Raw genomic sequence first — 72089 nt, 5'->3', positions numbered from 1 at the left:
GCAGTCGCTTTTCGACCGATGCGACCATTTGCGACTGTCGCTTTTTGACCAAAACGATGACGCGACCGCTGCTAGTCGTAAGTGTGAACGGGCCTTTAGAATGTAGTGTACTGTAAGATGTGTAACCTCTGCAAATATTAGCGGATCATTTTTTATTCAGCGTAAGGGGCTCGACTCCAGCGCATTACACCCATCATGGCGTGTCCCATGGTATGGACTCAGCCCTACTTTATTGAATCTGACACTCATCGTCCTCCCAGAGAACCTCCATTCCACCTTCCAGATATCAATGTACGCCGATTACATCTGCATTTTGGCCTTCCCTGTGACGCGTCTTCAGTACTTGCAAGGCTTCAACGGGCAGCAACAATAACGGCGTCTTATCTTCTGAAGAGAGATATCTCAGCGTTTCACCGGAAAAGTGCGTCCTAGTGGCATTTACACGCAAATCTATGACTCCATATCAGGTATGCATCGATGGTCATATCATTTCTTAGGGATTTTGATGAACCGCAATCTATCAAGGCGGCCCCATTGTACCCTATTGAAAAGAAAACTAAAATCCACCGTTCACCTTATCCGATTTCTTGGATGAAAATTACGGAGTTCGTCAGTTCAGTCAATTCTGGAGTTGTACAGAACACTATTTTTAGGATTCCTGCGGTACAGTGCGCCCGTACTTTCAAACACGTGGAAGACTAATTAGCGTGCACTCCCGGCAGTCCAGGATTAGGCCCATCGCACTTGCCTGGGCCTCCGTCGCAGCTCATCAAAGACCACTCATTTTTTACTTATATTGCCTCAGACGCATTGCGAAATACGACATATTTCAAGGGTTCCACAGCATCACCTTGCGCAGATGCCACTGCAGAGACCATATTCTGTATTTACAAAGATAATAGACGCATAAGTCATTCATCCCAAAAGAGCTCACTCTGGCGGCACGACCTGCGTTACCACTGTGGTGTTTGCGGCTCCCATGTGTATGACTTGCTATTCCAGGGATATCGATGAAATCCATTTTATCAACGCCGCTCCTTCAGCAGTGGACACTGCTCATGCTACACAATGACTATTGGAATCCTGCTCATGTCTATAAGGGTGGCTCAGTAACCCCTATGAGTTCTGCCTGCGCCTTCATCGTTCCTGAAAGACAGGCAAATATTTACCATTTAATTTCGCATAAGACCACCCCTACTGGAGCCGAACTTGCCGCACATTGTGCCGCTGTAAAGTATATCTGTGAACAAACACCTCGAAAATGAGCTGTGTTCTGTGATTCTAAAGCTGCCATACAATGTCTTCAATCTGTCCTGAGCCATAGCTACTATGAGCGCCTTGTAGCGGAGGTACAACTTCACCACCGGGCATTAGAAGAGGATCACAAAATCATCTTCCAGTGGCTACCAGGGCATAGTGGAATTGGGGGCAACGCATAGCTGACGATGCTGCTCGATTGACTCACAATACAACCAACATTATCCACATACCATTGATAACAGGCGACGCAGCAAGACATCTTTGGCTGCTCGTCCGAAACTTGGCTAGACAATCATGGTCGACGCCTGCAAGTTGGAATCCTGCTCGCACCACATTCACCAATTACCTAAACTAAAAATACCATTCGGCCTCCCTCGCTGTGATGCTACAATGTTGTGCCGCCTGTGGCTAGGAGTGGCGTTTACAAACGCCTATTCACATATCATCGCAATAGCAGACTCTCCAACGTGTGAGTAATGCGTGTGTGATGAAATGATTGCGCACATAGTTTGTGACTGCCCTTGGTTTGAGCGAGAGCATGTCTTCCTGGCTACTATACTCCTCCGCTTGGTCTCGCCCTCTTCATCATCATCATCAGCCTGATTATACCCACTGCAGGGCGAAGGCCTCTCCCATATTTCTTCACTTAACCCGGTTCTGTGCTAGCTGCATCCACTTGACCCCTGCGAACTTCTTAATCTCATCCGCCCACCTAACTTTCTGCCGCCCCATGCTACGCTTTCCTTCCCTTGGAATCCAGTTTGCTACCCTCAGCGACCATCGGTTATCCTCTCTTCGCACTACATGTCCATTTCTTCTTCTTAAGTTCCACTAGAATGTCGGTAACTTGAGTTATTTCTCTGACCCACTCTGCACGCTTTCTATCTCTTAATGTTACCCCTACCATTTTTCGTTCCATAGCCCTCTGGGTTGTCCTCAACTTACGTAGAACTCTCTTGGTTAGCCTCCACGTTTCAGCCCCATAGGTGAGTACAGGCAAGATGCAACTGTTGTATACTTTCCTCTTGAGCGATACCGGTAAGCTGCTAGTCATAATCTGCGAGTGCTTGCCAAATGCGCTCCATCCCAATCTTATTCTTCTTGTTATTTCCTTTTCATGGTCCGTATCTGCGGTTACTACCTGTCCTAAGTAGACATATTCGCCTACTACTTCCAGTATTTCGCTACCTAATGTAAACTGCTGTTCCTTCTCGAGGCTGTTCAACATTACCTTAGTCTTCTGCATATTGATTTTCAAGCCTACCTTTCTACTTTTTCTGTCTAGGTCATCGATCATTATTTGCAGTTCATCCCCCGAGTTGCTTAGCAAGGCAATTTCATCAGCAAATCGCAGATTACTGAGGTATTCTCCATCTACCCTTATCCCTAACTGCTCCCATTCCAAGTCTCTGAATACTTCCTCTAAACAAGCTGTGTCTCCTTGCCTAACACCTTTCTTTATGGGAATTTTGTTACTTTCTTTATGCAGAACTATGGTTGCTGTGCAGCCACTATATATATCTTCCAGCACTTTCACGTACGGCTCGTCTACCCCCTGATTTCGCAATGCCTGCATCACCGCCGAGGTTTCAACTGAGTCAAATGCTTTTTCGTAATCAATGAATGCTATGTATAAGGGCTGGTTATATTCCGAGCATTTTTCTATGACCTGATTGATGGTATAGATATGATCGATAGTAGAGTACCGTTTCCGAAACCCTGCTTGATCCTTTGCTTGATTGCAGTCTAAGGTTGTCCTAATTCTATTAGCGATTACCTTAGTAAATACCTTATACGTAACAGACAGTAAGCTGATTGGTCTGTAATTTTTAAGGTCCTTAGAGTCCCCTTTCTTGTGAATGAGGATAATGTTTGCATTCTTCCATGGTTCCGGTACCGTCGATGACACCAGGCACTGCGTATACAGGGTGGCCAGTTTTTCTAGCACGATATCCCCCCCGTCCTTCAGCAAATCTGTAGTTATGTGATCCTCTCCAGCTGATTTCCCCCTTTTCATAGTTTCTAGTGCTTTCTTGACCTCGTCCTTCGTCACTGGTGGAACGTCTGGCTGTTTTTCCCTACCGCCAATCTCATTACGGTCCTGACTACTTTGGCTACTGTAGAGATCTGTATAGAACTCCTCGGCTACTTTGACTATCTTGTCCATATTAGTGATGACGTTGCCCGCCTTGTCCCTTATCGCATACATCTGGTTTCTGCCTATGCCCAATTTCTTCTTCACTGCTTTAAGGCTTCCCCCGTTCTTTACAGCATGCTCAATTTTCTCCATGTTATACTTTCTTATTTTGGCCACCTTGCGCTTATTGATTAGCTTTGATATCTCGGCCAATTCGATCTGGTCTGTTGGATTGGAAGCTTTCATACTCTGGCGTTTCTTAATCAAATCTTTCGTCTCCTTACACAGCTTACCGGTATCCTCTCTAACTATCCTACCGCCTACTTCTACCGCGCACTCAGTAATGATATCTCTGAAATTATTGTTCCTTGCCTCTAGGGTAATGTCGCCATCCTCAATTAGAGCTGAATACCTATTCTGTAGCGAGATCCTGAACTCTTCTGCCCTCCCCCTCACCGCTAATTCGTTGATGGGTTTCTTTCTTACTAGTCTGCTGCGTTCCTTCTTCAGATTTAGGCTAAGTCGGGACCTCACCATCCTGTGGTCACTGCATCGCACTTTCCCGATTACCTCTACATCCTGCACAATGGCGGGGGTTGAACACATTATGAAGTCGATTTCATTTTTAGTCTCTCCGTTAGGACTTTTCCATGTCCATTTCCGGTTCTTCCGTTTGCTGAAGAAGGTATTCATGATTCGTAAGTTATTGCGCTCTGCAAACTAAACTAGTAACTCCCCCCTGCTATTCCTAGAACCAATGCCATAGTCACCTACTGCCTTGTCTCCTGCCTCTGTTTTCCCTACCTTGGCATTGAAGTCGCCCAGTAGTACAGTATACTGCGTCTTTACTTTTCGCATTGCCGATTCTACATCTTCATAGAAGCTTTCAACTGCCTGGTCATCATAACTACTTGTAGGTACATAGGCCTGTACAACCTTCAGTTTATACTGCTTATTAAGCCTAATTACGATGCCTGCAACCCTCTCATTAATACTATAGAATTCATCTATATTACCCGCTATATACTTATTGACAAGGAAACGTACTCCTAGTTGTCGCCTCTCTGGTAAACCTCGGTAACACAGTACATGCCCATCCTTCAGTACAGTATATGCCTCATTCGGCCTCCTAACCTCACTAAGCCCTATGACATCCCATTTCATGCCCTCTAGTTCCTCTAACAGCACTGCTAAACTAGCTTCACTAGCTAGGGTTCTAGCATTAAACGTTGCCAGGGTCAGTTTCCAATGGCGGCCTGTCCAGCGGAGCCAGGCTTTCTTAGCACCCCTGCTGCGTCACAGGTCTGACCGCCGCCGTGGTCACTTGTTCCGCAGCCGCAGGTGACTGAGGGCCAGGATTTATGGAGCTTATCATAGGAGGTTGTGGCCAATTACTGCACCAGGGTGGCCAACTCCTGTTCTGGTGATGGAGTGCGTTGCCGGAGGTGTTCACCGGCATAAGGTCGCACCCCAAACCTGTGTATGCAGGTTTGGGGTGCCTCGCCCTCTTACAGAACCTAAATTTCTGGGCGGGCCTTTTGACAACACCTTCATCAGAAATGAAAGCGGTGAAGGCGCTCCTTAAGTTTTTAAATGACTCGGAATTGAGTTCTAGAAGTGTACGCCCTCTATCCCCTTTTACTACAGATCTCTGGACATGTGGCAAACTACTTTCCATGCCACTCTTTCTTTCCTTTTTCTCCCTTTGTTCCTCACCCTACGTGCAGGGCAGCCTATTGGGCATCGCTATGGTTAACCTCCCCGCCTTTATATTCTTCTATTTTTATCTCTCTCTCTCCAAACATTATGTACTGCCATTATTCATAGTCATAATCATGACTAATGACTCTTCTCTATATGCAACGTAAGGCTACTCGGCAATTTACAGTGTAGTGTGCTGAAAGTTGTGTACTAATCTGCCACACACATAATCTTGACTCATAGTCCCAGTCATGATTCATATTGTTAATAGAAAGTAGCCTGCATCAGTATATATTAATGAAAACAATAATTAGAGTCAATAATTAGGACCAGCCATTTGTGAAGTGCAATTATATTCGATGCAAGCTAACCAAGTTCACGTGACGATGCTAAATGTTCAATTTCTGCTCATGATTACCAAACACTATGATTAGTTCCTATAATAAGCTCACTGTAATTGTGCACACTAAGCTATCCGAAAGTATATGACATAAAGGGGTCATGACAGGTAACATTTTAGCATACACTGCTTATTGCTTTTGACACACCACATGTTAAACTATAATTCCTCGATTTTAAAGCTCATTTGGTGCACTATAAATTTTTAAAATGATTTTTTTTAATAATTCCAAAGCAACTTCCTGGTCTGACACCTATTGGCCGCTGACGTCACAAAGACATGTGGTCTGCTATTCGCGGTGTCGGCTGCGCTGTTGCTTGCACGCCGTGGACGGTGTTCGCTGAAAGCGTTTTTTTTCCTCAGCAAAAAGATTTTATTTTCATATTCTCCTTTTTCTTTGAGAAGTCTTCACTATAATATATGACCTTAGTGACTCCGGTTATGTTTTGGTTTCCGTCTAAAGATCGTCGAGGAGGCCAAAATCGATGGGCTCATGTTGTATTGTTTAGGCATACAATCGAAAGCATATCATTCTTACATTATGAGAGTTAGCTTGTGTTAGAAGGAAGCGCTCCCGCATGTAAAAAGGTAGGGTACTTATCCATTGTTTCCTTCCGCCGTGTGCGTCGCGAAAGGCGGAAGGGGTTAGCGTTGTATTGCTGATTGCTGAGCTATTGCTTGTCGCTCTTTCGGTCTAAAAACTGTAAGAGGAAAACCCAAATATACGTTGACGCGAGAGCATACCTTGCGACATTCATCATCATCAACATCATCAGCCTGACTATACCCACTGCAGGGCGAAGGCCTCTTCCATATTTCTCCACTTAACCCGGTTCTGTGCTAGCTGCATCCACTTGACCCCTGCGAACTTCTTAACCTCATCCGCCCACCTAACTTTCTGCCGCCCCCTGCTACGCTTTCCTTCCCTTGGAATCCAGTTTGTTACCCTAAGCGACCATCGGTTATCCTCTCTTCGCACTCCATGTCCTGCCTATGGCCATTTCTTAATTTCCACTGGAATGTCAGTAACTTGAGTTATTTCTCTGACCCACTCCGCATTAGACGAGCAGACAAAACTTTTGAACGAAGCGGTACCTCTTGACTTGCTGTTATATGCGCGTGTTAGTCAAACATAATTACATTCGGCTTAGAAACTTAAGCCTTTTTGCAAATCTATGTTCAGTCTGGCCACGGGCAGCAACCGAAAGCATGTGCCGCCACTGCTGCTTCAGTCTCGTCATCCCAAAACCTAATGCGATTTGAATACGTTTCACTGCCCGCACCAAACAAGAGTCTCCAAGTCTTCGTGTCGCTTTCACCGCAGCCGCGCGCGCGCGACTGCGACCGACTCCTCCCGAGCCTAACCTTCAGTCTTTCTAGCGATTGTTTAGCAAATGACCTGTAAGTACTTCAATGTAAATATACACCATTGGGTATTTAGTGTGTGAGCCCTAAACTCCCACAGGAATGCGCCGATTCGCGGATTATGACTGCGACCCCAGCGTGTTTGTTTACATAACTTTTGTATATGATGGATGTATGCTACCCGTTCACACGGCATGAAATGCAAGCTCAACTAGCAATACCAAACCTATTTTCTTCTTTTCACACCAGTTGCACCTTTATTTGTTTAGAAACAACAAGAGCGCTGCAAGAAGCGTAGCAGATGCTACGTCCCCTGCCTGCGCCGGGTATACACACAAGCTGCGCGGACAGCTGCCGGCTGCGCTCGCTAGACAGGGTCACATATCGACGCTTCCCGCTCAATGTGCACTCGCTTTATGATGTAAGCAGTCGGGGATTGGGGGCCGCTACTGCCAGAACTACACTCGATGGCAACATGCAAACGGTAAGGCTTGCGAATGCGCGCTACGTAATCGCCGAAACTGTAGACCTGAACACTGGGTACTCGCGTTAGGCCTACTCGCTGAACGGGCCACAGCTCGGCGCCGACTGACATTTTTGGCCAAGATCAATGCTGATGAGAAGGAAGAAACAAATAAAGTGCAGTTGCTTGTTTTCCTTTTTCTATCATGATTAAGCTACATAAAAGTGCAGCTGTTCAGGCCATTAACTCATCGGGTGTCAAGTTCTCTCTCGTTCTCCGACCTGACCAACACCAAAGCAGATCGGGCGACCGTCCGCTGATCAGTTCTGTAGGCGTCGCGGGGCCGAGAACCTTACACTACGGCGATAGACGACCGTTGGTCGTTCTGGCGTTGTCGCCAGTGTAATTTGACAGATCAGGGCGCCGATAAGCGAGGAAACCTATCGCGCAGCCCAACTACTGTGAGCGTGCCTTACGTTGAAGAAAACTATACCATACTCTATATCCCCTTTGTGCAGTAAAATCTTCATCAAGAACTTCTGCATCTCAGACTACGACTGTGGCAACCATTCACTAAATAAAAAGAGACGTGTCCTTTGATATTGCAGTCTGCGTAGCAGAAGACGCTCCGCCGCCTATTCTCTTGTGATGTCACACGAGCATTTCAAAACAGCGATCGCTCTCGGGGGGAGGAGCTTTCGAATTCCGATTTTTATACGTTTTTTTTTTAATATGCACCGCGCGCTAGGCACTAAAACTAGAATCACAGACTTATATAAAACGGCAATACACCGAACGACCTTGTCATCACCCTTTAATGGTATAACAGTATGCTCTGTTCATTTTTGAGAGCTAGGTAAAGCTAATTAACTGAGACCTAAAAATAACGCAGCACAATTACGCTGGACATAAGCTATCCAACTATATAACACCTCCGCCTATTATTCTCGCCATAAGCTAGTCAGTCAATGCAGACACTTTCTATACATTCCACGCAGACATCATGTACACGGCGCGCATGACCCGACTAACGCTGTGCTTTAAAACAGTGTGCCAGCTAAAGATACATCTATCTATCAAGTGTACTTTCGGCTTAATCAGAATGCTGCGTTTAAAAAAATAAGCACGTAAGTGCCTTGGTAATGCGGCCAAATTCTCATCTCACGTCAGCCCGGCTGTACATTATACAGTGCGTGCCTCTCGTAATCTGAGCGACAAATGGCGGCCCGCCAATCCCGATGGTCATTTTTAGAAAATGTAGGCAACCCTGGCAACGCCACAATAAGCCGGGCGATGGCACAACATGTACGCGAACGGCGAATGACGCCTCGTGGCATGATTTTCGGCACTTATGGACTCTCATTTCCTACCCTCCTCGCTGCTACGCGAGCCAGGAGGGAAGGAGAGCTGAAGGAGTGTAGAAGGTGCCAGTATGATGTGTCTCGAAAACCGTCCTGGGTGAGCTCCCATAGATATAGCTTTTCGCCGCAAAATCTCTGGTTGAACGACTGGGCCAAACAGGCGTCCTTGACATTGCTTTTGTGGGAGACTTGAGCGCCCGAGTGAGTAGTACTGGGCTTTATGGTTGTGGTTGTTGCTAATCCAGAGTGATAGGCGCAAGGCATGCACGGCATGTATTAAGTAACGGAATAATTAAAAGTGTTTGTTTGCCGCTACCATTTGATCAAGGGCCAAAATTTAGGCAATTGGAGTGAGCCCCTTACGATTATGTGGTAGTTTAACGCGAAATCACTCATCCGGAGGCTTACAGCTAAGAAAATAAATCAAACATTATTTGTATGTCCACTTCGCGTAGGTGTCCACCGAGGCACCGGTCGGCGAACAGATACAGCGTTTCTATTGCCCTCAAAACGATGATTTTAGTTCCATTGAATTATTTCAGTTTATAGAGTTTAACGTTTCAAAGCGACATGAGCTATACGAGAAACACCGTTATGGAGGTCTCCAGAAATTGCGACCACTTGGAGTTATTTTACGTGCACTTACAAAGCACAGTTCACAGGCGCCTTACAAATTCTGCGCAAAATCGCAAATTAGTGGATAGGAAAGGGGAGGCGGACTGCCTTTCTCACTTCTCGCTGGACGCCTGATCCGAAACCAATGGTAAGGGTAGAAGGTTGGAGTGAAAGTGACAAAGGGGTGCCATAGTGGAGGGCTATACGAAATAATTTTCACCAATTGGAGCCTTTTACTTGAGCACACATCGCCACGCCAGTTTCTCAGTGCCAAACATCCGAGCAAATCCATGCCAGGCAGTGTTTTCACAAGTCTTAATTGGTTTATGCCGAGTTAGACCCTTGGTAACTATTCTGTAGGGGACTGAACAAGGTATATATTGAATAGCTATAAAGTGATGTATCTATTGACAATAACAAAAATGTACACAGTGTAATGCAAGATGCTAAACCGCGATCAAAAATGAATTCTGATTGCGAGTGATACTGAAGGTTCTGCAAACATGCGTACTTGCATGGTTAGTACCGATACGTGCGTTTTGCATTGTAACATTAAGCATTCTGTCCGAAAAGACTGGCTCATGTAGCGCTCATGTACCGTTCACAGTACATTTCAAATCTCTGTTTGCATGGGTATTTGACCCGACAACATACGTGCCACCAATTTGTAAGCCCACAATTCTAAATAAGGTGCCAACCGATATGTGTTCCCTCAAAACCAATCAACCCGAAGCGCGTGCTGCTCGTTTGTCGAAAAGCCGTTGCTGTACATAAGTTTCGACAGCGGTTTTGTCAGAACGCGGCAATGAAAATGGAGGCGTGCAGCTGACGCGGTGTCGCTACCTTATATGGTGCGGTTGCAGACTTCTTTGGGAAAGACGTTCTGAATCTGTGTTTGCTGTTCCGCCTCTATTATTATTCGGCACACCAGACGACAAAGTTCTCTAGCTGTTTACTGCTATTATTACTACCCGCGATTTATCCACTGAAAACGATCGGCTGTAAGGCCCTCATGGCAGACCAGACATAGTCTATTGACGAGAAATTTCTCCAGCCGTTCCACCGCTGTTATTACTAGACAGATCGGACGACAAAATTCTCCAGATATTATTTCCTGTTATTACTCCCAACGTTCTCCGGATATATGTACACAATGAAAATCAAGATCATAAAATTGGATCCAGAACGATTTTCGATTGTGAGTGATAATGAAGATTCTACATAAATGTGTACTTGCTTAGTAACCCACGTGCGTTTTCCAATGGAACATCAAGCATTCTGTCCTCAAAGACTGGGTCATGTAGCGCTTACAGGAGAAATTTTTTCCGGTATATTTTTTTGTGATGGAGATTCGATCCGATGAAGTACGTGCATCCAATCGTATGCCCATTGTTTTTAAAATAGGTGTCCGCGGAGACCACTTCCGTCAAAACCAACCATTTTTAAACGAAGCGTATACTGCCCGTTCGGTCAAAAAGACGTCGCCGTATCCTAGTTTCGGCTTCGTTTTTGTGAGAATGTGGCAGGAAAAATGAAGACTTGTACTCGAGGCCAATGTTTCATGACCCAAGTTTCGGCTCGTGTTTTGTCGCAAGTGTTCGGAACATGGCAGGAAAATTATCGGCATTCGTATGAACGCCTATAGTTGAAGCGATGTTTCTTCCTTTAGGCGTCCACCGAGAACTGCGACTTATACCACGCCTCTCCTATCACCTAATCTACAAATTAAGTGTAGCTGTCCCTCGAAAAGTTAGACAGGTGCCGAGCCATCCTTTCTCACAACAAATATTATAATTATTCGATACGTGAAAATGCGGTGCTATCACTCCCCAATTTTGCACTTTTTGGTAGCTATAATTTACCAAACTTTGTGGCAGTGCCAATCTCTGTGGCTTAGTGGTTAAGAGGCTCGGCTACTGAACTGTAGTTCCTGGCTCGAACCGGATCATTGCGGCCGCGTTTTGATGGAGGCGAAACGCGGCGGTGTCAATGTGAGGTGAGATATGAGCGTAAAGGTGCCCAAGTGGTCGAAATTAATCCGCAGCTCTCCACTACGGAAGCCCTTATTTCGTGGTCTTTTCACTCCCATCTTCCTCCCTTGACGTACGGTGAGGTTCAGCGGTCCACCGCGATGTGTGAAATATACTGTACTGCGCCTTTCATCTAAACTAATTTTAACTCTGTGTCAGTCTCTCATTAATAAAACGCCGAACACGACCATACCAAACAGCGCTTTCCCACGTGCTTATCCGTTTAGGCTCAGTTAAACATCGGATAATTATTTCCTTCTTGTTTTCATCTGCGTTAAAGTTCTTCCTAAGGCCTGAGTCTCCTTTATTTCTGTTGTCTTCTATTACAAACCCTTTTTGTCGACTCAATAGGTTTTTTTTTTTTATAACGAAATCTTTTTCAATATAAGGTACGTGACTTTCTGGGTCCATTTGTTGATCGCTATAAGGCAATGTAGCGCAAAAAAAGACGAGAACACAAGAAAAGAAAGGAACACCACGATGGCTAACTTCCAACAAACGTGATAGTTCTCAAGCAGAACATTCACACGCCAAAAAAAAAACACCTAATCAGTGTTGCACGTCTTTATCACATTCGTAGAAATCCGATCTCTCAATCACCGAGGAAGATGGAAGGCGTGCAACCCACGTTTGAAGTGAACTATGCACCATCTCAGCTTCAATGACTTTATATGTTACCCTATTTCCGCCTTTTGCTATCACAACGCATTTATCCAGAAAAGCATAGCATGTTTCGGTCTCGCACGAAAGAGTTAGTCGACAAGGTATCCCCCATTTCCTGTTATTGATGTTACGAGCATGATCAATTCGGCAGTTACTGTGGCAATTTCCTGTCTGCCCTATATTAGTCGCCAAGTGATTAAGCAATCTGACATGACCCCTTCATCGCATGATACGTACAGTTGCCGGGATTTAATTGCGCATCCACGCGGCTTGTTGTGTTAGCTTTTCAGAGTTAGCACAAGCAAATCTGTTAGGGGCCGAGAAAACCCCGATCAAATTTGCCCTCTGAACAATTCTTTTCAGGTTATGTGAAAACCTTTGTACTTATGACAGTATAAGAAGATGCCTCCGTTCACCGAGACCTGGGTAGGCATGACAATGATATCCGGGCATCAGCTTCTTTTAAAGCATTTCCGCAACAGATACTTGTATGTGTGCGGCATTACCAGCTTTAGTCTGCCTCTTGGACTGGTCTTGAGAATTTAAGTCATTATATACGTGCATAATTTTCGCAGAGCATAAGGAAAAAAAATTGACGATGGGTCTTTTTACAAGTTTAGAGTGTGAGGACGGACATGGCAGCCCAGGCTTATTACTTCGCGGTTGGTAGGCCCAGCAAATGCCATTGGCATGAAAGGTGAAGTTAATGCCTAAACGTCTGATTGAGGTACGTATATGCAGTATAATATTTAAAACAAGTAGAATTAAACACTGTCATAATGGTGAGAATGCTATGAACATTTGACTCTAATGGGCCGAAGTCTCAGGTAACAAAGATTAAAAAGTCTCAACAAATCTAAAGATTTTGATGACCTAAAGGGCCTTGCTAAGTGGCTCAGAACAGCCGTACCCAGTTTCGAAGAATATACGTCACTTAAATTGCTAAAATGCACTGCTCAACGCATATTGCTTCCTTCTGATGTTGAGGTTGTCCATTCCAGTCAAAGAGAGTTGGTCGTAAGCACACGGCTAAAAGATCTAAAAACTGCTCACTAAAACGCCAGCCGCGTTCTGGAAGGCAACACACCCGAACTCATCAATGCACTCCTCTGCACAGCGAAGCACTTTGTCATCTGGCCACAAGTAATAAAGATCCTTAAATCCATTCACAAAGCATAACCGTCACCTGAGCGCGTTCGTATAAATTCTGTAAAATTCTTAACGATAAAAAGATCATCAACCTGTAAAAGGTCAAGATTTTTCAATATCTTGCTTGTTTTTTTTTTTTTTTTGCAGCTTGGTCAAAAACCGCCATGGCTGAAATGTATTTGTCAGTCGGGTGTATTGTTGGCCCACTCCGGGCATTTCACTTCAGAGAAATCAAGCACCAGGTCAGTGGAAAGCTTGAATCCATTTAATAATCGCTGGAAACTTTCCCATACTGGCGACCGAACAGCAAACCTCAGACGCGGATGCTCGAATAGATAGCCAGCCGGTTTGGCCAAAGTGATTAAACCCATTATCGAATGCTCAATTGCACTTCAAACATCCCGGATATGCCACTCGCCTATAGGGAGTTAATGCGAAAAAATGTCCTTGATAATTTGAGGGAAGCAGAGTTTTCCGCAATTATCACTTTACGGCAGCAACATGCCTTGCAATCAGGCGCTTATCTTTTATGCGTTAACATTAGTACAAGAATGTCAAAAGAAATCTGCCCATGCATCACTTTAGAGGGACTCCAAAATGAGGGAACGAGGTAGCAAAATGAAGAGAGTTAAATTCCACCTCTTTGAGTAAATTCTCCTCAGCTTAATTGTGTCGGTCCCCTCTTGCCCGAACTCGCCGCGGTGCAGATCAACTTACCGTACTGCGGGTTGGGAGTCACAGCTCTGATCGTTATGTCTGTCACGCTGGGGCTAAAAGGTGACTATTGCATCTAACGCAGCTTTACCATAAGAATAACAACGAGTATGTTCAATTTTCAGTTCCGGACTTCTTGCTGATAGGTGTCCAGAGTTCGATTTTCCTCGGTCAGCCCAGAAGCTCCGCCCAACATTACAGCTTCCGGGCCTGAGCGCGTGTTCCTGCAGACGATATCGCACGCCAAACAATGACATAAGCTCCGTAGCTGGTCTCTAAGCTGCTGTAAGATGTTTAAAAAAAATGAATCATTAACAATCATTATAACTAACTACCACTAACTATCATTATCGGTCACTCTCTATCACTAAATAAAATTCTTAATTGACAGCTTCAAATGGAAATAGAACCTCGCGTAATCTCGCGGAGAGATGTGACAATTCTCCCGGAAGCCCACACGGACGTACGGACACTCATCATCCTATAAAGACTTTCGCCCTTAAAAATCTTCGCCCTTAAAAAGCGTTCCGATCCATATGGGCTCATTGTTCGTGCTGTCCAGAAGTTCTTGTTAGCCGGACCACAGCCAACAGGTCTGTAATCGTCGCAGTTAAGCGAAGCATTGTGTACTGGAGCGACGGCTTGCTTTAAATGCATTTGCAGACACTTTTGCCTCCTTTCGAGCGCAGTGAGCTGGGCCAATGGAAGAGCTTTGCGAGCAGCATTGGCAAGCAAGCCCTGTCAAACTGTGTTCTGTAAAACGCTTCGCATATCACACTCCTTTCGTGAAAAGCACCTATTTATTCCCACCTCTGTTATCTATCTTTAGTATGACACATACGCTAAAAGAAACATGCGCGCGGCGCCAGAGCGAAAGAAATGAGTCGTGGTGGCTGATGGTTGGCATCCTCTACTAAAAGCAAGTGGTGGAGGGGGCTTGCAAGGCCATGTGAACATCTAGCTACTTGCTTTAGAACGTAAACAGAGTCCTCTTAGCAAGTTTCCAGGGACCGGAAAATTGAATGTACCTAGTGTTTCACTGCAACTGAATCGGAGATATACTTTTAAGATAACTTTAACCAAATATAAGTGCCTTTAAAAGAAACTATGTGAACTCCGGTCATTTATTCTCGGTGAGTGATTTCGCTGGTTATAACTTATAACTAGGTTTAAGCGTTTAAGTGAGGTCATGGCTGGTCTCGAGTCACGCGCACGCACTTTGTTACGACCTCCGCATTCGCCCAGCGAGCAACGGAAATTTTTCTCAGCACCTCACGCCGCCGCTCGTCGTGTGATAGCGTTGCGGACCTGCCTTAGCCCAGGCCTTCCCTCCGCGTGGCCGTCGTAGCGCCAGTTGCCCGTTGGATTGCAGCAGCACGTGAGGCAGCATCACGCGCTACTTTATTTTTATTTTCTAGCTTTAGGGGTTCTAGGAGTGTGCCCAGCAAACCCATACGCTCTCATTGGGTGCATGCACTCTGCTTGTCATGACCTATCCAGTCTTCAGACTGCCGGAGAGCCAAAGGCTGAAGGGAATTTTGTTAGCCTAAGCCGGAGCTCTTGGCATTTTTGGACAGACTTGTGAATTTCTTTGAAAAGGCTGTGGGCTGGACAAATATTCCTAAGGCGCTTCAGATACAATTGAGCCGCATTTTGAATTGTCAGCTCTGCTCAGACGCCCAGAAGGCGGACAACAAGTATGTTTCCTTAATTGCTGAGAAATTCGTACGAATACTCCTTATTAAATTACACGAAAGCGGTCGCCGAGAAAAAGGATAAGTCATCTAATTATGTCCGCAAGCCTTCAAGGCAGCATTTTCTGGACTAATGTTCCGTGAGGTAGAGTTACCCCTGCTTAATTGTGTAATAGGTTCCATAGCAAAGTATTACTGTGTTTAACACAAAAAAAAACGTGTTTCATTAGCAGTTTTTTTACGTGGAAGGCGCGAATCGATAACTTAGTATGTGTGTGTAGCATTTTATTGTGTCAATGTGCAAATGGTGTTCCATAGTTTACATCATTTTATACAAGCCGGCATAAAGCGCCAAGTTTCATTGTGTAGGTAGCACATCTAGTGGCTATCACAGTTGGCACTTGATTACGCTGCAAGAAAACCACAGCTCATTAAAAGTGCACAGTGTTTCCATTGGCTTAAGAGTAGCATGTACTAAACATGGCTAACACAGAGATCCATTAAGCACAGAAGAATTAAAAATTCAGATTTTATTTTTTTTTTCGTACTTGGTACTGTCGTTTTCGTTTTCCTTCTATTAGCTTACATTGAAGAAACTCCGAAATAATAACCCCAAACTGAGTAATGCAAATTAAATTATTCAACAGATGTAAGCTTACCAGTAGGCAAATTCAGGGTAAGAGTTCACAGACCCAAGTAGCACAAAGTGGGCTATGACGTGGGGGCCCTCATTGGGCCCGTGAGGGCAGCCCATACGGGCCCCATGCGGGATTTGCAACACGTACCAAGAGGGGCCCCGCGTGGGCTGCCCAAATTCGCCGTGATCGGTCCCAAACCGTATCCGTGTGGGCAGCCCAAATGGGGCTGCCCGCATTCAGCCCAAATACGGCTGCCCGCATTCAGCCCAGGTAGACAAATGTGAGCAGCACACCAGAACCATTAATGGGTCCCACGTTTGTGCAGGCAGTGACATCCCATTGATCAAGGTTTCAATTTTTAAGTCGATTAATTCCTCCAATACCTGAATTGTACAGGCGCGGGATTTGCGAAAGCCAGTCCGTTTCGGGCTGACCCACGTGCTGCCCTCATGGGTTGAATCGGGCATTTTCAGGGCTGCCCAAGTTCCAATAATCAAGTGTGAAGCATTAAGCACTATTTTTTCTTTGCTTGTATGCTACACTCAGTAACATGAGAGAAATTTATTCCCAACACTACAATAATGTGGGCTGGCCCACATCACCCCAACACGTTGGTCTGAATATTTATTTCGGTGCTGCGTGCAGAATAGTAATGCCGTAGGAAACATTTGGAGGTCGTTCAGTACATACTCGTAAAGCGGAACAGTTGCTGTTGCATAATTTCTGTCGATACTGCATAATTAACGTAGTTTTTAGAGTAAACATAGATAGTCTTTATTCATTGCATAGATATGCTTAGGAAAGTTATGCGAAACCTCCAGAAGAGGCAATTAATGACCGGTATAACATGATATACATAAATAAAATGGTGCCTTAAATATAGGGTGGAGACGTTTCAGAGCGGTATGCCCGCCTACGGCCAATTTATGGCCCACTGCGGCCTTTCATGGGCCACCCCAATTGGGCTGACCTTATTTTTACCGCATGGACTACGAATATATGTTGCATTTTCCCGCAAGTACCCCAAGAAATACCCGTGTGGGCACTGTGGTGGTGTGCTCGCTTTTCAGCCCGGCCGCAAACCATGTGGGACCTATTCGGTTTTTGCGTGGGCCGCCCCAATCGGACTTCCCCGTCATCTATTTGCTTTAGGCCCACATTTGCATCGCATCTGCCATAAATTGCCCCGCAAGTGACCGATGCGGGCAGAAGCGGAAAGGAGTACGTGCCTGCCCCGCTAACGGCCATGCGGAAATTATCTAGGTTTTTGGTGGGCAGCCCTATTTGGGGCAGCCCAGGAATTTTTTGCACGAATTCCACATTTTCGTCTGACCTTCCCTCAAGTGACCCTCAAGGGTCCCATGTTGGCAATGTGCGGGCATACATTTAGCCCCGCCGCGGCCCATGCGGGACCTAATCGGCTTTTGAGTGGGCAGCCCCAGTTATATTAGCCCAGGCTTTTCCTACACAGAGCCCAAATTCTATTTGCATCGGCCCTAAAATTTTCCAAGCGGGACCCTTGAGGGCCAGATGTGGGAATATGTAATCAGTTAGCCCTTTCCACGCCTATAGGATGCTTAGATGGAAAAAGCAGGGGCAAGCCCAATTTGGGCTTGCCCGCTTGATCCCTAAAGGGGGCCCCATGGGTGTTGTTGTGGTTACCCAAGCCCAACTTGCCCATGCGGGCCACAGGTGGGCCACGTAATGTGTGCTAATTGGGGAATGTTTTATTCTATACTAATGGCCACTGAACTGAATGTGAGCAAAGGTATAAATGAAACGCTGAAATGTATTTAATCGACGTGAAATATAAAACAAAACGAGAGTTCATAAAAGTTTACTCGTGAACAACGTACTTGAAAAAGTTCGCGCATAACCTGTTTCAATCTCAGTGGCTGTGGTCATCATCTCTGGTCAGTGGGTCAAAACTTTTTGTTGGGGCAGTATGAATTTAGGTCACGCAACAACTAGCTTTCAAAATGCCTGCAGTCCTAACTCTCATTTACAACGTGATCTACACTTTTGACGCCCTAGAATTTTAGCACTCGATCGTCAAAATATAATTCGAGACTGAGCGATCGCAAACCGGAGGGTGGGCTCCACACACCTCATAATAAATGTTAGGAGAGAAGGAAGGGGGGGGGGGAGCGTCTGTGCCCCCTCCATGCCCTCCCACCCCCAGGTTTTTTTCAGATTTCCTCTAGTTGTCCGAATCCGATACTTTCTTGTTTGCATATTCGATGATGACCGTTTCGTTTTCATGCTTTTAAACAAAAAGTGCCAAATGCTGTGCACAAGTTGTCGACGTGCGCCTCCGCTTGAAGCGATGGATCAAACATGCGAATACGGGCGCTTCCGTCGAACATTCTTCGTGCTTGTTTATAGCTGCCTGACATTCTGTAGACGACGTTATTAGGGCATCTTTTTTTGTCAATTCGGATTGGAGTTTGGCGATCTGCGCGTAGTTCTTTATTTACATGCGGTAATGCGATGGCAGTCCAAGAAAACCTCGTACTTCTTTCTTTGTACTTGGCTCACCATATCTTGATATAGCTGCTGTCTGCTCTGGATCGAGTGTCACTGCGTCGCAAGATATTATGGCACCAATCTAAATGATGGACTGCACTGCCTTTTCTGAAGTCTGACCTCGGTCATAAATTCCGCGCATGTAAGCTTTGGCCACTTGACTAACAGTGCTCATGGGCTTTTCTGGCATGGCAATGATAATGTAGATTCCGTTCATGCAAACAATGACTTGGGCTGTGCTTATCAGCGGCTATAGGCAGCCAGCAATGAAGTTTGCTGTGTCGATGACGCGCCGTAACACATATCCAAGCGAGAAGAGCAAATACTTTTCAGGCACTTTCATAGAGCGTTTTCCCACCACCTGCATGAGCTTACAGGGATCAGATTGCACGCTCTGCCGAAGCTTTGCATGGCGTGTGTCGGATAACTGGGCTACATCATGAGCGCCAGGACAAGGACGTTATCTGTCACACGCGTATCTATAATGCTGCTTAATATGCTCGATCGTTTATCGTGAACCAAGCGGCTAAAACAGCATATTGAAGGCGCGTTGTGAAACAATTGCAGAGCCACCTAGGTAGTTAGTGCAAGTTGCCTATAAACCTTCATTTCTCACCCCCTGCCTGGTCGAATATGCCGTGCATAGTCCAAAAAGCACGAGTTTAGGCCCACAGGGACATAAAGGCTGCTTCTGTCATGAAGGCTGCTTTTCGATCTTCCTCACGTATTCGCTTCACAGAGGCATTGTTTAGGTAGTCCAGTCTTTAGGCCTATGCCGTCCGTGCAATGCCAGGCTGACGTGTCCAGGAAGCCTGGCAATCGCGGCATTTAGTGTAATCATTTAGTGACATGAACATCTTTCACGCATGTTCACCACGCAAATAATTCCTACATCAAAGTTTTCATTTTCTGTTCCGGAGAATGTCGAGAGACTTGCCATAAGATTGGGAATTATCGCAGATTTATATTGAAGCCCAATCAATAGCTTCTTATGCTGAGCCTGCCGTTCGCCGCGTTGAGTGGGTTTCAAGACGATCCTTTTGTCGTTCTAATAGTCCAGTGATCATCTGTATAGTTGTACTGAGCACAGCAAGTTCTCTTGATGCGATTATGTTTCTGCTAACTACAACTCTCGATTCCCTGCCGATATCGTCTTCCATTCCTGAGAAGCCGTATGAGAAATCTCGTTACGCCTGCAACTCGTCTGTGCCGGGACCAACTTCGTCCGCATCCGCGTGGAATTTTTAGCTTCGTTGTTCTCTTTGCCTCCAGCAATCGCTAGTCTCACTTCCAGCGTTCCGTTCACGGGCTCACGTTCGCCTGTGGTTCGTTTAAATAGTCGCCGTCGCCATGTCAACCATTTTAACACACGATGACACGATCTATTATACAAAAGAAAAGGAACGTACGAAAGATTAAACTGGATAGCATGCTATCGAGGATTACACGATAACGATTCACGAAGCCTCGTTTCTTTTCCACTCAGCTCCTTCAAATCCTAGAGCTTCCCCCTCTTCCAAGCTGCGCTTGGAAATCGAGGTCCGTATTGTGCTCCCTTTATTCCTGCTCTCTTACTGTCCTCCCGCCTCGAGAACTACACACTAGCTCAAGTCTTCACGGATAGCAATTTTCTCAGTCCGCTTGAGAGGGTGAGTGAACCAGTACCAGGAACATGGAAGTAAATTGCAATAATATGGAAAGTTGAGCGTAGGTACATGATTGGAAATTACGAGCGCTGCGACGGAGAACAACAACGAGAGAGTAAAGACAAGGACAGGCGCTTTACTTGTCCTTGTCTTTACTCTATCGTTGTTGTTCTCCGTCGCAGCGCTCGTAATTTCCAATCCGAACATGGAAGGTATTCCCCCTTTGCGATGCCTGCAGTGGTCCGGCTTTGGTGTCGAGGCGCGTGGAAAGCATGACCGAAATTACATACAGGCTGCAGTGAAGTCGGTTATTCGTACCAGGCGCGGAAGTGATGCACACGTTTTAGTAAACAGCAATATTCATTACGATGCACTCGTAAATCTTGTGGTTTTATTAACGTCATTGAGCTCCCGACTAAAATTACAGAACCTACTGAAACGTTGATTGACTTATATGGCTAACATCATGCGAAACAAAAGTGACAAAGAAGCTGGTGTTTTAATGAGTGATATCATTGATCGCATGGTGCAGTTTTGGTTTCTCTCGAATTTTTCCTCACGCCGAAACCGGGGAGCCCATCCAGTTATTTTCAGGCGGAGCCTTACAAAAAACAACTATACTTTCGCAACTTGATAACATCGGTAGAGCACTGTTGTACGTTTACAAGATCCGAATTCGTTTTATAACCAGTTTCTTGAACAAATGATTAAACTTTATCATCGACACTGCATTTCCTTTGGTATTGCATAAAAAGAGCAAGAAAGCAGTGGATAACTCACGACCTTCGGCGAGGAATAAAAGCCCGTAATGAACTTTTTAAATGGTTCGTATCACCAAGAGACATATAGATATTAAAGAAGTTTAGGAATTCCGAAAAAGTCAGTGGCCGATTTAAAGAAGTCTCGTACGCGCTACTACACTGATAAATTTTACAGTATTCACTTTGATCCGCGAAAAAAAGCATGGTGCACAATAATGAGCTTGTTGAGGCAACCCGCACTGACAGGTGTTATTGAAATCACAACCTACGTGGGAGTGGTCCGGTAAATCGGTTATACGTCCACAGGAATATGTTTCCGCAAGCTAAATCTCTCTTTTAGAGTTTGCTTGCCCCGTGACGTACTTTTGCTGAAATACATCGGGTAAAGCGGTATGCGTCTACGCTGGTACGACTCCGGCAAACAAGACGTTCTATCATATATAGATAGAAAGATTTGAGATTTAGCCTACCAGAGACGTACTATATGGTACTGTAGACATATACCGGTTTTCCTGAACCCTCCTAAGCATTCGCATTGACTGGTGGGGTGCAATCGTGCGTTCAGCGCCAGCGTAGGAGGCTTCAGTAAACCGGTATACGTCAACAATAGTACGTCTCACCAAGCTGAACATCTGTATTAGATACAGCTTGATCAAGATGTACTATTGTTGATGTGCAGTGGCTAACGCGGTACACGTTTACGCTAGTACGCTGCTGACAAATCTCTCTGTTGGCCGTGTTAAGTGTGCGGCTTAACTGACTAGCTTCCACATAACCTGCGCTGAGCGTGCCCACTGCACGAAGCAAATCGCTCCCAAATCTATCGGTCGCCAGTCCCCGCGGCTGCAGCTTGGATGGGGCTGAGGAAAAGCAGTAGAGGGTTAACGAGAATAGGTCCGCAGCAGGCGATATAAAGATCAGAGGGCACAAGACAAAGTAAACCAAGTAGCAGCGACCATTGGAGATCCTGTGAGTGTAGTTCGGCATTCGAATGCGATGAGATCGGCATGGAGCGTTGCATAAACGGATGTTTAGCAGTGATGTCAGGTGGACATCGGCTCCCGCATGTCGCTGAATTACGAAGGGGCCTAACAGAGGGTGCACGAGCGATGTCTTCACCAATTTATCTCCACCCTAAGCTCGAATGGTCACTTTGTGGGCATCAGTGGCAGCAAGATTGATAGCCATGACTACTTCTCTTTGCTATTTGTATTGCGAAATAAATCTTTTCATTATAGTTTGGTCCCTGAGGATGGTCCTGCAATCCCAGTGGAAGAGAAAATCTTGGTGTTATTAAGGCCAGACAATTCCTATTTTGACAACAAGGTCTGGGGATCTTGGATCTGTAACATTACGAAGTTCCCATTACGAACTGGCAAGTTGAAACCTCGAAAAAGGTCCCGCAAGCCTTAGCTGTTCTAGAACGTGCGCCTGAGCGAATCTAGGCGTCGTTTGCTACCCCTTGCATGGTACCGACCTTGTCACAAAGGTTTACTGGGTAAAGACGATGAACTCCGTACATATAGGCCAGGTCGGAGTCGTTGAGGTTGAGGTTGATGCGATTATAATTACATAATGGGCTGGTCAAGGCACACAGCACCCAGGAACCCAGGCCAATGTGCTAACGTCACTACAAGAAATGCACAAGATAGAAAGACCAAGTTTTACAACTAACTCTGTTGCTTGTAAAGGTTTTTTTCTCCGTTCGACAGGATGGCCAAATTTTCTCATTTCGTGAGGTAAGTCGTCTCTGCTTGCTGATGATGGATGCTTTGCTAAGGAGTTACTGATGCACAGATGTCAAAGCTATTCCGACTTTCCGAAAAGGCAAGTGGAAGGTGGCAGCGTTGCTACTGACCTGTGCACAAACATGGTGACACTGTCAGAACAATGGCAGTCACACATCGATGAACGGGCCAGAACTGCACATTACGATGATGACGCTCGTAACTCGAGAGCTGAATCGGGCACAAATGGTCCTCAAGGCCAGTGGTGACCTGGCTGGGGCTCGGATTGCACTGTGTCCAGTCGCTTCCTGATGACGGCGAGCTGCACCAGCTTCTCGAAGAGGATGTTGTAGAACGGGCGCACCATATACTCTAGAATCAGATGTTTGAGTTCCGGGCAGTCGGCCAGCTCATCACGATTCTGCAGAGTAAGTATACGGAAGCTCTCACCTTCGATGGCCATTCGTTCGATGATGGCTATCTGTCGAAGAGCAAAGTCTATCATCTCTTGTACGGACGATGAACGACGCACAAGGTAGGCATACTCATCAGCGCTTACGGTCTCAATATTCATGGCTCCCTGAGGAGACACCATTTTGATCTTGACTCGTCTTTGTCCTCCTCTTCAGTTCTCTTTATCTACTTGTGCAGTGCAGGAGTTTCTTAAAATTGTTATGCTCCATTTAAGAAATTGGTTGTGGACATGATGGGTTGTATACCTTATAATTTCTTTTTCTTGATTAACGATCGATACGAAAGGTTGAAGTTAAGAAGTTTGTTTTGTTTCAGGCAGCAGTTATGAATTTCCGAAGAAGGAAAATGTCGTCGTCTTCTGACAATGGCACACGCACGCGGCATGTCAGGTCCAGTGCGTAGCTGCAAATAAGCTGCTCAAATGGGCGGCCAAAAACTAAAACTTACTTCACGGCATGGAATAGTCAGGACCGTAATGAGATTGGCGGTAAGGAGAAACAGTCAGACGTTCCACCAGTGACGAAGGACGAGGTCAAGAAAGCACTAGAAACTATGAAAAGGGGGAAATCAGCTGGAGAGGATCAGGTAACTACTGATTTGCTGACGGACGGGGGAGGGATATCGTGCTAGAAAAACTGGTCACACTGTATACGCAGTGCCTGGTGTCATCGACGGTACCGGAACCATGGAAGAATGCAAACATTATCCTCATTCATAAGAAAGGGGACTCTAAGGACCTTAAAAATTACAGACCAATCAGCTTACTGTCTGTTACGTATAAGGTATTTACTAAGGTAATCACTAATAGAATTAGGACAACCTTAGACTGCAATCAAGCAAAGGATCAAGCTGGGTTTCGGAAACGGTACTCTACTATCGATATTATCCATACCATCAATCAGGCGATAGAAAAATGCTCGGAATATAACCAGCCTTTATACATAGCATTCATTGATTACGAAAAAGCATTTGACTCAGTTGAAACCTCGGCGGTGATGCAGGCATTGCGAAATCAGGGGGTTGACGAGCCGTACGTGAAAGTGCTGGAAGATATATATAGTGGCTGCACAGCAACCATAGTTCTGCATAAAGAAAGTAACAAAATTCCCGTAAAGAAAGGTGTTAGGCAAGGAGACACAATCTCCCCAGTACTATTCACAGCTTGTTTAGAGGAAGTATTCAGAGACTTGGAATGGGAGCAGTTAGGGATACGGGTAGATGGAGAATACCTCAGTAATCTGCGATTTGCTGATGACACTGCCTTGCTAAGTAACTCCGGGGATGAACTACAAATAATGATTGATGACCTAGACAGGAAACGTAGAAAGGTAGGCTTGAAAATCAATATGCAGAAGACTAAGGTAATGTTCAACAGCCTCGGGAAGGAACAGCAGTTTACATTAGGCAGCGAAATACTGGAAATAGTAGGCGAATATGTCTACTTAGTACAAGTAGATCCGGACCATGAAAGGAAATAACAAGAAGAATAAGATTGCGATGGAGCGCATTTGGCATGCACTCGCAGATTATGACTAGCAGCTTACCGGTATCGCTCAAGAGGAAAGTATACAACAGTTGCATCTTGCCTGTACTCACCTATGGAGCTGAAACGTGGAGGCTAACCAAGAGAGTTCTACTTAAGTTGAGGACAACCCAGAGGGCTATGGAACGAATAATGGTAGAGGTAACATTAAGCAATAGAAAGCGTGCAGAGTGGGTCTGAGAAATAACTCAAGTTACCGACATTCTAGTGGAAATTAAGAAGAAGAAATGGACATGAGCAGGACATGTAGTGCGAAGAGAGGAAAACCATTGTCGCTGAGGGTAAGACACTGGATTCCAAGGGAAGGAAAGCGTAGCAGGGGGCGGCAGAAGTTAGGTGAGCGGATGAGGTTAAGAAGTTCGCAGGGGTGAAGTGGATGCAGCTAGCACAGAACCAGGTTAAGTGGAGAAATATGGAAGAGGCCGTCACCCTGCAGTGGGTATAATCAGGCTGATGATGATGATGATGGAGTTGTGACAGTCCTTTATAATTTCGTGGATATATCCCTCCCCCCCCAAAAAAAAACGGGTACAACGTTGATATAAAATAAAGTGATGAAGGCTTGTGACTGAGTTTGGTTTGGTTTAGTTGCGGGATTTAACGTCCCAATGCCACAAAGGCTATGGGGGACGCCGCAGTCGAGGGCTCAGGAAATTTCAACCAGCTGGGGTTCTTTAACTTGCACTGAAATCGCACTGAAAAGCTTCCACCGCGGCAGCGATTTGACCCAGCATACTTGGGCATAATAGCCGAACGCCCTAACTTCTGCACCCCCACGGTGGGATCAGGGGGGGGGGGGGGACAATTACTACTCGATGTTTCGACGAGACGACTGTGTCCATCTTGCAGTCAAAACTGAACTAGGGTTGCGTCAGCTCACTGAATGGAGTCAAGTAACAGCGTGGGACATGTCCTCTAATAACGTCCTGGCAAAGATCCGGTGCACTTATGTCCGCCATAATGTATTTGCATCCTGCAATCATCAGTGACCCCTGGAGGGTGTGCGTTCTTCGGCAGACTTGTAGAAAGGCGCACACACTGCGTGAAGCAACAAAGAAAATAGAGAAGGAAGAAGGGGGGGGGGGCAGTCTTCAGGATCGATTCTGAGGGAATGACGTCATATCGTCAATGGCTCCTGTCTGTGCTCCCTTTACGAATCCTCGTTTACTACATAAGTCTTCCTACTTTCTTAATTCCTTTATTTGTATCTGTATTACCTCAAGCATACTCATTAGCATACAGTCGTAATTGAAAAGGATACCTTGCACAGATATCTTGCCTGTGTGAAAACGAACACTCACCCCCGCCATGCGCTGCCGCGACGCCCGATTTCCACGCCTACAGTGAGGTTCCAGGGACTTTGGCCTCCACATGTGGGGCGTCCTACCAGTCGACGGATAAGGCAACGGCACACCTTCTACTCATCCCCCTCCTATGAAAAACGGCCGCTGCGTTAGGTTTCGGGGAGTAGTGAAAGGATTATAGCATGATATTGCAGGTATACATGTCGCCGGTTCGAACCTTTATCACAAACTAAAGCAGATGCATGGAAGGCAAAATGGCATCACACCAGCCGTAACGCTCCACAAAAAATGATTGCTTCATAATTTGATAATAAAGAACTGAAATCAAGCGCCATATGGAGGTACAGTCGTGAGCAGCCTTGTCTAGAGCGCTCCGACGCTGCTCGGCGGAGCAAGTCAGTGCCATCTAACGTTACGCCCTGGGTTCGGTTACGCGTTTTTTGCGCATGCGCGGCAAAAACGGAGGGATGCCTGGCCATCGCTTCCATGAACATCCTTTGCCTTGTGAATTCATTCCGCGTCACCAGGGCTGCGCTGCCTGCATTTGTGACGTTGTGACGCTGGCCATGGGTATCGCCATGCCTCCAGTGTTAAGAAAGCGTAATGTGACGGCCAGGCAAGGAAGCACGAGTGAATGATCGCGCGCTTCTGCATACGCGCCGCTCGCCGAGGTCTCGCCACGCATCTGCGCAGCGTATTTAGCTGTGAGGGACGGCGCCTTTCGCGTCAGCTCAAACCAGCCAAATTAGCTGCTTCTGCCCAGGGATATGGGAGCATTTTATGCAGCTGCAAGTGCAAGGGATTAAATGACTCCTCAACAATATTTTGATTGGCATCTGTAAGACTAAACTCAAGTGCTTTCTCTTTAATTCCGAAATAAAAAAAGCACGAGGTGACATGAACAGAGTGAAACACTTATTTAAATGTTTGAAATTACTAAGAGGTACTAACCGATAAAAATAAACACGCACAAATGGGGAAACAATCCATGAAGAGAATGAAAAACAATGCGGCGTGACAACGATATAATGGGAGAACAGGATAATTATGAACGCATGAAAACAATGTAGTATACGTGACAGGGATAAATGACGACACTGATAGAACATCAGTAAATGGTCCAATTGGTGACACTGTTGCAACTTATGGAGTCGATGAAAAGGCAAAGTAATCTCTCAATCAGGTCATATCACTCAGTACGGTATGGTACCCCCCTTGGCCTCTTTCACACTGGCAATTCTGCTTGGTAATGAATCGTAGAAGGGGTCGACAAAGTTGGGCACATTTCGTAGGCAATTCCACTCAGCCTCAATAGCTTGCCACAACTGTTCACTGCTGGCGATACCGAGTCCACATCTTTTGTATAATTTTTTTAAGGATTCCCCAGACGTTCTATTATTTTCAGGTCAGGACTGCGCGCTGGCCAATCCAGGGGCATGATTCCGAGCTCATTCATGAGGTCTCGAACAGCTTTTGCTGTATGAATGAGGGCTCCATTTTGCTGGAAATGGAACAGACCATCGGGAAATGGCCCGTCGAGAACGCATGGAAGAAGCAAGTTTCAAGTATCCACGAGTCGCTCGACGATGTCATTTTTTTTCGATTATGTATATCGGCCCCAGGCCTTGATAAGAAACAGCGCCCCATACGTGGACTGTTGTTCGGCTGCTTGAGCGAATGCTCCACACATAGCGTGGATCCCACCTGCAATGCGAGAAAAATGCCAAGATATATTACTGCGCTTTCCCAAGAGCTACGTGCCCTACAGGTGCGAAGAAGATACTTTAATGCCGCAAGAAAAATGCACTCAATTTAATTGAGGCAAATGAATTACAAATCTAATACTTATATGATTACTCATTTTAGTGCTGTTCTTCCCCTCCAGATAGTATCCCTCTGTGTATTCCGAATTTGCTAGAAAACATTAAAATGAATTTGAGTGCTCCCAATCACAATCAGTGGTAAGATGTTTTATTCCGTAGAAAATGGCGACCTCAACGACAGCAAGAAATAAAGAAATAGCAACGCGATCAGCTATAAAGCCATTTTCCGTACGAATCAGTTGAAAACATTACGATTCGCATTATTTCAATCTGCGCAGGAGACATATTAAAAAAAATGGCATCTATACAGGCAGATATTTCTTAAAAACATATTAGAGCAAGTATTTCAGATCGCACAAATCATATTTCTGGACCTGCAACAATGACCGGTTGCAACAATGATAGGTAATTGACGTGTTCGAAGGTGTAGAGAGAAAGAAAAATATCCGCAAGCTTCTCGAGCTCTTACCGGCAATTCTCTGGTCGCCACACTCGCTTTTGTTGGTTCAAGCGGGTGCAAAATGATACTTCGTCGCTGAACACCACGGCGCGCCAGTTTGAAGGCGACCAGGACTCGACCTCAGAGGCAAACTCCATCCGCTGTTCCATGTGGCGCTGCTCCAAATGTGTCTTTTGGGCGGCGATGCAGGAATTATTGCCTGCTTCGCGCAAGCGCTGTCTTATAGTGGAGGCACTCACATTATCCAAACCCAGCTCATCCCGAATTTCGCGTGCACTCAGGAACAGATCCAAGGCAGCTGCCGCCACAATCTGCTGGTCCTCTTCAACTGTGGTCTTCTTGCAGCTTGCGGCACGGGGAGAATCAGCTATTCTACCCTCACGATAGAAGGCTTGCAACACGAGGTTAACAGTTGCCATTGGGCGCCCTGTTAAAGCACACATTTTTGGTGCGACATGGTCCTTCGCCGTTCTTCTGGTGTCAAACGGGACGCCATTTAGAATAAAATTATGCTCCGCCGAGGCAGACTTTATACTTTGCTAACAGAACCGATACCTGACAGTCTTCTTCTCATTGGCCAGTTTGGCTTTTGTTCGTCAGTTGTGCCGTTCCGAGGGCAAGCTTCATCACGGCTAAGTTCCGTCAATGCAAAAAACAAGCAAGATATGATAAAATGCTAGTCGGCGCATAGCAAGCATGCTTGCAAAATTAAAAACTAGGGCGAAAAATTATTAAATGGGATCCTTTGTCACGTTTTATTTTTTTCACGTCAAAATTATGGTTTAGGTTTGGTTTACGTTGTGTAACATCCCATAGCGAGTCGGGCTATGAGAAACGCAGAAGAAATTGTGTTTTCATTTTAGCGTAGCCGCATATGACAGCTTTTATCTGCCCTCGCAGCATTGCTTCCTACATATGCGCGGAATGCTTTTCAGAAATGATGCGGTACTCGAAACCTGCTTTTCATTTACGCCACGTAGGGATTCTTTGCATGCGCTGATATCTGACAGACGTAAAGCGTTTTTGTATCAACTCCATTTAATACAACCTTCGCTCTTGGGATCAAACATGCAGCCCTGTAATCTGCAGGCGAACGCTGCTGTAAGAACGCGAACATGTGAACCGTAGTGAGAATTTCACAGCAGAATTTTGGCAAGTGGAGACGACTGGCATATTCTGTGCGACGTTACAAACTATCCACTCGATATACAGTTTAGCATTGTGTAGAATGGCTAGTGTAAAGCAATCGACAATGCCCTATCCATTATTAGGTCGAGCGATCGGTAATTTAGGCGTTTAGAACTACAGCGTAGTACACTCGAACAACTCCAGTTCCCGTGATTCATGATGTTTGTTTCATCTCCGGGGTTTTTCATTCATTCAGTCTTTTTTTTTTTATTCTGTTTTCTTTCGCCGGTATATCAAGTATTTGCATCATGTGAATAAATGTGATGTGTTTTCATTGGAACACTTCTAAGTTTTTATACTATCAGAGAAATCACTTGAATTTAGAGCCTTACACGTTCAGTGACATCACTGAAACTATCTTGACGGAGTCCTTTATTTTACTATACTCGTAGCGACGTAAGCTGCTACACCCCTGTGTAATCCGCCTAGATGAAGCCATGTTCCTAGGTTTGTACGGATTTTAAATGCGATGGGCCTTTTAGCTCATAACGCAGCGCAGACAAGCCATCAAGCAATAGGCCTGCAAGCCTGATGCGTGGTTGTAATGTGCAAAGTTTTTTCAGATAAGACGAAAAGAGACACCAATTAACCAAGCTTATTCTTGCGCACTCAGCCTGGTGCGTGATTGAAACCCGCTATCACATGCTATCAATTGCACTTGCTTTTGAGATGCGAAATCACCCGATATCACTCGAACTTGCTTGCCTAAGCTGCTTCACGATTCGCAAGAAGCACGTTGGTTTTCCGGCTGTTGTTATACTTAATTCAGTGCAGCTCTGGCGGCATGAAGCACAAGCAGTAAGCGGAAATGAGGCTAAGAACCGACGAGCAGGCTCCACTTTATGTTGGTCGCGCTTGCGCACAGGACGCATAACTCAAACCCAGAGCAAAACATTAGATGGCGCTGACTTGCTCCGCAGGTCGCCGTCGGAGCGCTCTAGACATCGCTAACGTACCTCCATGTGGCGCTAGCGGCATTATCGCTACTTGTGTGATAGTAGCTTTTGTAGCAAGTGCACGTGTACATTTGTAATGCCTGGCGCATGCGTGAGATACTCAGCGTCTGTATATATACTTGTCATGTTGCAATAAACGAGGGGTTGATCACTGTGGCCTGGTCCAGGGGCGGCCACGTACAAACCCTCTTTGAAGTGTCGTCCATCGAACGCCACATGGTTTCAGAAGTGGTTGTCCGGGTTGTACTCGACCCGTGGTTGTTGTAAGGCTACCACTTGTATCAGGCCGCCAGCATCATCGTTAACAGCCAGAATAACAGCAATGAAAAATGGCGCAAGAAACGAAGGCTTCCTCCCAGCTTTTCCTGGTGCAGCCACCAGCGAGCTTCAACTTTGACAAGACGTCCGAATGGCCTGAGTGGATACAAGAATTCGATGATTACCGATTCGCCTCGGGACTGAACGAGCGAACTCAACAGGCTCAGGTGCGTAAGTAGCTGTACGCGATGGGACGACAGGTACGAAATGTTTTGAAGACTCAGCTTGTCTGAGGAAGACTTGAAGAAGACGTGGTGAAGAAATGGTTCGATACCCATTTTGTTGCCACACGGAACCTAGTCCACGAAAGCGCGTGCTTCAATCGCCGCCACCAAGGACCAGGCGCGTCCGTAGATCAGTATGTTATTGAGTTGTAAACGCTGGCCCATAGATGCGACTGCAGGGAGATGAAAGAGCGTATGATTCTCGACCGCTTTATAGTTGGAATACGAGACGTGTAGTTGTCGGAAGCTCTTCAAATAGATGCTCCGCTGACTCTGGAAAGTGCTCTCACCAAGGCACGTCTGAAAGAAGCGGTCTAACTGCAATAGCAGGATCTTCGCACCAGCGTGGACCGTGGTGGTTCCCTGACGAGCGCTGAAGTCAACACTATTCATAGGCGGACATCGAACCAGAAACTTATGGAGCACCTGAAGTGTTCAGCTTGTAATAGGGGTCCTCATTCCAGGCCGTCGTGCCCTGCCAGGGTAGCGTTGTGCTACGGGTGTCAGCGCCGCGGACACTTCGCGGCTGTCTGCTCACGGACACTCTGGACCACGGAACCCGAAGTACGGCATTTCGAGGTAGGAGTCCACAGTGCTCGAGGTGAGCATACGAACAGGGACCACGGAACCCGAAGTACGGCATTTCGAGGTAGGAGTCCACAGTGCTCGAGGTGAGCATACGAACAGGGACTGTGGGACGTTTTCTGTGGGGAATTTGTCTGCGACATCAGCAAAAGCAGGCTCTGTTCAGATTGTTATTAATGGTGTAGTTGTTTCGGCCAAAGTTCACACGGGAGCTGAGGTAAATGTGGTGCCTGGGTCTTTTCCAGCATTGCCGAAGGTACTAAAATCTACGGATGTTACTTTGATGGGACCAGGCGGTGACCGGTTGGAAGTGAAGAGAATGTTTACTGCAGACATTCTGTGGAAGCATGCTTCCGTTAGGCAGAATGTTTTCGTTGTCAATTCGGGGAGCAATCTGATTCTCGCCTTACCGGGAATAGAAGCGTTGGGAATAGTGAAGTTTGTGGATGGGGCATCAGTTCACGAGGTAGTGCAGACACTATATAGTTCCTTGTTCCGTGGTCTGAGGACCATGAAAGGCGAATACTGTCTTCGTTTTAAGCTGGTCGCTGTGCCCTATACCATTCACACTGCTGGTCGCATACCCATCCCACTGCGAGACGGGGTAAAACAAGAGCTGGTAGAGATGGAAAAGAATGGGGTCATTCGTAAAGTTCATGAGCCTACGGAGTGGTGTGCTGGCATAAGGCCTGCCTTGAAGCCGTCAGGACAAGTGCGAATACGCGTTGACCTGACTCAATTGAATAAATCGGTGCAACCTGAACGGTTTGTGCTCCCCAGTGTGGATGAGACACTCGGGTTGCTCAGTGGGGCAGTCAAGTCATCCAAACTCGACGCAAACTCTGATTTCCACCAAGTGAGGTTAACAAAGGAATGTCAACTGCTCACAACTTTCATTACTACATTTGTACGTTATTGCTTCGAGCGGCTACGATTTGGCATATATTCGGCTCCGGAGTATTTTCAAAAACAAATGTATGAGATTCTTGACGGACTTCCGGGGGTAGTGAACTTAATGGACGCTATCCTTGTCTTCGGTTCTACTTAGAAGGAGCATCACGAACACTTGTTGTGCACCTTAAAACGTTTGGCCGAAAACGGCGTCACTTTAAACGAAGAAAAGTGCCGGTTCAATGTAAACGAGCTTTGTTTTCGGGGTTACCGCTTGAGCCAAAACGGCACACGCCCGGATCCAGCGAAGATTCGCGCAATTGCAGATATGAAGCAGCCGTCGAAAGTTGCAGAAATGCGCAGATTGTTAGGTGTTGCTAATCAATGTTCACGATCCATTCCAGTATTGGCTAAACAAACGATGCCTTTGCATCAACTGCTCCAAAAGAACACAGAGGGGGTCTGGGTAGAGCCTCGTCAGATAGCTTTTGATAGCGTGAAGAGTGCTATCTGCTCAGATATGTGTATGGCTGAGTTTGATGCCGAAGGTCCAACAATTATTTCTGCAGATGCTTCTTAGTACAGCTTAGGAGCAGTTAACAGCAAGTGCAACCAAATAAAGAGAAGTGGCCGGTTGCTTTTGTCTCAAGATCATTGACACCAACTGAGATATGCGCTATGCGTAAATCGAAAAGGAGACTTTCGCTATAACGTGGGCCGCAGAACATCTTGAAAGCTTTGCGCGTGGAGTGCACATTACGGTAGAAATAGACCACAAACCGTTGTTTGCTTTGCTAGGAAAGACGCCACTTGATCTGGTTCTGCCTCGCATTCAAAGGCTCAGAATGCGGCTAATGTGGTTCCGTTTTGAGGTGCAATCATCATCATCATCAGCCTGACTATACCCACTGCAGGGCGAAGGCCTCTCCCATATTTCTCCAATTAACCCGGTTCTGTGATAGCTGCATCCACTTGACCCCTGCGATCTTCTTAACCTCATCTACCCACCTAACTTTCTGCCGCCCCCTGCTACGATTTCCCTCCCTTGGAAACCAGTTTGTTACCCTAAGCGACCATTGGTTATCCTCTCTTTGCACTACATGTCCTGCCCATGTCCATTTCTTCTTCATTTCCACTACAATGTCAGTAACTTGAGTTATTTCTCTGACCCACTCTGCACGCTTCTTATCTCTTGATCTTACCCCTACCATTTTTAGTTCCATAGCCCTCTGAATTGTCCTCAACTTAAGTCAAACCCTTTTGTTTAGCCTCCACGTTTCAGCCCCATAGGTGAGTACAGGTAAGATGTAACTGTTGTATACTTTCCTCTTGAGCGATACCGGTAAGCTGCTAGTCATAATCTGCGAGTGCTTGCCAAATGCGCTCCATCCCAATCTTATCCTTCTTGTTATTTCCTTTTCATGGTCCGGATCTGCAGTTACTACCTGTCCTAAGTAGACATATTCGCCTACTACTTCCAGTGCTTCGCTACCTAACGTAAATTTCTGTTCCTTCCGGAGGCTGTTGAACATTACCTTTGTCTTCTGCATATTGATTTTTAAGCCTACCTTTCTACTTTTTCTCTCTAGGTCATCAATCATTATTTCGTTCAGCCCCGGAGTTACATAGCAAGGCAATGTCATCAGCAAATCGCAGATTACTGAGATATTCTCCATCTACCCGTATCCCTAACTGCTCCCATTCCAAGTCTCTGAATACTTCCTCTAAACAAGCTGTGAATAGTACTGGGGAGATTGTGTCTCCTTGCCTAACACCTTTCTTTATGGGAATTTTGTTACTTTCTTTATGCAGAACTATGGTTGCTGTGCAGCCACTATTATCTTCCAGCACTTTCACGTACGGCTTGTGTACCCCCTGATTTCGCAATGCCTGCATCACCTCTAAGGTTTCAACAGAGTCAAATGCTTTTTAGTAATCAACGAATGCTATGTACGAGCTGGTTATATTCCGAGGTGCAATACGTCCCGGGAAAAAAACCTGGAAATAGCTGTTGCACTCTCCACAGCGCCAAGACCAGGCCAAAAGACGACCTTTCCTTCAATCGATTAAATCAACTGTTACGTTGCTGGCACGTTATCGGAGTTGAGAGAGTCGGAGCACTTCGGCTTAGTAGCCGAAGAACAGGCCAAGGACGAGACTTGTCGCACATTGTGTCGCTATGTCTTGGAGGGCTGGCTTAGTTTACCTTTATTATCAGCTGTTTTGAGGTCCTATTTGCAGGATCGTGCGGTTTTGAGTGTATGCAAAGGTGTCTTCCTGCATGGTACCCGCCTGCTGGTGCCACACTGCTTTAGAAGCAGAGTGTTAAAGCTGCTTCATGAGGGCCACCAGGGTGCGGTAAGGTTTAGAGCAAGGGCAAGAAAGTCCGTTTAGTGGCCAGGTTTAAGCGCTCAGCTTGCGGAATTCATTGGAAACTGCCGCACACGCTCCCAGTTTCGCTTTCAGCCATGCGATCCGATGATCCCGACGAGACGACTTTTCAGCCTTGGAAAATGGTTGCGGCGGATATCTGTCATGCGAAAGGCTGTAACTACTTGCTCATAGGTGATTACTTCTCTCGATTTCCGGAGTTGTGTCTGCTGACCTCTCTTAGCAGCGCTGAAGTTATTCATCCTATCAAGGGGTTTTCGACGCACTGCATCCCGGATAAGCTGGTAACCGATAACGATGCTCAATTTATCAGCCAGGAGTTCAACCAGTTCGCGAATGATTATGGGTTCAAACATGTGATGTGTAGCCCTCGGTACCCACAATCAAACGGGGAGGTAGAAGGAATAGTAAAAACTGTGAAAGAGCTGTTGCTAAAATCTGATGACCTACATCTGGCTTTGTTAGCCTACAGGGACACGCCTGGACCCCTAGAAAAATAGCCAGCACAGCTATATATACTCATGGGGCGCCGGCTTCGCAATACTTTGCCTCTCCATCCAAAGAAGTTGGCCCCCAAGACGCCCAATGTCAAAGAAGCTCGGAACAAAGATGCCGATTTCTGGGAAGGTCAGCCGCCACATTATGATTGCTGGCATGCTGCCCGTCACCTTTTCCCGTTGCTCCCAGGTAATTCCGTTTGGGTCAAGGACTACAGGCGAAAAGGTGTGGTTCTTTATCGTGCAAAGCGACCACGCTCGTATATGGTGGCTTTGGATAGCAGGGCCCAGATTAAGCGTAACAGGCGAGCGCTAATCAAGCAAGCGTCAAAAAGAGTTTCGGACTCTGATGGGGCGTACGAATTCCCGTCTAGCCTAGATGGTCTCGGGGAGAACGGAAACTCTGTTCCTACTACACAAACTGTCCTAAATGGTCTAGAGGTGAACGAAAACAATGTTTCAAATCCACAAACGGTCCCAAGTGTTCCGATGCAGACGCCGCCGAATGCCTCTTCGCCTGCGGTTGGGGATGAATATTTCACACGCGTTGGTCAATAAGCAAAAAAAGCCAGAACGATGCGATATTTCTGAATTCCATTCAGGCCGTTTCCTTTAAAGTTGTTGTATTTGTTGTGCATTTTGTGTGAATGCCATTGAAGCCGTTTGCTTTGAAGTTGTATTTGTTGTGTATTTTAAAGTGTATTTTCTATTTTGTTTTGTAACTTGCTGATTTCCCAAAAGGGAAAGGAATGATGTGACATTATTGCTACTTGTGTGATATTAGCTATCGTAGCAAGTGCATGCGTACATTTGTAATGCCCGGCGCATGCGTAAGATACTCAGCGTCTGTATATATACTTGTCATGTTGCAATAAACGAGGGGTTGATCACTGTGGCCTGGTCCAGGGGCGGCCCCGCACAAACCCTCTTTGAAGTGTCGTCCATTGAACTCCACAGATGAGGCGGTACAAGCAAAGGGAGCCCTGAAGGTGACAAGGAGGGAGAATGTCCTCCCGTAGGTGTGTCTATACTTATCCCCCCCCCCTTTTGTCAAATAACCTCGGAAATTCCTGTGTGATTCTTTTACGTGACGCAATGCTGCGTACCGCCTGTATTGTAGCATATTTCACGTTTACCAAACTGGAAACAAACTTGATGTCACTGGTATATTAGAAAAACAGTTCAGTCCTAAATAGCACACAATACGTGCCCCTCCCTATGCCCGGGACGCATATGGATAAATTGGGCTGGGCAACCACAGTAATACCCATGTGGGCTGCCTTTAGGGATCAAGCGGGTAAGCCCCAAATCAGGCTGGCTGGTGTTCTTCTCGTTTGGGCATAATATAGGTGTGACAAGGGCTAACAAAGCACAAATTCCCACATCTGTCCCTCAAGAATCTCTCCTGGGAAATTTAGAGGCAGATGCAAATCAAATTTGGGCTTCATGTAGAAAACACCTCGACTAACCTAAATGAGGCTGCCAACTCGAAAGGGTCGTAGCGAGGCTAAAAACGAGCATTCCCGCACGTTGCCTACAATGGTTGCTTGAGGGGTACTCGATGGAACGTCGGACAGAACGGTGGGTTTCAAGTAGAGAACTCCAGGGCTACCCCAAATGGGCTGCCCAACAAAAAAAAAATAGTTTCCGCATAGACTATGGCAGTGCTGGAAAGGGGTCATATCCGCTTATGCCCACATCGATCTCTTGCGGTGTTCTTTAAGGCAGATGTGACGCACATGTAGGCCTAAAGCAGATCGAAGATGGGCTAGATCACATGGGGTTTCCCACTCAAAAGCCGAATAGGTCCCACATCGGTCGCGGTCGGGCTGAAAAACGCTCAAGCCTCCACACTGCCCACACGGGCTTTTTTTGCTACTGGCAGCCAAATGCAACCTAAATTCGGATTCTATGTGGTAAAAAGAAGATGAGCCCAATTACGGAAGATGAGCCCAATTAACTCTCCAAAACGTCTCCATCCTAAATTTAAGGGCGCCATTTTATTTATGCATTCATATTATATGCGCTGGTAATTGCCTCTTCTGGAAGTTTCACATGACTGTTCTAAGCATAATTATGCCGTTACTAACGACGCTTTTTTTAACCGGCAACTGTGTCAGTTATGCAGTATTGGCAGAAAATATGCGGCAGTAAATATTACGTTTCACGAGTGTGTACTAAACTACATTCGAACCTTCCATGTGCCAGGGCGCCGAAGTAAACTTTCAGATTATCACTTAGGGGGCAATGTGGGACAGCCCGTATTATTATGGTGTTGGGAATAAATTTCACCTATGTTGCTGATTATCGAATATCAGGTAAAGGAGACATGAGCAGTCCGAAAATGACAACTCCAATCCATAAGGGCAACACGTGGACCAGCCTGAATTGGGCTGGCTTACATGAAGCCCGCGCCGGCACTACTTGGGTATTGGAGGGATTAACCCAAGGGGAGAAAAATACGGTGTACCTACGTCCCGACTAATCCAACGAACCTCCTCAGCCTTGGAGGGAGAAGTGCAGGCGCAAAAAGGAAAGCATTCGCTTCTTTTCTCTCTAACTCTTTTCCTTCACTTCTGTCTCTCCATTTTGTACTTTCGACTGACACGCCGCCGCCACCTAGTGACCGTAGCACCGTGCGTCGCCAGCGTCATTTGAATCGTGTGGGTGCGCAAGCGCGCGCCTGTCTGTCGGTTTCTATGGGTGTTTATGTGCGTGTGTGTCACTCTTATTTCTGTGTCATGTTTACGACTCGCATTGCGCTACGCTTTCGTACCTAAAAACTGTGGATGCTTAATTGTGCTTTGCTATCGAACCTAGCCGTAATTGAATCGAAACTTCCACGTAATTGAATCGAAACAATACTGTGAGAATTAGTTAATAAGTGGTTAATATGTGTGTGCGCATGCGAGTACGTGCGCGCGCGTGTGTGCGTGCGTGTGTGTGTGTGCGCGCGCGTGCGTGTGTGTGTCATCATGTCAGTGCAACGGCAGCTGCAGCAGTGTTTGGCTTTGTGCCCTTGACGTTCGAAATATATCTCTATCCTGATACCGCCATAGTTCGGTTTCGCTCGCGCGACTTGCGGCGACCGTCTGCATTGCGCCGCGAACCCTTTCTGTGTGTCGACTCATTACATTCGCCATGGCGATTATCATTTCAGTTCGCGACTTTCGTGCGCTCATGTTCGCTCGCCACACCGACATCATCCCCATCATCAGCATGACTATACTCACTGCAGAGCAAAGGCCCCTCCCATATTTCTCCATTTAACCCGATTCTGTGCTAGCTGCATCCACTTGACCCCTGCGAACTTCTTAACCTCATCCGCCCACCCCACCTAACTTTCTGCCGACCCTAGCTGCTACGCTTTCCTTCTCTTGGAATCTAGTTTGTTACCCTAAGCGACCATCGGTTATCCTCTCTTCTCCCTACGTGTCCTACCCATGCCCATTTCTTCTTAATTTCCACTAGAATGTCGGTAACTTGAGTTATTTCTCTAGTCGTCTGGGTTGTCCTCAACTTAAGCAGAACCCTCATGGTGAGCCTCCACGTTTCAACCCCATAGGTTAGTGCAGGTAAGATTCAGCTGTTGTATACTTTCCACTTGAGCGATACCGGTAAGCTGCTAGCTGTTAAGCTAGCGGCAAGCTGTCTGTTACGTATAAGGTATTTGCGAAAGTAATCGCTAATAGAATCAGGGCAACCTTAGACGGCAATCAAGCAAAGGATCTAGCAGGTTTTCGGAAACGGTACTCTACTATCGATCATATCCATACCATCAAACAGGTAATAGAAAAATACTCGGAATATAACCAGTCCTTATACATAGCGTTCATTGATTACGTAAAAGCATTTGACTCAGTAGAAACCTGGGCGTTGATGCAAACATTGCGAAATCAGGGGGTAGACGAGCCGTACGTGAAAGTGCTGGAAGATATATATAGTGGCTGCACAGCAACCATAGTTCTGCATAAAGAAAGTAACAAAATTCCCATAAAGAAAGGTGTTAGGCAAGGAGACACAAACTCCCCAGTACTATTCACAGCTTGCTTAGAGGAAGTGTAAGGCCGCGGTGGCCCTTTTTTTAATGTTTCGGCGCGCGCGCCGAAGAAAACGGCGATGGAAGCTTCCCCAAGCTACGAGAAATCGACGCGACCGATTGCGTCATCTCGGCCACCGTGCTGCGCCTCCTCGCCCTCGTCGCCATGCGCGGAGTCAAGCGTGCATCCCCCCGCACGGTCCCGGCCCTCCTCCTCGCTTCTCGTGGGAGGGCCGCCCGTGTTGACCACGTTCGAGAATGTTCGAGGCTTCTCCAGAAGGCCAAGGGGGGAAGGCATAGCTTTGGCAGCGCTAAGCTGTTTTTCCGTTCCTCCCCCCGCTTCTAGAAGGCTCGGCGCTGGCTATTTAAGAGCGCGCCGCGCAGTTACCGATGGTTCTGGCTTTTGTGCTGAGGCTAGTCGTTGATGGAGATAGCCTAGCAGGCAGGCCCCGACTGAGGAGTCGTTAAAAAGCGTGATGCGCTCGTATTGCCGTTAGTTATTCTTTGTCTCTTTTGTAAAGTGTGTCGCCTCTCTGTCTCGTGTGAATAAGTTATCTGTACCCTGTGCTTCGTGTTCTTGTTATATAAAGTTAATGTTCGTTGGCCTTCGTCTCAGTGTGTTTGCGTGTGAACTGCACGTCGCCCGCCGAATCGAGGAGCACCTGGCTTGGAGAGGTGCGGAAGATTTAAAGAAGAAGAAGAAGAAGGAGAACCTGTGATTTTTACTGGAAGTATTCAAAGACTTCGAATGGCAGCAGTTAGGGATAAGGGTAGATGAAGAATACCTCAGTCATCTGCGATTTGCTGATGACATTGCCTTGCTAAGTAACTCAGGGGCTGAACGCAAATAATGATTGATGACCTAAACAGGAAAAGCAGAAAGGTAGGCTTGAAAATCTATATGCAGAAGATTAAGGTAATGTTCAACAGCCTTGGGAAAGAACAGCAGTTTACATTAGGTAGCGAAGTACTGGAAGTAGTATGCGAATATGTATACTTAGGACAGGTAGTAACTGCAGATCCAGACCATGAAAAGGAAATAACAAGAAGAATAACATTGAGATGGAGGGCATTTGGCAAGCACTCGCTGATTATGACTAGCAGCCTACCGGTATCGCCACTCCTACGTTAGACAACAAAAGTGAGAGCCGGTCCGCGTTTTTTACAATTCCTAGGAGCCACTGAAGAGCAGAATCTCTGTTCTAAAAATGGGGCGACATTCGTAAAAACACAGCATAAATAAACTACCTACATGCATCACGTAAGGGCGAAAGGTCACTGTGTGCGAACGAATTGCTGGGCTCGTCCACTGTCTCCCAAGACGTACCGGCTCTGCTGCGTGTCAGTCGCCTCAGTGAATGCTAGCTGTTCACGAGTGAGGCCGCATGCATTGCAAGCTCTTTTTATTGCACAATTATACCTATTTACTATGCCTGCTACAAGTAGATCTCGCTGCGCGTGGTGTTTGGTTGATGTGTGCTCTCTGGAAATTGCAGTTCATGCGCGTGTATGCCCACGAGCGAGCTTCCTTTAGGGCACTTCGCCTACTTTGCCATCACTGCAGCGAACTGGTAGCGCTAGACGTGACACTACAATAAGCTTCCAGCAGCAATGGCAAAGTAGGCGAAAAGGTGCATTAAAGGCAGCGCACTCGCACTCAGACACGCGTACGACGTGCGATCTCCGGAGAGCAAACATCAACCTGTCTGCACGAACGACCCCCCCCTCCCCCCCCAGCCCAAAATGGTACCGGCAGGGCGTAACTGAACAAGGAAATCGCTCTAGCGCTGTAATTCGTGGCCGCTGGGAGGTAGAGGAAATTTCCGCCCCGTCATTAACCGAGATGAGCATTAAAGCGTTGATCAATGAGGCGGCGCCCGCCTTTACAAAAGTAGGGCCCATTAAGGTTTCTCTATGCTGCCCACATTGAACTAACAGGGCCGAAAGCGGGCCGGCGGCAGCTTTGTTTAGGCTGCGCATACGGGTACGAACTGGGACCGATCGCGGAAAAATTGGCCAGCTCCTCTGGGCACGAACCGCAAATCCCTCATGGGGCCCGTATGGGCTGCCATCATGTGCCCAGCACGAGCACCCACTTCATAGCCCACTTTGTACTGCTTGTGATGTGTTTGGGCACGATTCACAACTTACTTGAACAATTAGTACTTTGTGCTTTTGCAGATATAGGGACATGTTTCAGTAAATTTCTTTGCATCTGTTCTGCACCTCGCTTCGGTAGCGAGTGGGACGAGGGTACCATCAAGTATTTTACTTCTTTCTGTTATGCTGACGTAACATGTTCACGTGGGTTGTGTGTCATTTCCTGTATATGCCGCTGCGTCCTGCCCAGATGAAGACAAATCCACTTGTTGAAGCATTGGCTCGACCAGCGAACTGAGGGCTTCCCCCCTCTACCCTTGTTCAGTGTTCTTTCATTTCCTGTACATTCCACTCATTAGCCGGCTTTCTCCTTGGAGATGTGCCCGTGTGGCCTAGGAGTAGCGTGTCTGACTCGGAGTCCAGGGACCCTAGAGGGTTCGGTTCCCATCGCACCCTAAAGTTTGGGAAAGCTGCTGATACATGATATGCAAGCAACTGAGAAGCAGCAATTGAGGAGGAGCGTCGGTCATGAGGGACGCTGATAGATTGATTTACCATCTCGGGGTTATTTTAGATATGTGCATAACATGGGCGTTTTTCGCATTCAGCATTCACCAGAAACGCTCCAGAAATATTTCAGTTTTTATGTAATCCGATGCTGAAGCTATAAGCAGCGACAGCGATTACGATTCCGCGCGGGCAAAAGCGATGTAGCGAATTTCACCCGCCAGGCAGTTGTTATGAATTGTTTAGTAAACAGCTGCGCCAATTTTACTTCGTACACCCAAGGGTTTACGGCACAGGGGTGTACAGTGTAACAAAATACCTGTTAAATAACGCAAAAACAAAAACATTTTTCTGTTTTGTCCATGAAATATTCCTGAAATATAAATAACAGAATATTCTTTTTTTATAAGGCAGGTTCTTTCAGTTGCTATATATGTACTTTTCCTTGAAATTAACAGAAAATGTTTATACAAGGAACATGGTTGTTTTTTTTTTTAATTTAACATAAAGGCTCTCTTTATTTGAATCTTTTCACGAACATCTCTATCGCGAACGTTTTTCGATACTGCGCCATGAAAGTTATACTCGATCCGTTTCACAAGTTCTTTGCAGCACTACGAAAGGTAAGGACTACGAAAGGTATGGAAAGGTTTGCAACACTACGAAAGGTAAGGTATTCTCAGGATGGCTACACTACATGATACTGCTCGTATACGCTCCTATCACGGAGCGAACCTCTGTAGAGCACGAGCTCAATCATGTAGTACGCACGATCCTGTTTACTTCTCAGGTAGCCCATACCTTTTGTAGTACTGCAAACACCTGGTGCCCTGTCCTGGTGGCGCACTGGTCGCGGCGCTCAACTACTGTGCCCAAGTATGCTGGATAGAATACTTTCTGCAGCGTTCAGTGTAGTGTCATACCATTTTTCTCCCCATTTTACATCTTTATTCCAGTCCAGATGGAGGCTAGTTTGAAAGTCCGATTCAAACCGACCACAAATGCACATCTGACAACTAGAGGTGTCCACTGAGAATGAATACAATTGGCCTGCTTTTCCCCAACCGACAACTTAAACGAAAAAAGATATAAAATTATTCGCTGAATAAAAAGGTGGCGTGTTAAAAACGCTTCGCGAATACTCTTATATCTGTGTCATGTTTACGACCCGCAGGTGGTCGAAATTACTCCGTAGCTCCCCACTGCGGCTCTCCTTTCTCTCTTTCCACTTTCATTCTCACCTTCCTCCCTTACCTTACGGTGCGGTGCAGGTGTCCACAAAGCAAGTGTGACAGATACTGCGCCTTTCCCTTCCTGTGAACCAATTATTATTTACGACCCGCATGGCGCCATGCTTTTGTACCTAAAAACTGCGGATGCTTAATTGTACTTTGCCATCGAATTTAGCCGATACATTTATTTTCACGTGATTGAATTGAAACAATGCTGATGAGAATTAGATTTATGCAGGTCTCATTGTGAATTATTGTTACAAGCGGAGAAGGCTAGTTATGAAGTCTCCGCCCCCCCCCCCCCCTCCACCAAAAGGTAAAAAAAAAACCTGGCATATTCCGTGGGCACACTTCACCTATCTTTTCTGCACACGTAGCCTTTGCTTACACGTAATATGCTGAAGCTGCGCCTTGCAATGCGCCCGCAAGGACTGAACGTGACTGCATGGTAAAGCTCAGCTAAAAGGGGCCCCACCTCCGAAGAGTTAGATACTGCTAGAGCGCAGTGAACTAATAATAACCTTTTCAATACAGCCATCGTGAGAGCAATACACGATCGTTCGATCTGCTGTTCACACTTCATGCCGGCACGCATAGCCGGGACTGCATGGAAGAAACTATGTGTGCAGGAATGAAAATAACGTGTGCTGTCGAATCATTCAAATAAATGCATCCAGCCCAGACGCACTGTGTTTTAGTGAAGCAGTTGTTCATGCCCTTCACAATTTTTCCAATTCGCTAAACATTATTTGAAATACATTGCTTCCTCTTTTAACATTATCGTCTTTTTGTGTAATCCGCGTAGTGGTGAAGGTGACTGCGAAAAACATTTTGAGCTGCCCGATGCCACAGCGCATCACGTACTATACTCGTACAAGAATGATACCCAATAATTCATTGCTGCGTCTGTCACAGCTAATTTGCAACCTCGAGACAAAACATTACTAGGTGCAATATATTGTTACGGGTGGAGAACGATGAGGACGAAGTGCCACGCTCGTTTATGGAAGGTGAAGGGAAGTTGCTTCGAACTCTGTGCCCTCATTGCCTGGCTTATTGGCTCTCTTTCAATATACATATCTTTAATCCCATACATATCTTTAATTTTATTCTTAAAGGTTACACAGAACCCCACCGATATCCTGCAGAATCAAACGGACGCATCTCGAGGACAGATCTAGCCCACGCTTGATTTTCATCATGAGCCAAGTAAAGCTTTCACCTTAAATACTTTGCTTCTGCTGAAGCCGTTTTTAACAAAGATAATTCATGCCAGCTACCTAGCTTTGCCGTATTTGTGAAAAACTCAGGAAGCAATCCAAGAATTTTACCGAGTTTATTGCATTATTGAAACGTGTGCCCTCAAAGCACATTCTCGGTTGTGCACGTTCAAAAAGCAGTTAGCGAAAGTGCCTCTCCTGACTTGAAGCTATCATGCGTTCCAGATTCGGTAATGTGGTAACGGGCGTTTGAATGCTACAACTTCCACCTTTCTAACCTAAACACCTTCATAGGGACTTTCTCGGGAGGCGAAAGTGCTTCAATCAGGGGGGCTCTAACTGCCTCCTCTCAAGATAACCTCATCGGAGGCCTAGGGTACTTCTGCGACCACTTGACATTTCTCACAACCACTATAAGGAATTGGAATGTGGGGGTGTGATCCACCTAAAAACATTCGGCGAATTGAGAAAGTACAGCAAAGAATCGCTGCTTTTCCTTGTAGGGAAGTTGAAAAACACTTTCGCAATATTGCAGTTACCCTAGCCAAACACGAGTGGCCTTCAGTGCTCAAGCTGAGCTAAACATTAATGGTTGGCTGCCGTAGAGCAATGGCATCGGATTTCTGGAATTGCAAACACGCTCCGGCGAAATTTCTTGACAGCGAGCATTTATTTTCAGCCTACAACCTGCTTTGAGTTAGAGAAAATCATTAAACCATTATTCCGGATATGGCGTTTGTGTGCTAGTGATTCTATGGATTTAGCATGGGATTCTAGATGGACGGTTGTTGCTTATCTCGGGCACTCTGTGGATGATCTTTTTTACCGGCATATTCAGTGTGAAGCAGATATGTACGGCAACATTTTCTTGCATCTGGTATTTTGGGTGTACCGACCCTTCTATTAGCAAGCACCAATAGAAGCCGCTGTGGCTCCCCACCCTAAAACTAAATATATATACATATATATATTGCAACGGTTGTTACACAAATGAATTGCTGTAACCGCTGAACGAGGGCACCAGGAGAGCTGAGTCAGGAACGCGGGCTATAGGAACGGACGGGAACTTCAACGTCTTCTACTTCGTACCATTTCGCTCCTTCTAGCTGTAATGCACGTGTCACTGCCCCCTCCTCTCGACCATCGCCCCGATGCGGTGCTACTGTCAGACAGAAGAGCGGGAAGAGAAAGCGTTCAAGAGATACACCAATAGTCTGGCATCACGGGGTAGACTACATGCATCCGGAAAGTCAGTCGGAGGTTCGCTCGTAGTAGGGCTTCATTCGAACCACATGCACAGCGTCACTGCGCTTGCCGTTGTGCGATGAATGAGCCGAAGAGGCTGGTACAACTTCATACGTTACGTCGCTGAGGCGGTGGACAACAAGGAAAGGGACGAAGTAGCGGCGCAGTAACATTTCGGACAGTCCGCGGCGACGAACGGGCGTCCAGATCCACACATAGTCGCCCGGGTTGTAGGTAACGTAGCGGCATCCAAGGTTGTAGCGGTCAGCATCGATCTGCTGCTGTCGGTGAATACGCTGTCTGGCCAGCTGCCGCGCTCCTTCCGCGCTGTGAACATAAGTGGCGACATCGACGTCAAGTTCAGACTCACGATACATTAGTGGTGCGGGCGGAGTCTGACTTTGGACTCCATCTTACTTTGTCAGGGAGGTCCACGGGTAGCATGGCATCCAGGGGGGTGGTTACGTGGCGACCGAAGACTAATTCAAACGGAGTGAACCGCGCCTTTCTTGTTGCGCGGTATTATACGCGAACGTTGCGTATGGAATAATTTGGTCCCATGTTTTGTGCTCGACATCAACATACATGGAAAGCATGTCGGTCAAGGTCCTGTTGAGGCGTTCCACTAAGCCATTTGTCTGTGGGTGGTAGGCCGTTGTACATCTATGGCTGGTGTGCGTGAGCTTCAGTACAGCCTGACTGAAGCGAGCCATAAATGCAGCTCCACGGTCGGTAACGATAGCTGCAGGACTATGTCGTGGACAAAGAATTCGGCGACTTCAGCAGCAGTACCGCTTGCAAGTGACGAAGTTTCAGCGTACCGTATCAAGTAATCCGTCGCGACCACAATCCACTGTTTTCCAGTGGACGACTTCGGAAAGGGCCGAGGAGGTCTATGCCAATTTGCTGAAAGGGGGTCTTTGGGGGTGCTATAGGCTGCAGAAAGCCAGCTGGTCTCACAGGAGGAGATTTGCGCCGTTGGCAATCACGGCATGTTGGTACGTATTTACGCACTGATGGTAGTAAGTTGGGCCACTAGTACTTTAGCCGAATCATTGCCAGTGTGTGACTGATCCCCAAGTGGCCGGCGGATGGTTCATCATGACAAGCGCTCAAGACTTTGGGCCGTAACTGGGATGGCACCACAAGCAGAAACGTCTCCCTGGTGCTGTCAAAGTTGCGCTTATAGAGCACTCCACGCCATAGAGTGAAGGACCGCAGCCCACGACGAAACAAACGGGGTGCACTAGCATTAATACCCTCGAGGTACTCAATGAGTGGCGAAAACTCAGAGTCGGTCCGTTGAAGTTGCGCCATACGAGAGATGATGACGGCACAAAGGATAGGACAATCATCGGTGATATATTGCGTAGCCGGTTCCACGGGTGCTCGTGATAAACAGTCTGCGTCTTGGTGCTGCCGGCCCGACTTATAGATGAGTGTCATGTCGTACTCCTGTAACTGGAGGCTCCACTTGGCCAACCGGCCAGAAGGATCTTTAATGCTGGCTAGCCAGCCTAGAGAGTGATGACCACTGACAACACGAAACGGTCGCCCGTAGATGTATGGTCGGAACTTACTCAGAGCCCAGATGACGGCAAGACACTCTTTTTCTGTCGTCGAATAGTTCCTTTCCGGACGAGAAAGTGTACGGCTCGCATAGGCGACGACTCGTTCTGCACCATCCTGCCACTGTGTGAAGATCGCTCCGAGGCCGACATTGCTGGCGTCAGTGTGGATATCTGTGTCTGCATTCTCGTCAAAATGAGCTAGTATCGGTGGACATTGCAGGCGGCGATGGAGTTCCTTGAAGGCTTCGTCTTGGCACTCCCCCATAAAAAGGGTGTGTCACCTCGAGTCAAGGCTGTCAATGGCTCAGTTAGGCGAGAAAAATCTTTAACAAAGCGGCGGTAATAGGAGTAGAGGCCCAGAAAACGTCGGAGGGCTTTCTTGTCGGTTGGGCGTGGGAAACTGGAGACGGCGAAAGTCTTGTCGGGATCTGGGAAAACACCTTGTGCGCTGACCACATGTCCCAAGAAACGGAGCTCCTCGAAAGCGAAATGACATTTCTCTGGCTTGATATTTATTTGCGCAGAGTGGAGAGCTTGAAGGAGAATGCGCAATTGCTGCAAGTGTACTTCGAAACTAGACGAAAAGATGACTACGTCGTCCAGGTACACAAGGCATGACTGCCACTTCAGACCAGCTAAAACAGTGTCCATCATGCGTTGAAACGTGGCCGGCGCAGAACAGAGCCCAAACGGGAGCACCTTAAATTCGTACAGACCGTCGGGCGTCACGAAAGCTGTTTTCTCGCGGTCTCGCTCGTCCACCTCGATCTGCCAATATCCGCTTTTCAGATCTAAGGAAGAGAAGAACCTGGCATTACAATATAAACGGGCGTTTCAGCGAACTTTCAAAAATTTCTAAAAATAGGACATTATCAATAGACAAAGAAAGCTTTTAGGTAAATGCTATGTGCTGCGGCGGAAAACATTTACCATAGCAAATACTATATTATTATAGCTAATTAACTACAATCTACTAATTACCTTTTTAATTACCACAGTTGGGTGGTTAGTACCAATAGAGAGTTCGAAGCTATGAACAAGACGATGTTATATCAGTTTTTAAAACAAAGAACAATTAATTCTCTAAAGTTCTTCAACGCGAGGAAATCTGGGGGTTTTTTCCTGCTCGAAACCAAAAATCTGCGCACGAGGAGCACCGGAAGTCTAGTGAGATTGCAATCTGGGCTGGTAACGTATTGTAATGATTGTGGTGCCCAATTCGAAAGTCATTGCTAATTTCCCCGGCTAGGGAGCCTCGGCGCTCAGCCCAGATCGCGGCCGGCGTTATCGTTTGCTTCGCCACTCGGCGCAAGAAAGAGGATAGTCATTGCCATCTACGCGACCGTCGATGTTGAGAATCCTGATAGGCGCTGCCTGCAGTTTTCTTTCTTTCTTCGTCTGTTTCCGCCACTTCTGATCTGGCTACCAGACGGGCGAGATGTGAGGCGTCACCTTCACTTCATTTATTCACTATGCTTAGCTGCTGTCCTATTATTGCTGCGCTTTAGGAACCGCATCACACCTAAGTTTTGTTCGCATAGCAAGGAGGGCTAGCGCGACAGAGGGTGCATGCCATTAGGCAGTTTTCCTTGCAGTCTGTAGTTCCAATTTACCAAAAAGCGTTGACATTTCTGTTTGAGGCGCTTGTTTTGGAGGTGCACGTGCCAGTGTTGAAATTTACTTGAGTGTAGGGAAGTGTCGCCTCGGATTAGAACATCAGCGCCGCAGCGTGTGGATTGTGGGAATGGCCGTGCCAGTGCAACTCCAGTACTCCGCTGCCGAGAAAGTGAACATTGTGCTCACTTATGTCACCGCGCAAATGGACGCGGAGCTCGTATCCAGACTGTATGCCGCCCAACATCCAGGTCGTCGTGTGCCGACTCGTCCAACATTCACATGATATTTAAATGATTTAGGACCACTGTATCAGTCCATGTTCAGAAAAGGAGAAGACAAGCCAGTGCAACAGACGATTTTCACATTGATATCCTCACTTACGTCTCTGTCAGGCCGGAATAAAGTGTCAGGGAAATCGCAAGCGCATGTGGACCGAGTCCGGCTTCAGTTTGGAGGTTACTTTAAAGACCATCCATATCATGTGAGTCTTCACCAGGAGCTGTCACCAAATGACTTTCAAAAATGGCCTAATTTTTGCAACTGGTGCTTGATTCACAGCGACGAAGACCCGGGATTTCTCCACGGAGTGCTTTGTCTGATGAGGCTCAGTTTTGCAGGGATTCGAATGTCAATTTGCACAACGCCCATTATTGCTGCAATCAGAACCCACATTGGCTACGCCAGCACACGCACCAGGCAAGAGGGTCAGCAAATGCTTGGTGTGGCATTTAAGACGGCCGTATAGTCGGTCCTTGCTTCATCGACGGAAATCTTACTGGTGAATCTGCCTCAGAGCTACCACTGGCCGTGTTAAAAAAAATGTGGTTCCAGCATGACGGAGCCCCGCCGCATTTTTCGTCATCCACTCGGCCAGATCATGGACGGCTTCTTTCCCAACCAATGGATTGGGCGTGGTGGAAACACAGCCTGGCCTCCTAGGTCGCCCGATTTATCACCCTTGGATTTCCTTCTGTAGGGATATGTAACAAATCAAGTTTTCAAGATGGAACCATCCAACCTCGAAGAACTGAAGCAACGTGTAAGGATATCGCTTGAAAATATTCCCAGAGATATGCTTTTATCTGCTGCGAACTCCATGAAAGACCGCATTCTTCTGTGCATCGCAATGAACGGCTAGTAATTTAAGCACATCATGTGAAGATTGGTTGTTGTCATCCCAAGTCATCCCAAGCTTTCATGGAGTACCAACATGTGGGCTGCAACCAACTAAAACTAAACCATTTCAAATTTTGTTCATTCATGTTTGTTGTATGACTTGAAACTGCTTATTACCTGAGGTAAACGTTTTGTAATCATACATTACATTTACAAGTCATGAGACATGTCTGCTCGTGTACACCGCAACTGTATCGAGACGGCAGGTACGAAACAACGTCGCGCTGCAACGCCAAAAAAGTTTTCATCTATGAAGGCATTCTCGTAGATGCTAGGTGTCATGGCTGCAAAGGATAAAAGAAATGAATTCTTGAGAGAAATTACAAAATGCATGTCAAGATACCGGCACCGCTAAAGAGAACTCTACACGCTGTCACAGCAGCATGGCTTCTTTCCTTTCACGAAGCTGGGGTGATGAGAGAAAAAAAACTGCTTTCCGAGGTGACTTCACAAACAGGGCACAAGGCCAACCTCAATCTGGGTTGTCAAAATCGACGTCCGCGTTTTGCTATTCTATTGCTATTCGTTTTCATGTGCTGAGCGAAGAAGCAAAAGATAACGCGGCCGCGGTCTAATCGTTGCCCCGAGATCCCCTAACCGGGGAAAATAGCGCAGACGTTTTAAATTGGGCGCCGCATTCATTTCAACACATCACCAGCGGACGTTGCGCCAGCACAAAATTTCCTGCACGCCTTTTGCGCTGAGTGGTGGTTTCATGCGGAAAAAAGCACTGTATTCCTCGTGCTGCAGAACATTAGAGAACGACTTTTTCTTTGTTTCAAAAACTGATATAAAATCGTCTTGGCCATGGCTTCGACCTTCCCATTGGCACTAACCGCCCAACTGCGTTAATTAAAAAGGAATTTAGCAGATTTTAGTTAATGATCCACAATATTATAGTAATTCTTATGGTAAATGTTGTCCGCCGCCACAGAGAGTACGTTTCTGAAAACATTTTTTTTCGATTTTTTATAGTGTTTGCTGGAACACCCGGAATATATATAAATATATTGATACGTGGCAAGGCTAGTCCACGAAGGTTAGTCCAGGCTGGCACCGCACACGGAACACAGAAACACAGCAGCGTCGACCTTATTCTAGCATCAATCGTTGCTGCCACTTTGTCTTCTTCTGTGTCACTGTTGCTGATCGTTTTCGTCTTCAACTTCCAGCGATGCAGGGCGTATATGTAACATTACCCCCCCCCCCCCACGAAAAGCACAGTCCTGGTGCGCACTAGGGCGAAGTACTACAGGGGTAATACGGCTTCATACGGGCGACATGAACAATCTCGGTGCGTGGCATAGAGGACTGTTGCGGCGGATGTGCAGGGGCGATCTCGTATGTCACAGGAGTGACTGGCCGTAAAACACGGTAGGGTCCTGCGTATCGTTGCAAGAGCTTCTCACACAGCCCTACTTTACGAGCGGGAGTCCAGAGCAAGACGAGAGAGCCCGGAGAGTAGTGGACATCCCGGTGGCGAGAATCATGGCGCCGTTTTTGAGAACTTTGTGAGGAAGCTAGTCGGCGGCGAGCGATAACACGGGCGGCGTCAGCTCGGGAGATGGCGTCACGAACGTAGGTACTGGCGTTAGCGGTGGGAGGCAGTACGCTGTCAAACGGAAGGGGAGGGTCACGGCCGTATAGAAGATAAAAGGGTGAGTAGCCCATTGTGTCGTGACGAGAGGAATTGTATGCAAACGTTACAAACGGCAAAGTAATATCCCAGTCACGGTGATCCTCCGAGACATACATTGACAGCATGTCCGTGAGCGTGCGGTTGAGGCGTTCGGTGAGGCCGTTTGTTTGTGGATGGTAAGCGGTGGTAAAAGAGTGCTTGATGGAGCAATACCGAAGAATTTCGTCGACTACTCGAGCAAGAAAGCAACGCCCACGGTCAGTGAGCAGCTGGCGTGGAGCACCATGGAGCAGGATGACGTCGTGCAGAAGAAACGCAGCCACGTCAGTTGCACAGCTGGTGGGTATCGCTCGGGTGACAGCGTAGCGCGTAGTATAATCCGTGGCCGCCGCAATCCATTTATTCCCCGACGCAGAAAGTGGGAAAGGCCCGAGAAGGTCAAGACCAACTCGGGAAAACGGGTCTACTGGGATGTCGATCGGCTGCAGGGATCCAGCTGGCATAACCGAGGGCTTCTTCCGTCGCTGACACCGGTCACAACAAGCCACGTAACGACGGACAGATCGATAGAGGCCTGGCCAAAAGAAGCGGCGGCGGACGCTGTCGTACGTACGAGATACGCCAAGATGACCCGCTGTAGGCGCGTCGTGCAGCTGTTGAAGAACGGTGGTACGCAGGTGTTTGGGGACTACGAGCTGAAGCTCGGTGCCATCTGGTCGCATATTCCGTCGGTATAAGGTGCCGTTGTGGAGCACAAACAGAGCTAGGGTAGCGTCAAAGTTGTCAGTGCTGAGGCGATTCATAATGCTGTTAAGCTTCGGATCTAAGCGCTGCTCATGGCGAATGTTTGAAAGGTCAGAGATGGCCAACACATATGTGTCATCGTCACACTCGCTCGCAGGTGGTGGATCTACCGGGTTGCGGGACAGGCAATCGGCGTCAGCGTGCAGCCGGCCAGACTTGTGGATGACAGAAAAAGTGTATTCCTGAAGGCGGAGGGCCCAATGGCCAAGGCGATCAGTAGAGGGTCCTTCAGCGTAGAAAGCCAGCATAAGGCATGGTGGTCTGTGATGACGGAGAACGGGCGGCCAAACAAGTAGGGGCGAAACTTTGTAATGGCCCACACGAGGGCTAAGCACTCCCGTTCTGTGATCGAGTAATTCCGTTCAGCTGCAGAAAGGAGGCGACTAGCATAAGCAATGACGCGAGTGCGACCCATCTGCTGTTGGGCGAGTATGGCACGAATACCGTGACCACTGGCGTCGAAGCGTACCTCCGTTTGGGCCGAGGGATTGAAGTGTGCCAGGACGGGCGGATTGGTGAGGGCTGCAATGAGCGCAGAAAAGGCTTGAGATTGTTCTTGGTCCCAGCAAAATGGAGTGTCGTTCTTCAAAAGATTGGTGAGTGGTTGAGCCGTCTCCGCGAAGTTGGGTACGAACCGCCGAAAATAGGAGCAAAGCCCAAGAAAACTACGTACGTCACTGGTACAACGAGGTGTAGGAAATGCACTTACAGCACGTATTTTGTCTGGGTCGGGTTGAACGCCACGGGCGTCGACCACGTGACCGAGCACCTTGAGTTCACGTCGGCCGAAGCTACATTTCTTCGAGTTCAGCTGAAGGCCAGCTCTTCGGAAGACGCCAAGAATGGCATCAAGGCGATGGAGATGGCTCTCGAATGTAGAGGAAAATACAATGACGTCATCGAGATAGCACAAGCACGTCGTCCATTTCAAGCCGCGCAGGAGAGAGTCCATCATGCGCTCGAATGTTGCGGGCGCATTACACAAGCCGAAAGGCATCACCTTGAATTGATACAGGCCATCGGTAGTGACGAAGGCGGTCTTCTCCCGGTCCCGTTCGTCGACTGCGATCTGCCAATAACCGGAACGAAGGTCAATGGAAGAGAAATAGCTGGCACCATGCAAGCAGTCGAGGGCATCACCTATCCTTGTGAGCGGGTAAACGTCTTTCTTTGTAATTTTGTTGAGGTGTCGGTAATCAACGCAGAATATCCAGGTATTGTCCTTCTTTTTGACAAGCACGACAGGCGACGCACAGGGACTGCTCGAAGGCTCTATAATGTTTTTTGCTAACATCTTGTCCACTTCATCTTGCATGACGCGTCGTTCTGAAATGGCGACTCGATAAGGTCTTCTGTGAATTGGGCGGGCGTCTCCGGTGTCGATACGATGTGTAACGAGGGACGTTTGTCCTAAGGGGCGGTCACCAGAATCAAAAATATCGCTGTACGAATTCAGAAGACTCGTAAGTGCTGCAGCAAGGTCAGGGCGCAAATTAGATGCAACCATTCCTGATATGCGAGCCTCCGGAGATGGGGACGGTGCAGGTCGCATCGACACTTTAGCAGTACGGTCAGGCAAAAGAGCGGCAACTGTGACATCAGACAGTGGGGTCAGTTCGGCGAGAGTAATGCCCTCAGGAAGAACGTGCTCAAAAAGGCCGAAATTCAAGACTGGAATATAAGCGTTATTTTCTACGTGCACGATGTTATAAGGGAGAGCGATTCTACGCTGCAGTGTCACGTCGGTTATGGGGCAAACAACGTAGTCGCCATCAGGAACGGAGGGGAAAGGCGTCATGAGCACATACACTGCAGCTTCTGGTGGCAGACGAGTAAATGTAGAGGAGCGGAGACGGAGCGTTGAAGTATCAGAGGCCTGTTTGTCAGGACAGAGTGGCAGGTCCAGATGAAGCAGTCCAGAAGAACAGTCAATGAGCGCGGAATGTGCAGTTAAAAAGTCGAGTCCTAATATAACGTTGTGAGGGCAACTGGTGAGGACTGTAAATAGCACAGGGATATCATCATCATCATCATCATCAGCCTGATTATACCCACTGCAGGCGAAGGCCTCTCCCATATTTCTCCACTTAACCCGGTTCTGTGCTAGCTGCATCCACTTGACCCCTGCGAACTTCTTAATCTCATCCGCCCACCTAACTTTCTGCCTCCCCCTGCTACGCTTTCCTTCCCTCGGAGTTCGATGTAGTGACCATAGGATGGTGAGGTCCCGAATTAGCCTAAATCTGAAGAAGGAACGCAATAGATTAGTAAGAAAGAAACCCATCAACGAATTAGCGGTGAGGGGGAGGGCAGAAGAGTTCAGAATCTCGCTACAGAATAGGTTTTCAGCTCTAACTGAGGATGGCGACATTACCTTAGAGGCAATGAACAATAATTTCAGAGATATCATTACTGAGTGCGCAGTAGAAGTAGGCGGTAGGATAGTTAAAGAGGATACCGGTAAGCTGTCTAAGGAGACGAAAGATTTGATTAAGAAACGGCAGAGTATGAAAGCTTCCAATCCAACAGACCAGATCGAATTGGCCGAGATATCAAAGCTAATCAATAAGCGCAAGGTGGCCGATATAAGGAAGTATAACATGGAGAAAATTGAGCATGCTGTAAAGAACGGGGGAAGCCTTAAAGCGGTAAAGAAGAAATTGGGCATAGGCAAAAACCAGATGTACGCGATAAGGGACAAGGCGGGCAACGTCATCACTAATATGGACAAGATAGTCAAAGTAGCCGAGGAGTTCTATACAGATCTCTAAAGTAGCCAAAATAGTCAGGACCGTAGTGAGATTGGCGGTAGGGAAAAACAGTCAGACGTTCCACCAGTGACGAAGGACGAGGTCAAGAAAGCACTAGAAACTATGAAAAGGGGGAAATCAGCTGGAGAGGATCAGATAACTACAGATTTGCTGAAGGACGGGGGGGATATCGTGCTAGAAAAACTGGCCACCATGTATACGTAGTGCCTGGTGTCATCGACGGTACCGGAAGCATGGAAGAATGCAAACATTATCCTCATTCACAAGAAAGGGGACTCTAAGGACCTTAAAAATTACAGGCCAATCAGCTTACTGTCTGTTACGTATAAGGTATTTACTAAGGTAATCGGCAATAGAATCAGGACAACCTTAGACTGCAATCAAGCAAAGGATCAAGCAGGGTTTCGGAAACGGTACTCTACTATCGATCATATCCATACCATCAATCAGGTGATAGAAAAATGCTCGGAATATAACCAGCCCTTATACATAGCATTCATTGATTACGAAAAAGCATTTGACTCAGTTGAAACCTCGGCGGTGATGCAGGCATTGGGAAATCAGGGGGTAGACGAGCCGTACGTGAAAGTGCTGGAAGATATATATAGTGGCTGCACAGCAACCATAGTTCTACATAAAGAAAGCAATAAAATTCCCATAAAGAAAGGTGTTAGGCAAGGAGACACAATCTGCCCAGTACTATTCACAGCTTGTTTAGAGGAAGTATTTAGAGACTTGGAATGGGAGCAGTTAGGGATAAGGGTAGATGGAGAATACCTCAGTAATCTGCGATTTGCTGATGACATTGCCTTGCTAAGCAACTCGGGGGATGAACTGCAAATAATGATTGATGACCTAGACAGAAAAAGTAGAATGGTAGGCTTGAAAATCAATATGCAGAAGACTAAGGTAATGTTCAACAGCCTCGGGAAGGAACAGCAGTTTACATTAGGTAGCGAAATACTGGAAATAGTAGGCGAATATGTCTACTTAGGACAGGTAGTAACCGCAGATCCAGACCATGAAAAGGAAATATCAAGAAGAATAAGATTGGGATGGAGCGCATTTGGCAAGCACTCGCAGATTATGACTAGCAGCTTACCGGTATCGCTCAAGAGGAAAGTGTACAACAGTTGCGTCTTGCCTGTACTCACCTATGGGGCTGAAACGTGGAGGCTAACCAAGAGAGTTCTACTTAAGTTGAGGACAACCCAGAGGGCTATGGAACGAAAAATGGTAGGGGTAACATTAAGAGATAGAAAGCGTGCAGAGTGGGTCAGAGAAATAACTCAAGTTAATGACATTCTAGTGGAAATTAAGAAGAAGAAATGGACATGGGCAGGACATGTAGTGCGAAGAGAGGATAACCGATGGTCGCTGAGGGTAACAAACTGGATTCCAAGGGAAGGAAAGCGTAGCACAGGGATATGGCGGTCGGCAATGGTGATTCTCGCAGTACACATACCAATCACAGTAGCTGTGTTGCCATCAGCAACACGAACGGTAGATGAGGGAGCGGGTGTGAGGACACTTGTTGAGGCGTTGACGGAGCGAGGAACTGAGGACGGAAATGTGGGCGCCAGTGTCAATAAGGGCACAAACTGAGACTCCGTCCACAAGAATGTCAATGAGATTACGTCAGGGTGCGAGGGTCAGTTCCGAGTTGACAGTCGGGGTCGGTAATGCAGCGTCACTTCCGGGCGCTGCATTCGCTAGTTTCCCGAGTAGGTGCCGGCGTATGATTGAGAAGAGCCGCGACCAGGTAGCGGTGAACGGGATCGATGTGCCCGGGGAGATGGAGATCGGCTGTAGCGACGAGCAGGTGGGACGTTTCGGTGCGAGGTTCACCTGGTTGAGGAGGAGAGTGTGTAGGTCGATCATAGGCGGAGCGGGGCTCCTCTGGTGGGGCGACAAAGCGTCGAGGTCCATAGTAATACCGACGGTCAGCATTGTAATAAAAGCGAGGGGTGGGGAAAGTACGGTTACGGCAATACCGCGAAGTGTGGCCGGCTCGACAGCAAATGAAGCAGATTGGCCTGTCGTCTGAGGTGCGCCACTCTGCAGGGTTGTGACCAAGGTAGCGACGTGGGGAGGCTGTGCTGGCGGTTGTAGCAGCCACTAAAGGAACAGGGTGCGATGGTGGCGGGGGCGGCACGGAGCTAGAGGAGAGGCCGACGTTTGCAAGTTCCTGGCGGACAACGGCCTTTATCATGGCAATGGTGTCGGGCAGCGGAGACGAGAGTGGTGCAGGAGTTAGGGCCTCAAGTTCTCTACGGACGATCCGAGTCACTGTCGTGGGATGGGAGGGTTGGTGCAAAGGGGCCAGGTCATCGCAGGATGGGGTAGCCGGCGTGTTCGGAAGACGCTCAAAGCGATGTACGAGACGTCTTTGTTTAGCCTGCTCGAATTTTCGGCAGACTTGGAGCACCGAGTCGACGGTAGAGCAATCCATGCAGAATAGGATGTGGAATGCATCATCCGCGATACCCTTGAGCATATGCCCTACCTTGTCACTTTCCGGCATGGAGGTGTTAATCTTGCGACACAACGCAAGCACATCCTGAATGTAGGTGAGGTAGGACTCCGTGGGGGATTGAACACGAGAAGAAAGTTCCGTTTTGGCAGCCAGAGCGCGTCCAATTGGTTTCCCGAACAAGTCCTTAAGCTTGCGCTTGCAGGTATCCCAGGTAACGAGCTCTTGTTCGTGGTTTTGAAACCATGTTCGAGCTGTTCCCGCCAAACAAAATATGATATTAGCGAGCATGATGGTGGCGTCCCAGTGGTTGTTGCGGCTGCAGCGCTCATACTCATGAAGCCAATCGTCAACGTCTGGATTGTCGTCACCATTGAAGACGGGAGGGTGGCGTATTTTCGTTAGAACAACTGGCTGAGCTGATGTTCCCGCGGTGGTAGGGGCTGTTTCGGAGGTCATCGTGGCTGTTTGAGACGTGGTTGTGATCTCAGGTAGGTGGCGGCCGCTTCGTAAATCAAGCTTTTGGCAGCGTAAATGGACTAATCGGCGCGTACGGGGATCTTGATTCACCTCCACCAAGATGATACGTGGCAAGGCTAGTCCACAAAGGTTAGTCCAGGCTGGCACCGCACACAGAACACAGAAACACAGCAGCGTCGACCTTATTCTAGCATCAATCGTTGCTACCACTTTGTCTTCTTCTGTGTCACTGTTGCTGATCGTTTTCATCTTCAACTTCCAGCGATGCAGGGCATATATGTCACAATATATAAATATATATATATATATATATATATATATATATATATATATATATATACTGTTGTGGGACGCTGTGCCCGCCTAGAGATAGACAGAGAAGAATGGAGGACACCAGGCAAACACCACTTGCCGCGGCGATCTTTTGTTTAACCCTCACGCTGACACCGCGGGCTCGTCTCGCGCTCGTCCCGCGCTTCTTTTTCTGCGCAGCGCTCCTCGGCGCGCACCGTAAGGATATATATATATATATATATATATATATATATATATATATATATATATATATATATATATATATATATATATATATATATATATATATATATATATATATATATATATATATATATATATATATATATATATATATATATATATTGTAGTGTGGTAATCTTCATCGTTATAGCCACTGACATGCGTCACGTGCTGCTGTTCTCAAGGACGAAGAAGGTCGTAATTGTCTGTGTGATTCGCTACGCCTTACGCTCCGCTTCGAGTTCATCCCGAGCAGCTGGATCCATCTGCGTCGCCTGAATAAATAAACCCCTACATTTGGTGGAGCTGCTGAGTGGTTCCCGTCCACGCTGGAACTAAGAAGCCGCACAATACCCTCTGCTTCCAACATGCCGGACGACACTGCCTCGACATCGTCGTCCCTCCCAACCACCGTGCTGTGTTCTGGAGCTGTACGGCAGCGTGATCCGTGCCTCTTCAGTGGCACAGGCAACCAAGACGTCGACGATTGGTTGTCGACATATGAGCGCGTCAGTAGTTACAACAGATGGGACGACGCTATCAAGCTAAGTAACGTAATCTTTTATCTGACTGACATGGCGAACCTCTGGTTTCGCAACCATGAGGCAGACCTGCCATCTTGGTCTGCATTTAAAAAGAATTTTGCGGAAGTGTTCGGCCACCCTGCAGTTCGCAAGCTCCGGGCAGAACAACGCTTGCGTGAGCGCACTCAGCATGCCGAAGAGTCGTTCACCAGTTAAATAGAAGACATCGTGGGCCTTTCAAGCGTGTCGATCCGCTAATGTCCGAGCGGATAAGATTGAAAACATCACGAAAGGCATCTCTGACGACGCGTGCCAGATGCTCTGGGTGTAATATCCTGCCACGGTCATTGACGTGATCAAGCTTTGCCAGAGTTACGGCGTGCTTCGTAAGAAGCGCACTTCTACCCGGTGGTCCGGTGTTAGAGACGACGCCATCTCTACACTAGCGCTGGGCGGTTCTACCCCATCAGAGGACAGCCCTTTGCTTCAACAAATCAAAGCCTTCGTTCGAGAAGAGGTCGTCCGCCAGCTATCACAGGTCCCCCAGTTACAAGATACTGGCCGCCTTGCTCCTGACATGGCTCCGTCTTTGGCCCCTACCATACGGCGTGCCGTGCAAGATCACATCGCTGATGTCCTTCCGCCCAGCTCCATGCTCCCGCCCAGCCCTGTGCTGCCGCCCAGCCCCGTGCCGGCGCAAGTAACGGCACCAGTGACTTACGCCCAAGTTGCGGCCAGGCCGCTAATGCCATCAGCATGTCTTTCCTACCAGGCCGCTCCTTCAAACCTTCCTTCGCCTTTGCCTAGGTCTGCATTCCATGTCCCTATTCCAAGGGTACGCCAACGCCCTGCGAACCCATTGGCGTACCGCGGAACACCGGCCAATCTGCTACTCTTGCGGGCTGCCGGGCCGCGTATTGCCAAACCATATCCCGTAGACGCACTGGAGTCGATGACGCTCTCAACGAGTTAAACGGTGATTGTTGCTGAAAACACTCTCGGAACGCAACCTAAAGGTAACATAACTCACTGTAAACGGCGATTGTTGCTGAAGGATGTCTTGAACGCAACCTAAAGGTAACATACACTCACTGACGCAGGAAATGATAATGGAGAATGTAATTTTTTCGTCTAACTGTTGACATGCCGATTGTTGCTGAAAATCTCTCTGAACGCAACCTAAAGGTAACATGCACTCACTGAAGGCAGGATATAATTGTGTTGAAGGCAATTGCAAAAAAATAATCAGGAAAAAATTAGATCACAGGAGTCGAGCAGATGCTTATGTGGCATTAGTGCATAGATGGGTGATGTTGATACATTTCGCCACCAAAACGATAAGAACGGTGGCCTTCAAATGCGTTCTTATTCGTTTTAGACAATATATATATATATTGAAATGTGGATTTAATGGTTGGTTGGAACGTCTAGCGCTGGCAGTGATTGGGGCGCAGCAGGATCGGAATACCAGCCGCAGGGCACAGCTTCAGCGCGAGAGAGATGGGCGCCGGAGACCATCGATGGCGATGGCGATGCCGCAGCGTTGTTTCTTCATCTTCTTTACATTTCCCCCGCGTCAAGAAGTCGCTATCCTGGCGACTCACGGAGAAGAGACAACCAGAGGGTTGTAATACGGCTTGAGGCGGCTAACATGGACAACCTCACGGCCGCGGCGGCGGTGGTCGGAAGAAGGGGTGACTGGCTCGATGACGTAGTTCACAGGGGATGTGCGTTCCAAGACGCAATAAGGTCCGTGGTATTTTGTTTCTGGTTTGCTGGTGGCAGGAACGCATAGCCAAATGAAGCTGTCGGCCAGGAACGTTATAGCAGGGGTATCACTATCATGCTGATCTTTGCGATAGCCTTGAGTGTTGGAGGTAAACGTGCGAGCTAGCTGACGGCATTCCTCAGCCTTCTGTGCAATATCGGACAAAGCACTGTACTCAGAGGCATCTGGATGGTATGGCAAAATTGTGTCCACAGTACAAGATGGTTCACGGCCGTATAAGAGAAAGAAGGGCGAAAAACCAGTTGTTGCTTGGGTGGCAGTGTTGTACACGAATGTTACGAATGGCAGTACCTGGTCCCAGTTGGAGCTGCCAGATTCAGATGTAACATACATTGCGAGCATGTCCCCAAGCGTACGGTTGAAACGCTCCGTGAGGCCGTTGGTTTGCGGGTGGTACGCGGTTGTAGCCCGATGTATCGATTTGCAAGACAACAGGAGCTCTTGGACTACTTCGGAAAAAAAGACACGACCTCTATCGCTCAGTAGTTCGCGAGGGGCGCAGTGTCGAAGAATGAAGTGGTGCAGGAGAAAATGGGCTACCTCTCGGGCTGTCGCCGCGGGAAGTGCAGCAGTCTCCGCATAACGGGTCAGGTGGTCGACGGCGGCGATGACCCATCGAATACCGGCGGCACTGCATGGTAGCGGACCATAGAGGTTGATTCCCACGCGATCAAACGGGCGAGCTGCACACGGTAAAAGCTGGAGAGAGCCAGCGGGGTGGCGAGAAATCTTGCGTTGTTGACAGGCGGTACAAGAGCAAATGTAACGACGTACGAAATTGTACATTCTCCGCCAGTAATACCTCTGACGAATTCGATCATAGGTTTTCAGGACGCCGGCATGAGCGCTTTGCGGGTCAGTGTGATGGTGGGCACGAACCTCGGAGCGGAGGTGGCGCGGAATGACAAGAAGCCATTTTCTGCCATCTGAGTTGTTCTTTCGGTAGAGCAGGCCGTCCCGAATCGTAAAATAGGAGGCCTGTCGGCGGAGTGCCCGAGGATGCAGAGCCGCGGAAGTGGTACCAAGGACATCTAGCAGGTTAGAAACCCAAGGATCTTGTCGTTGCTCGAAAGGCATATCCTTAATGGTGAGTGCTGACAAAGAGGCTTGAGGAGGGGATGATGAGTTAGGCGAGCGCACCGGTGACCGAGGAAGAGCGTCGGCGTCAGAGTGCTTGCGGCAAGAGCGGTACACTACACGGATGTCATAATCCTGAAGCCTGAGAGCCCAGCGCCCGAGACGGCCAGACGGGTCCTTGAGAGACGCGAGCCAGCAGAAAGCATGATTATCTGTAACTACCTCGAAGGAGTGGCCATATAAGTAAGGGCGGAACTTCGTTATAGCCCACACGATTGCTAAGCACTCCTTTTCGGTAACGGAGTAGTTGGTCTCGGCTTTGGTAAGAGCACGGCTTGCGTAGGCGACAACGTATTCGGAGAAGCCAGGCTTGCGCTGGGCGAGGACGGCGCCGAGGCCGACACCACTGGCATCGGTGTGAAGTTCTGTAGGTGCAGTAGGGTCGTAATAGCAAAGGATTGGCGGTGACGTCAGAATATTGCGCAGCGTCGCGAATGCATCATCGCAGGCTGGCGACCAAGAGGGGAGGTTAGGGGCGCCTTTCAAGAGCTGTGTAAGGGGGGCTATGATGGTCGCGAAATTGCGAACAAAACGACGAAAGTACGAGCAGAGGCCCACGAAGCTTCGCAGTTGTTTCAAAGTGGTCGGTTTCGGAAAGTCAGCAACGGCGCGGAGCTTCTCAGGATCAGGCAGAACTCCGTCTTTACACACAACTTGTCCGAGTATTGTGAGCTGGCGGGCACCGAAGCGGCACTTTTCGAGCTTCAGTTGAAGACCGGCGCGGGTTAGGAAGGTGAAGACCTGGCGAAGTCGAGTCAGGTGGGTCGGCAAGTCTGCTGAAAAGACGACGATATCATCGAGGTAGCATAAACAGATGTTTCATTTCAGGCCGCGCAGTACAGTGTCCATCATTCTTTCAAAAGTGGCTGGGGCGTTACAGAGTCCGAATGGCATAACATTAAATTCGTATAGTCCATCTGGAGTAATAAAGGCGGTCTTAGGACGATCCACCATGGGCACCTGCCAATACCTGGAGCGTAAATCGAGTGAGGAAAAGAATTCTGCGCCTTTTCAAGCAGTCTAGGGCATCGTCGATTCGTGGGAGGGGATACACATCACGACGAGTGATTTTGTTGAGGCGGCAATAATCAACACAAAATTGTATGGAGCCATCCTTCTTTTTAACTAGGACCACAAGAGACGACCATGGGCTACAGGATTCTCTAATTACTCCGCGTTGCAGCATGTCATCGACTTGTTGGGCAATAACACGGCGCTCAGTCGGGGACACCCTATACGGCCGCTGATGTAGAGGTGGGTGAGCGCCAGTGTCGATGAGGTGGGAAACGGTCGTCGTGCGGCCCAAGGAAGATTGCGGAATGTCGAAGGAGGCGCGGAATTGGTGTAGAAGGTCAAGAAGTTGCTCGCGGTGGCGCGGTTCTAGAGCGCTGTCCACAGAATGGTCAAAAAGGTCCCGATGTAGCGGATCTGAAGCCACACGAGTTGGAGTCAAAGCGTCAACTTGGCAAACAGGGAATGACACATCATCAAAGGTGAACAGAAGGTCCATGCGGCCGAGACACTCCCCTTCGATGAACATAGCGGGAGACGGAAGAGGATTGGCTACCAGAAGTGTGCTAGCGCCGTTTTTCATGTCAAGGACGGCAAACGGCAGCGGTAAGTGGCGGCGGCGACAGACAATGTTAAGGGCACAAAGAGGACTGTCGCGGCGGTGGTAAAAGAGGCAGTGAGGGGAACCAGAGCAGCGCTAACGAGTGGGATGGTTGTGTCATGTGCTACGAGGAGTGTGGTCGCAAAACGAGGACACGGCTCGTGGAGCAGGGCATCAGACGGTGCATCACTCGATTCAATGAGCCCTACTTGAGGACTGGCGCAGTCAATGATAGGATGATGCTGGGACAGGAAATCCCAGCCGAGAATGACGTAATGAGAACATGTGGGGAGAACGACGAATTCGATGATGTACAAGGCTGCAGCAATGACGACGCGAGCAGAGCAGATAGCTGTCGGCTGTATACTGTGAGCGGATGCGGTACAAAGCGATAGTCCCTCGAGAGGCGTAGTCACCTTTCGGATGGAGCGGCAGAGTTTTTGGCTGATAACTGATACAGCGGCACCGGTGTCGACGAGCGCAAGAGTATGAACACGTTCAACGATTACAGGAATAACATTCGCGGGATTAAGACGAGGACTTTGAAATTCGGTCGAATACGCAGTTCGTGCCTCGCGAACTGCGGCGGTTAGTTTTCCGGCTGGGTAGCGGGTCGTCGGCGCATTGGCGAAATGGAGCGGCGACGTGGTGATGGCGAGCGACGAGGGAGGAAGTCCGGAGGATCAAGGGGTGCTGTTGGAGGACCCGATGGGACTGGGAACTGGGGGGCCAAATAAGGTGGCGCAGGCCGTGCAGCAAAGGCCATATTTATTCGGCGCTTGCAGTAGCGTGTAGTGTGCCCAGGGATGCCGCAGTGGTAGCAAATAGGCCTGTTGTCTGAAGTGCGCCATAGAGATCGTGTCGGAAGCAAGGGGGGAGCAAAAGCTGTTGGTGCTGACCGCATGGGGGCGAAGCATAGGCATATGCTGGCTCAGGCGGTGGACTTGAAGTGACTTCGGCATACGTGCGACGCAATACTTGAGGAGGAGCCGGCGCGAATGCTGGAGCGTAGCTCAGTGGCGCAACGCCGGAAGATGAAACTGTGGGCGTGGGGAACGGCATTGAAGGTGCGACCGGAGCTGATTGAGGAACAGGATTAGGGAGGACTTCAGATACACGCTGCTGGATTGCATGGCGAAGCTCCGGAACAAGGCCAGTTGTTGACGACTCCTTAACATATGGCTGCAGGGACAGTTGTCGCGCGACATCCTGGCGTACAAAAGGCTTGATGTCTTCAGAGAGGCTAGATGACTCCTCTCCGCGGCTAGTCCAGCAAGTGATGTATAAGGCTGGCGAATCAAAACACGCTCCTTCCGGAGCTCGTCGTAGCTCTGACAGAGGTCATAGATTTCCTTTAACGTAGTGGGGCCTTTCGCGATGAGCATGTGGAAAGCGCCGTCATCAATTCCTGTGAGGACATGACGTATTTTAATGGCCTCGGTCATGGTCGGGTCAACGCGATGACACATATCAACAATGTCCTCAATGTAACTGGTGAACGTTTCATCAGGCAGCTGCAGTCCGACCGAAGACGCTGTTCCGCGCGGAGTTTTCGGACGGCGGGGCGGCCAAAGGCATCCGAAAATTTCGTTTTGAAATTCGCCCAGGTGGCAAAGTCAGACTCGTGGTTTCGAAACCACAGATTAGGACGTCGCTCAAGTAAAAGATGACATTATTGAGCTTACGATTGTTGTCCCAGTTATTGTGACGGCTGACCCGTTCGTAAGTGGTCAGCCAATCGTCGACGTAGTCATCGCTGCTTCCACTGAAGGTAGCCGGGTCCCGTTGACGAAGCGCACCTGTGCAGGTGACGGGCGGAGGCAGGTGCAATGAAGTCGGCTCCGTCATTGGGGTAGTCAATGTTCTGCTGCGAAGTTCCAGGGCGAGATGGGTACAGGGAACCTCAGATTGACCTCCACCGAGTGAAATGTCGATTTAATGGTTGGTTGGAACGTCTAGCGCTGGCAGTAATTCGGGCACAGCAGGATCGGAATACCAGCCGCAGGGCACAGCTTCAGCGCGAGAGAGATGGTCGCCGGAGACCAGCGATGGTGATAGCGATGCCGCAGCATTGGTTCTGCTTCGTCTTCTTTACAATATACTATTTGTCGCCAGGTGGCGGTGCCAGGGGAGTCACGCGCCAAAGCGTCGTCTACTCGAGTGCTCCTACGGGATATGGTTTGCCAATACGCCGACGGGCCATGTCGCACGCCTTTGCCGCCAACGCCTTCCACCTTCTCAACCTGACCTCTGGAACTAGTCATACGATATAGACCAGCCCTCGCCGAGAACTCCGCCCGGTTCCAACTTTGTATCTCGTGACAATCAAACGTATACAACTCGCCGATCATCGTCCCCTCGTCGCCGTTCCCCGTCCACGCTTCCCCAACGTTCTACCGGCGCTGTTGAGGGAAACTAACAGTCGCAGTTCCCGGGGCAAGAACTGCGCTTGGTTCGAACTCTTCAAGTCCTCCGTGTTCTCCCGCTAACGTAATACAAGTGTTTGTCAACGGCGTCGCAGTTCTCGCTCTTGTCGACACGAGCGCTGCCGTATCCGTCGTCAGTGAAGCTCTTTGCGTTGTCTTCGTAAGGTGACCACCGCGCTTCCCGACTTTTCGCTTCACACAGCGAGGAAGAACATTGGGCGTTCCCAATAAACAGCTTGGCCCGCTGGCTGTGCCTCGGTGTTTCGTTCCTCCCTGCCACGAATCTGAGCTAGCGGTGTGGCCTCGGTTCTCAGAGCGGAGCCGGAGCCCCGTGAGAACCCCCACAAAATGGCGCCCCATCCCTTCCGCGGGCTCACCCGACGAAACGACGAAGCGGCCTTTCCGAACTCGGGAATGGCACCCGACGCTGGCGCCAAATACTGCGGCCAGTGTAGAGGGCTGCGCTCTCAAAACGATGCCACAAGGCCTCAGCGCTCCACGAAAACGGGCGTCCAGCCGTGGATACGACAACGGGCGAGGGCCAGAGGCCGTGGCGGCCGCCTCTGCCTGCACGGCCCCTGTGTTTCCGGCCACCGCGGACCCCGTCCCCGGACCTGCTGACCCAGTGCCTGCAATAGAATTTTCAGACATGGATGACCTGCTGGCTGATCTGTAATCAGCGGTCAGCGGCCGCGAGGGCGCCCGCGGGGGAGGTGTCACAATTAAAGGAGGAGGTGTGGGGAAAACAGTCACACTTTGGGCCCGTCGCTGCTCGCCTCTCTCTCCTCTCGGGGCTGTCGTCCTCACGCTGGTGCCCTCTGCGGCGACGAAGGTGGGGATGGCGCCCTACCCGTAGTGCCCAGTGGCAAGGGCCGTACCCCCTTGCGGCTCTAGATCTTCCTCGGTGGCGGCGCAAGCGAATGTGAGTGAGTGAGGTGAGTGCGCGTGTTGTGTCTGCACCTAGGGCAGTGCGGACCGGACGGGCCAAGAGACCAGACTGCTGTGGTGAACCCAGCGTTGCTTGATCGCGCGCGCACGTCGGAGGATGCCCATTAATCGGTTAACCCTTTGGTCCTCAGTGTTCCATTTGTTCAAGAAGGACTTTTTGTTGGGCTAGTTGGTGCAGCATTTCTTAACAAAAGAACAAAGCGCTAACGACACATTCACAAGAAAGAAGACACGGACAAGCGCTTTGTTCATTGTTCATTGTTCATGGGTATTTATACAGACAACATAAATACAGACAACATATGTATATATACATGTATGTATACGTATACAGACAACACAAATACCCAAGAAAGTAGCAGGGGGAACAGCGGCCAATGTAGCTCAGTTGGAAGAGCACCGGACGCGTTATTCGGAGGTCGTGGGTTCGGTTTCCACCATCGGCACGTTGTTTTTTCTTCTACTTTGTGTTTAATTATCTTTCCCCTAAACAGATTACATTACTAATCTCTGTGATTATCCAAGTAAACATTAAATAAAAAGACATAAAGTACCATCCCCAATGCTTTCTTTGGCCTCGCCGACTGTTGGCTTCTTTCCTTCATGTATTATAACGAGCACCCTCATTTCGCGTAATTGATCTATATTTATATATATATATATATATATATATATATATATAGAGAGAGAGAGAGAGAGAGAGAGAGAAGTGTAGGTTTCATTTAAAAAGACATTTTATTGGACTCGCCGTTTCGACCCGAAGCTGGCCTTCATCGGGAGTGCGAATGCAAGTGATGGGGATAGGTTCTATATGCAAAGAGTGGAAAAAGATACAGGTGCGCAGAGTAGTACAATGGCATTGTAGTGGTGGGTGGGGTGAAAAGCAGGTGCAGGCGGGGAGTAAAAGAAACTGCAGGTGGGGAGAGCGGGAAAAAAAAGAAAACAAAAATGGCACATGGAAGGAAGCACCGTAATAGGTATGACCTCAGGCGACAAAAGCAGGAATTGTGTGACCTTCATTGTGTGTATGGCAGGGGAGGCTGACATTCCTTTGGGCCACCTGCAGTAAGCTTGACTTGGCCGTTTTGGGGGTGTTTGAGGAAGGAATTTGCGGGGTAACTGAACTTTCAAGTGGAGAAAGAATACCAGGGCTCTCATTTATACCGGCCTGCAGGGCATTAAATTTAAATATAAAGTACGATTCTTGTTGTTACCGTTCGCGGTTACTATGGAAGCCGCTCTGGAGCAGGAAAACTTTAAGTTTGTCGAATTCGTGACTTTTCTGTTGCAGGTGTTTGGACAGGGGAATGTGGGGGAGAGATTTGGTGGTGGTAGTGGCTGATTTATTTTTTTTTTAAATAATCAAAAAGAAGGAAAAGAGTATTGCCGGCCGCGGCAACTGCTATCTAAAAAACTGAAGCACTTGAGCTGCGGCCGGCGGGAAGGAAAAGGGGATAGGGAGAGGATAGCGAGGGGAAGCAGAGAGGGGAGTGATAGGAAGAAAGGACATGGGAGCTTTGTACATTATTTACAAAATAAAGACGGTGAACGAGTTCGCATCGCTCGCGCGCAAGTGTCTGAGCACTGTCCACAAATGCCTGCGCGCGAGCGGCCCCTGCAATTGTTTACAAAATATATACACATATATATGTAATACCATTGATGTATATACATAGTCGCGCGCACGTAGCGTCCTGTCGCAGACAGATCGCGCGCGCGACACAATGCAGCACCTGCCGGGGTGGGGCGCCCGGCAGCATACGTCCAAGGTAGCAGACACGGAGCGTTCAGATCACGCACGCACTACCTGGCGAAGAGCAAGCGAGGCTTCAAGCCCGCCCGCTCGATGAACGCACAGAGGCTCACCATTGCCCTGTCACGGGTGCGCGCACTGCCTCGCGGCCACAGGAGCGTCTCGATGCTGTCCGGGATGATTCCGAGCGCCCTATAAGCCGCGAGCATCTCGCGACGTGGCTCTGCGGATGCGGTACAGCGAAGCAGCATGTGCTCCAATGTCTCCACTGCACCGCAATCACCACACACGTCGCTCGACGATAGTCCGTGGCGCACCCGTCTTACCCCGGGCCACACGCAGCCGACGCGCACTCGGATGAGCACTGCACGCTGTAGGCGCGACAATGAGCGCGCGCCGACAGCAGGGATGCGCTCTCCTCGCGCGATGCGTGGGTCCGGGTGTTGCTGACGGAGGTGGTCATAGATTACCGCGCGCACGTCCTCAAAAGCGAGAAGTTCGTCGCTGGGAGGGAGTTGATGTGCGGCGGTCGCGAGTTCATCAGCTTGCTCATTGCCGTGTATGCCGCAGTGGCCGGGCACCCACTTCGCGCGAATGCTGCACTTTCGTTCTGCGAGGTGCTCGAGGCGCTCGCGTATCGCGCACAGCAGCGGTGTGCCACGGCCGGGAGTCTGCAGGCGGCTGAGGGCGGCGCGGGAGTCACACAGCAGTGCACACCTGGGAGGTGGCGGAGCCATGGTGAGCAGTAGGTCAAGGCCCAGGCGAAGGCCCAGTAGTTCCGCCGTGGTCGAAGAGCCCAGGTGTGTCACTCTTTGCTGACAGGTGCAACTGCAGGGCAGGAATGGTGGCCGCTGCGGCGAGCGAGCAACTTTCTCTCGCCACGGAGCCGTCAGTGAAAACAAGCAGGTGGTCGCTTAGTTGCTCGTGTATGACGGCTCTGGCTAGCTGTTGCACCGCACATAGTGGTGTGCTGCGTTTTCCCGCGATGCCGATGATCTCGTGCTGTACCTCCGTCGTGAGGGGCCAGGAGGAGCAGAGGCCGTAGGGGGGCGTGGCACGCGTCAGCTGGTCATACTCCTGCAGCGCCGCACCCATTCTAGAGCGTGGGAAATTCCGAAGGCGCTGCAGGAGTTCGCCGCCGTCTGGTGCGCGGTGAAGGCGGTCGATGTGGTGCAGCGCTCGCTGTGTGGCCTGTAGTTGCAGTGGCCACGCGCCTGCCTCGGCGAGTGTCGCTTCGCATTGAGAGTTACCCGGCAGGCCAAGGCAGGTTCGCAGCGCTTTGCGATGCTGCACCTCCAGTGCTCTCCACGATGGTTTGCGCACCGTCACGAGTGGCAGTGCGTAGAGAATCGCCCCCACGACTGCTGCGTTATAGAGGCGCAGCGCAGCCTTCTGGGAAATCCCCTGGCCCCGGGCGGTGAGCTTGTGCACGGCGGCGGTGGTCCTCTTCATCTTCTGGCATGCCCTGGTCGCCGCGGAAGGGAAGGAAAGGCGCTGGTCGATATCTAGGCCCAGGTACCGCACGGAGCTTTTCCATGGCAGCGGCATCCCAGCCAATGTTAGCGGTGAAAGGCGGGCGCCCCTGCGAGCGCCGCAGGCCATGGCCGCGGACTTGCCCGCGCAGAGCGCCAGACCGAGATCCCGCAACCGGGCGTCTATCGCGCAAAGGGCCCCCTGAAGGCACTCTCTGACGCGGGGAGCCTCGCCCGGCGGCCCCAGGCACCACAGTGCGATGTCGTCCGCGTACATGGAGATGTACACACGGTGCCGGTTGACTGCGGGCAGACAGCCCGGCACCGCCGACATCGCCACATTGAATAGAAACGGCGACAACACCGATCCTTGCGGAACGCCTAGATCCACCGGACGGGGTCGCGAGAGAGCCCCTCCTACACGCACGCGAATAGTGCGCGCGTTGAGGAAGCCCTGCACATAGCGCAACAAGCGCCCGTTCACGCCTGCCTCTTCCAGCCTCGCGAGGATCACCGCACGGCGGACGTTGTCAAACGCACTCGACACGTCGAGCAGCAACAGCAGTGCGACCTGCCGCGCCGCTACGGTGTTCTCGAGCGCAGAAACCACGTCTGCGATTGAGTCCGCCGTGCAGCGCATCCCTCGAAAGCCTGTCTGACACTCATCGAACAAGTCCGCCTCCGCGGCCCGCGTGTGTAACCGCTGAAGCGCCATATGCTCCATCACCTTACAGGCCGCCGACGTCAGCGCCACAGGGCGATATCCGCTGAGCTCCGTGGGTGAGCGACCTGGCTTCGGTAGCGGGCAGACGACCGCTGTGCGCCACTCCTCCGGTAGCTCCCCGCGTTCCCACACCAGGTTCAGTTGCCGCAGAAGGACTTGACGTTGCTCCGCGTCCAGGTTGCGCAGCATCTAGTAGGTCACCCCGTCGGGCCCGGGCGCTGAGCGGCGGGTGCAGCGGCGAAGGGCGTCATTCAGTTCCACCACTGTGAAGAGCGCGTTGCACGGGCCGTCGTCCGGGGCGGAGGAAAGGACATTGGCATCGGGGCTCGGGCTCGGTGTAGTCGCTGCGGTGGCAGCGGTGCTCGCGGAGCGTTGCGGCGCAAACCGGTCAGCGAACCGCTCAGCTAGTTGTTGGGTTGTTTGGCCGCTTGAGATGGCAAAGGGCTGAGGGTTCGCCTGAGGTGTAGTGATGCGCCGCAGGGTGGTGAAGATCCGCCGGGAGCTGCGATCCTTCTCCATCGTATTGCACAGAGAAGCCCACTGCCGGCGGTAGAGCTTGTTAGCGTGCCGCCTTGCTGCCGCGTCCAGCCGATTGTAAACCGTCCAGTCTTCCGGTCTGTCCGTCCGTAGCGCCCTGCGTTCTGCGATGTCTTTCTTGTCACGCAGATCGAGCAGCTTCTTGTCGGGTGTTGGCTGACCAGCTCGCACTTCTGCGTGACGCGTGGCTGCGAGAGCGCTCCGGACGAGACTGGTGAAGAAATCGGCACCGGATGCAGCGGCGGCGTCTAC

General features: G+C 48.5%; 1 pseudogene; it reads left to right on the top strand.

Annotated features, from left to right (window-relative positions):
• Positions 1-30755: 30755 nt before the first annotated feature.
• Positions 30756-67459, top strand: LOC146184857 (uncharacterized; annotated as a pseudogene).
• Positions 67460-72089: the final 4630 nt, after the last annotated feature.

The sequence above is a fragment of the Amblyomma maculatum genome, chromosome 7 (genome assembly GCF_055883805.1).
Source record: "Amblyomma maculatum isolate TAMU_Amacu chromosome 7, ASM5588380v1, whole genome shotgun sequence".
Lineage (NCBI taxonomy): Eukaryota > Metazoa > Arthropoda > Arachnida > Ixodida > Ixodidae > Amblyomma > Amblyomma maculatum.
The sequence above is the reverse complement of the archived record's forward strand: the minus strand, read 5'-3'. Positions and strand labels throughout refer to the sequence as shown.